This window comes from Aureococcus anophagefferens (assembly GCF_000186865.1).
Source record: "Aureococcus anophagefferens unplaced genomic scaffold AURANscaffold_10, whole genome shotgun sequence".
NCBI lineage: Eukaryota > Pelagophyceae > Pelagomonadales > Pelagomonadaceae > Aureococcus > Aureococcus anophagefferens.
In genome coordinates, this window is record NW_008705570.1 from 357,118 (window position 1) to 422,876 (window position 65,759).

Here is a 65,759-nt window from a genome sequence, read left to right on the forward strand (position 1 = left end):
CCGCGGGGCCGAAGCGCCGCTCCGCCTCGGCGGCGATGCGCGGGCGGCCCGCGAAGAGCGCCGCGGCGAAGGGGATCTCGCGGCACGCCATCGCGGCCATGCCCGGCGGCAGCAGCAACCCGGCGGCGCCGCGGTCGCGGAGCACGCGGCGCGCCGTCGCGGCCACGCCGTCGCCCCGCGCGTGCGCGGCCGTTATGACGTGCTCGATCTGCGACGTGCAGAGCAGCGCGGCGGCGACGCCCGACGCCGCGGCGCAGAGCAGCTCCGACTCGGCGAAGCGCCGCAGGCCCGTCGTGACGCCGTCCTCGATGACCGTCGTCGGCGCCATGGAGACCCAGAGCGCGCCGCCGCCGCTGTAGAGCCGCCGCAGCGGTGGGAAGGCCGGAAGGCCCGCGCCCATGCGCTTCGCGACGATCCAGAGCGGGTAGTTGATCACAGTGTCGGCTCCGGCAGCGATTGCGACGTGCGCCGAGCGCCATGAGTTGTCCATGCGGGTGTTATGGTTGCACGTGTTTCGCGCGATTAGGCTGCGCACAGCTCGCGCGAAGGGCTGCGCACAGCTCGCGCGATTCTCGCTTCTGGCATCATGCCAAATTCTGCCGTGGATAAAAAAAGTTCAGCGTGGACAGGTTGAAGGTCAACCTAGATCCGTTTCCCCGAAGCTGCTCGTCGGGACGCGCACGCCCCCGACCAGGGGCACGTCGAAGCGGCGGCGCCAGGCCTCGTCGTCGAAGTCGGGGAACAGGTCCCGGAGGCGCGGGCCCGCGCCCGCCGCGCACAGGTCCACGAGCTTCGCGAAGCCGCCGGCCTCGAGGACCGAGACCCAGGGCACGCCGTTCGCCGCGAGCGTCGCCGCGACGCGGCGCGCGTCGTCGTCGCCCGTGGCGCGCGGGCTCGCCGGCGGCGGCGGCGGCGGCGGCGGCGGCGGCGGCGTGTCAGCGTCGCCCGAGACGTCGGGCCGCCGCCGGTCCGGGAACAGGTGCCGCAGCGCGCCCCGCCCCCGCCGCACGAGGTCCCGGGGCAGCAGCGACGCGACGAGGTCGCGGCGGCGCACGAGGCCGCCCGCGCCGGACCCGAGCACGACGACGTGGCGGCCCCGGAGCGTCGGGTCGCCCCGGACGCGCTGGAGCGCCCACGCCGCGGCGTTTTGGGCCCGCCCCGCGGCGTCGGCGTTGCCCGCGAGGGGCGACAGCGGGCCCACGAGGGCGTCGGGCCGCAGGGCGCTCCGCAGCCGGCCCGCGGCGACGCGGTCCGCGTCGCGCGGCGGCGCGACGTCCAAAACGACGACGCCGGGGCTCCCGAGCCGCGCGGCCAGATCCGCCGCGGACAGCACGAGGCACCCCCGCGGCGCCGGCGCCGGCGCGTCGCCGCCCGCCAACGCGCAGCGCAGGGCCGCCAGGCAGCCCGGCGGCGTCGCGCGCGCGGCCGCCGCCGCCGCGGCGAGCGCCGCGGCGCGCGCGGCGCCGTCGTCGGCGCGGAGCCCCGCGGCGGCCTCGGCCCGCGCGCCCGCGAGGAGCTCGGTGCGCCGCGCCGCCAGGAGCCCGACGCCCACACAAAAAACATGGGCCGCGTCGTCCGCGGCGATGACGGCGTCGAAGATGCGGCAGCAGGACGCGAGGTCGCCCGCGGCTTTCGCTCCCAGCGTCAGCAGCCAGGGCGTCGCCGCCAATTGCGCGGGCCAGCCCCGCGCCGCGAGGGCCGCGGCGACGGCCGGGTCGTGGTACAGCGCGAGCGCGCCGAAGCCGTCGACGGTCTGGGCCGTGGCCTCCGTGCCCGCGGGCGCCAGGTAGACGGCCGCGCCGTAGCGACCGACGAACGCGCCGAACGCGTCCGCGGCCGCGCGCTCGTCGCCCGCGGCGACGCCGAGCGCGGCGAAGGGCGCCGCGACCTCGTTCAGACCTTGACGGTAGGGCCGCCCGTGGCGGGCGCAGAAGCCGCGCAGGAGCGCGCGCAGCGCCGCCTGCGCCTCGGCGGCGCTGAGCTCCGCCTCGTCCTGCCGCGTGCGCCGCACGTCGGCGTCGAGCACCGACGCCTCGCCGACGGCGCCGTCGGCGTGCCCTGTCGGGGCATCGCGGACGAGGAGCCGCGCCCAGGCCGCGAGGCGCAGGGCCGCGTCGACGCCGTGGGCGGCGTCGTCCTGGGGCGACCGCGAGAGCTCGCTCAGCAGCGACCGCACGGCGGCGACGTCGTCGCCCGCCAGCGCGGCGCGGAGGTGCGCTCCGAGCGTCGTCATCGCGGCACCAGCAGCGCTAGCGTTGCGGCGCGCTGAGAACCGTCGTTCGCATCTTGGAAACGAGCATCGTCTATTACGAGCTCTTGCCACTTCGACATTCAAGGACAAGGGGAAACTCCGTTGCTTGAAGCGAGGAGACGAGATGCTCTGGCCATTTCTAGCGTGCATCGCAGCCGCCAATGGGCAGCCCGACGCACACCTCATACCGCGCATCCACTACACGCGGCCGTGCGTCAACCCCCATTCGGGCTCGCGCGACATTAGCGGCGCGGTGACCATCGGCGACACGCATCACGTCTGGCAGCTCTGCGACGAGGGCTGGCACCACGCGTCGTCGACGGATTTCGTCCACTGGACCACCGGAGGGGTCGACCTCGACGAGTGGCCGTCGGGCTTCGTTTTCGCGGACGACGAAGGCGCCTGCGCCGGCTTCCGGGGCGAGGAAGACGGCCTCGTGCTGCGCTGCGCGACCGCCACGACCGGCGCCTTCTGGAACTTCTCGGCGGCGGAGCCCATGATGAATGTCTCTTTCTACCGTTTTTTGCCGTTGGACCCGTTCCGCCCCTTCCGGGACCGCGACGGCCGCTACTACGTCGGCGTCGCGCTCGACGCCTGCAACGACACGACGCGCGCAACCCCCTGCGGCGCCGGCGGCGAGCTCCGGCTCTGGTCGAGCGACCGGCCGCGCGGCGGCTCGTGGTCCAGGCTCCCCGCGCCCATGCTCGCGACGAACCGCACGGTCTTCGGCGACGGGCGCGAGGCGCACGAGCTCGTGACCGTCGAGTACGCGGGCTTCGGCGAGCGACGCGTGCTGCTCAACAACGCGTATTTCGCGCGCGGCTCCACGGAATACTTCCTCGGCGCGCAGGCGTCGGGCTCGCCGTTTGTGGTCGAGTCCCAGTCCATGCTCGACTGGGGCGAGATCTCGCCGCGCGACGACGGCGCGGGCGCCGGCCTCGGCGCGCTGAACCGCACGCGCGTCGACGACCCGGACGGCGGACGCTACGGCATGGCGCGGTGCCTCGGCGCCGCGGACATGGTGCTCGGGACCGGCCGCCGCGTCTGCGTGGCGGACATCAGCTACGGCCTGCCGAACGCGTCGGGCCTCACGACGCAGGCGCTGCCGCGCGAGCTCTCCGTCGACGGGACCCGGCTCCTCCAGCGCTTCGCGCGCGAGCTCCGCGCGCTCCGCCGCGGCGCGGTCGCCGCTCACGGCCCCGGTCGCTACCCCGGCGGCCGCCGCGCGAAGTCGTCGCGAGCTTCGCCGGGAGCGGCGCGATCGTCGTGCTCGGCGGCGCGGAGGTCGTTCTCGACGTCGAACGGATCGCGTGCGTCGACGCCGCGTCCCAGGGCGTCGCGGACGTCCGCTGCGGCCCCGTCGACGCCGCCGCGACATACCTTGTCCATGTGATCTGTGATCATTCTCTCATCTCCGTCATCGTCGCCGACACCGCGGCCATCGCGGCCGTCGCGCGGCCGGACGAAACGGCGCCAACCGACGTCCGGCTTTCCGGCGCCCTCGTCTCCGCGGACATCTACGCGCTCGCCGCGGCGTCTTCGCTTTACTCGAGGACGAAGGTCGCGCCGACGGGCGTGTGGTCCGCGAGCTGGGGCGTGTCGGCGTCGGAGAGGACGAACGAGTCGACGAGCGCGGGCGCCGCGCCGTCCTCGAGGAGGTCCGGCGTCGCGAGGACGTAGTCGAGGCGGAGGCCCCTGTTCGCCGGGCGGTTCGCGACGACGCGCTGCGAGTAGTAGGTGAAGACGCCCGTCGCCGCCGGGTGCTGGCGCCGGAACGAGTCGACGAGGCCCGCGTCGTCGAGGAGCTTCGTGAACGACACGCGCTCCTCGACGGTGAGGCCCGCCTGCTTCTTGATCGCGGAGAGGCCCGCGTACTGGTCCTCGATGGCGACGTCGCCCGAGTTGAGCTCCTCGAAGTTCGGCCGCGCGTGCATGTTGTGCATGTCCGCGGCCGCGTGGCAGCAGTTGAGGTCGCCTATAACCGCGACGGGGCCGGCCGCCTTGAGGGACGCGACGTACGCCGCGAGGCTCCGGTCCCAGCCGCCGGCCTCCGTGCGGTAGGCGAGGCGCTTGAGGTCCTGGCCGCTGTTGGGCACGTAGGTCGCGACGAGCGACAACGTGCCGGGCAGCGCGAGCGTCAAGAGGCGCCCCTCGTGGTTGACGATGTCGTCGTCCGCCGCGGCGTCGACGCCGGGCATGCCGCGCGTCACCTCCGCGTCCGCGGGCACGGCGCCGCCGTCCCTGAAGAGCATGGCGACGCCGCTGTAGCCCTTCTTCCCCGGCGGGCCCGAGCAGGTGAACTCGGCCCGCGAGTAGGCCGGGAGGAGCGCGGCGAGCTTCTCTTTCGCCTCGTCGACGTCCTCGTCCTTGAGCTTGTGCTCGTTGAGGCAGAGCACGTCCGGCGCCTCCGACGCGACCAGCGCGGCCAGCGCGTCGCGCTTCTCGGGGCCCTTGGCCTCGTCGAGCACCGCCCGCAGGCCCGCGACGTTCACGCTGACGACTTTCAGAGTCTTCGCGCCGTCCGGCGGCGCCGCGCGCTCGAGCGGCGACCGCGGGATCGGGCCGGCGGGCGCCTTCTTCTTCGCCGGCGCCTTCTTCGCCTTTTTTTTGGCGGGCGCCGCGTCCTCGGCCGGCGACGCGGCGTCCTTGGCCTCCTCGGCCGCCGCAGGCGCGGCGGCCTTCTTCTTTTTGGGCGCCATGGCTGCGGCGGCGAAGGCGCGCGCGGCGCCCGGTGGTCTCTGCGGGACGAAGGCCGCCGCTCGGCAAGCCAGCAGCGCCGGGAGGAGCAGGCGTTGAATGGTCTTGTTGGCGCGCGCGCTCGGGCGCGCGAGAGCTCGGTGTCGAATCGGCGGCGCGGCGAAGGGTCCGGCAAGATGCACATCAACAGTAGGGACGGTTCGCGTGTGATGTCGTGGCCCATGGGCAGCCAGTGAGCCACGACTCATGGACTACATCAACTGCAACGTCGCGACGAACGTCGTCGACGACGACACCAAGCCGAAGGCGCCGCGCGACGTCGAGACCAAGGAGGCGCTCGTGCTGGACGCGCCGACGAAGGGCGAGCCGACCTGGAAACGGAACCTCGCGAAGATCTGCGCCTTCGACGTCGCTCGGCTCGACGAGGTCGTCGGCGGCGGCGGCGCCCACGGCTGCGCCTACAACCGCCTCGTCAACGAAGACTTCCACTTCCTCGGCGACAAGTTCAAGGCGCTGGCCCCCGACGACGCCAACTACGTCGGCGACGTCGAAGACGTCGACGGCGTCGTCTGGGTGATGATGGACGTGTCCATCACGCGCGTCCACCTCAAGGAGCAGTCCTTCGAGGCCGAGGTCGGGCTCTGCTTCGGCACGAAGCGGCGCGCGGCGCGCGACCCGGACCGGCCCAAGGGCTGGACGGAGCACGACCCGACCGAGACGGAGGCCATGCTCCGGGCCGACATGGGCCTCGTGCTCGACTGGTCGTCCCACGCGCGGCTGACGAGCCTCGAGCCCGTGTCGCTGCGACGGATCGCGCGGCGGCGCCGCGGCGCGGGGCAGCCGCTCTGGGAGGACGTGCAGGTCGCGTGCCGGTTCTACGCGACGATCGGCGTCCTGTGGCCGTGACGATTTTCAAGAGATTTGGGGTGGGGAAACAATGAAAAATCACCGTCATGCTTGGTAGGCGACGATCGCGAGCCAGGAGTTCGACCTGCACTTTTTCCCCTTCGATTTCCAGGAGTTTCGCGTGCCCGTGGAAATCCGCTTCACCGGTGGTGATAAGCGGCACGTCGTCCGCGCGGGCGCGGGCATCAAGAGCCGGTCGCTGCTGGGCGAGTGGGACTTCTTCGACCCGGCGCTGGCGATCCACGCGCGGCGCAAGAACTGCCGCGTGCTCTTCGGGGTATGCGTCGGCATGCGTCGGTCGCGCCACTACCTCGTCAACTACTACTTGCAAATTTTCGTCGGCGACCGGCGTCTCCTTCGCTTTGGATGGGTGCGATGGGGTGCTCGCGTAGGTACTGACCTGCCTCTTCGTCACGTACGTCGCCATCGACCGCTCGAACGTCGGCGAGCGCCTCGGGTTCACGGTGACGCTCGTGCTGGCGGCGGCGGCGCTGCAGCTGACGCTGCGCGAGGGGCTGCCCACGTGCCCCTACTCGACGAAGCTCGACATCTACCTCTACGCGTCCTTTTTCACGCTCTGCGCGAGTTCGCTGACGATCGCGCTCGTGACCGTCGCCCCGAAGGGCCATCGGCGGATCCTCGACCTGTCCCTCGCCGCGGCGCTCCTCCTCGCCTGGCTCGCCTTCACGGCCTACCACCTCGCGCACGCGCGGCGCCTCGTGCGGACCGCGCGGGCGCAGCTCGGCGACCCCCTCGCGCCGACGCCCTGCGCGGATTCGACGCGCAGCGGCACGCGGTCCTTCTTCCAGGCGAACCTGGCGGACCATCTGCCCGACCACCGCCTCAACCGCATCAACGCGCTCTCCTCGAAGGCCCCTCCGGGAGACGCGCCAGATTGGTAAAAAAAACACAATTAGCGGAAGGTGAAGCTCCGCGGCTCGTCGTCGTCGGCGAGCTCGACGCCGACGGCGCCGACGTCGAGGTCCTCGAAGCCCGTTTCGAGATCGTCGTCGTCGTCGTCGTCGCCGAAGACGACGTCCTCCTCCTCGTCGGCCTCGCGGTACTCGTAGAGGAAGGCGACGACGACGAAGCGCGTGCCCCGCGTGATCGCGTGCCCCGCGTGGGGCAGGAACCCCGGGAACGCCACGAGGCCGCCCGCGTCGCGGTTCACGGCCTGCCGCAGGTCGTGGAAGTAGGTGCCACCGCCGTCGTAGTCCGCGGAGGAGTTCAAAGGTAGCGTGATGGAGATCTGCGACTGGTCGCTGTGCAGCGGCAGCGACCGCTGCGCCGCCGCGGAGTACTTGACCAGAAACGCGTCGATGACGCGGAGCCGCGCGGGGTCCAGCCCGTAGAGCGCGCCGAGCGCGGGGAAGATCGACGACCGCAGGGCGTCGTTGAACCATTTGAGCAACGCCGGCACCTCGCGCACGGGCACGTCCGTGGTGGGCACGGCGAAGTGGCGCGCCGTCGTCCAGCCGCCGCCGTGGGACGCGTGGGCCTCGGCGATGGCGATGGCGTCGGCGCAGGACGCCGCGGGAACGACCGGTTCGTCGAACGCGTAGACGTACGCCGGCGGCTCGTCGTCGTCGTCGTCGCTCTTCGGCCGCTCGAGCGCCTCGAAGGGCACGCGCCGCTTCGCCCAGCCCGCGACGTCACAGGCCCCCGCGTGGTAGGCGTCGGCGTCGCCGACGTGCTTCCTGATGCGCGCGTCGTCGGGGGCCAGGTCCAAAGCCGCGCGCATGAGCCGCCGCTCGGCGGACCAGCGGTCCATCCAGCCCGTGACGCGCGCGCGGCCGTAGAGCGCGTCGGCGTCGCGCGGCGCTAGAACGAGGAGGGCGCAGAAGGCGGCGAGCGCGTCCTCGTGGCGGCCGTCGGCCTGCGCGCACGCCGCGATGTCCCGGAGAGCGTCCGCCGACGCGTCGCCGTGGAGGTCGTAGAGGCACCGCGCGCAGCCGCAGTCGCCGAGGCCCCGCTTGAACAGCGCCTCGCCGCGCTCCTCGACGTCCACGGCCGTCTCGCAGCGCGCGACGGTCCGCTTCGCGAAGGTCTTCCGGTCGCCGTCCACCGGCGCGAGCGCGACGCGGAGCGGCCCCGCGCCGGGCGCGGCGGCCGCGGCGTGCGTCGGCGCGCAGGCGTGGTCCAGGGCCATGGCCGCCGGGATGATGGCCAGGCCCTCGAAGCCTTCGAAGTAGATCTCCGCGTCGACGGCGACGTCGCAAAAGTCCAGGGCTTTGTCGCTTTCGCCGTCCGAGTCGTCGCCGTCGGGCGCCGCGCCGTCGATGAGCGCCTGCTGCGCGTAGGCCTCCCGCTGCTCGTCCGTGTCCTCGCGCAGCCAGTCGAGCAGGAACTGCTGCTCCGCCGCGTCGACGGCGCCCTTGCAGTAGGCGACGAGCGGAGACGGCCGCTCGACGGCGACCGCGGCCTCGACGACGTAGCCGACGAGCCGCGCAAAGACCGCGGCGTCGCCGCTCTCGGCCAGCGCCGGCGCGCCGGCGACGAGGAGCTTCCAGAGGGCCGCGGGCCGCACGCCCTCGAAGCGCGGGCCGCGCGGCGCGGCGCGTTTGGCGACCGCGGTCTTCAGCCAGGCGGCCGCGGCGCCCTTCGGCCTTTCGGCCGCGAGGGCCAGGACCTTGGCGGCGAGGACGAACTCGTCGAAGAGGCCCGACTCCATGGCCTGGACGCGGAACTGGACCATGGGGTCGTCCTCCTTCAGCGGCCCGCAGCACAGCGACCCGTGGCCCGCGGCGCGCGCGGCGGCCTCGCACGCGTTGCCGCAGTAGGTCTCGCCGCAGCCCTTCCGGCAGTAAACGACGCACTTCGGGGACACGCCGCGCACGTCGTGCTCTTTCAGCGCCTGCGCCAGCGCGTCGCGGCTCAGCGGACAGCGCTTCGCCACGCAGTGGAGCAGTGGGTGCTCGGACCCGCCGCAGGCCGCGCCGCAGTGCTGGCAGACGACGACGCAGCGCCGGTTCCGCAGGCGCTGCACGAAGGCCAGCGGCTCGAGGCGCGACTCGTCGACCATCGGTCGCGACATTGCTGCCGCCACAGCGCTAGCCATTCGCTTGTGGAGGAGCCGCTGTTTGCCGCGGCGGCGCGGCCGTCGGCGCCGTCGCGCGCGCGAACGCTGTCGACGCCGCCGTCGCCCGCGCCGCCCGCCCGGCCAAACGAAAAAAACAGCCGCATCCTTACGAGATCGTGCACGCCTTGCTCACCTTCTTCGCGAGGTGGTCGTAGACGACGACGGCGCGGTCGATGCCCGTGGGCAGGTTCCGCAGGAGCTCGAGGCGGTCCTCGTCGTAGCGCTTGAGCTCGGACTTGAGCTTCTTGTGCCGCTCCTGGGCGCCCCGGCTCAGCGCCTCGAGCTGGTCGATGGAGCCCAGCACGAACTGGCACTCCATCTCGTTCTCGCGGTGCAGCTTGCAGACCCACATGATCAGCCGCGTGTCGCCGCGGATCTTCTTCGGGATCATGTCCAGCCGCGGGTTCGACCGCAGGTTGATGGTCACGAGCGTCTTCGAGATGTCCGCGAGCGTCGGCGGGATCATCGCGAGCGAGTTGTTCTGCGCCTGCGGGAGAAAAAACGTCCCGCGAAACCGCCACGACATAAAAGCGCCGGGCGGCGCACGAGCAGCGTGTGGAGCTTGCGCATGTTGCCGACGGAGCGCGGCAGCGCGACGAGCTTGTTCTCGGAGCAGATGAGCTCCTCGAGCTGGTTGCACTTGCCGAGCTCCTCCGGCAGCGTCTCGATGTTGTTCCCGGAGCACTTGAGCTTCTTCAGGTGGCGCAGCACGCCGATGCGCGACGGCAGCGCCGTGAGCCGGTTGCAGGAGCAGTCGAACTCCTTCAGGAGCTTGAGGTCGCCGAGCTCGGGCCTGCGGCGGGGGGTAAAGGGTCGGAGGCGACGACAGCGCGTCTTCGACGCGGCGCCGCGGGTACGCGATGTGCTTCAGGCGGTTGTAGGCGAGGGACAGCGTGATGACCTCGAGCCCCATGGTCCAGACGATCTCGTCGACGTCGAGCCAGGCGCGGTGCGACAGCTCGAGTTTGCCCTCGGCGTCAGGCGTCGGCAGGAGCTCGTCGAACTCCTCCATGGCGCGCCGCTAGGGCTCGACTCCCGCGTCCTACCGCCGCATTGCGGAGGCCGCGCGCCTCTCGGGCCGGGCTGCGTTGGGGTGCGGCGGGACGCTGCCCACCTCGGCGCTTTTATACCGCTGGCGGCAACTTGACAAAGGTGCAGCAATATTGCCCCAAGTCGAATCGAGCGGCTCATCGCGGGCATGGGCATCGGGCACGGGCTCCGCGTCGTAACTTTGAACTAGCACAACCAGCGCGGCGCGCGACCTGAAAAGGCCACCGCCAGGAAGGCGCAACTTCGACTACAGCTGGCGCGTCGTCGTCATCATGAATGAACGCCCGCAGCTAGAGCGGGTCTTCGCCGCGGCGCGCGAAGGTGACCTTGAGGTGGTGAAACAATTTCTGAAGCGGGGCGGAGATCCGAATGCGCTACGAGATGATGATGAGGAGGGTGCTAGAAGTCTCAGTCTGCTCCACGTCGCTATGGATAAAGCAGCACATGGAGCGGACTATGACGAAGAGACGCGGGATGACAGGTCCGACATGATTCGTCTGCTAGTAGAGAATGGTGCAGACGTGGAATATAATAGTGCCGCTGGAATCGCTCCCCTCGTTTACTGCGAGTACCCTGGTGAGGCCTCCGTGTTGCTCGATCTTGGCGCTAACGTCAACGCTCGCCATAAAAACACCGGTTGGTCGGTCTTGCATTTTTACGCAATGCGAGTTCATGCCTTCGCTCTGACGCGCCTCCTCCTTCGCCGCGGGGCTGATCCTTACGCACGCAACCAGGATGGTGATCTCGCCGAGCCGGCGTATGAAACAAAGAGCGGCAGGACTGCTGCGGGCCTCCTCGCCGACGTGAGACGTGCGGGCGGCTGGGCCAAATACACACGCGCGCCGCGAATTGAGCTCGTGCGGCTTCGTTCGCTCTGCGCGCGCGGCCGCGCGACGCCACCGCCGAACGCGGTCCTCGAGCGCCTCTTCAACGCGAACGTGCAACGGGAGTGCCTCTATCACGGCGTTTGCAATCACAGCACCCACGAGTGCGCCGTCGTCAAGTCCCTCGTGGCCGCCGCCAAGGAGAATTGCCTCGCGGGCTGGCAGGATGACGAGCGCGGCCAACGCAGCCGGCGGATGGTGAGCCGCGCGCTGCCCAACGAAGTGTTCTGGCATATCCTCCGGTTCTGGCGATCCAGCCGCGAAGTCGACGACTAAAGAAGTCGCCCTTAAGCACCATGAACTCACGGGCAGACGTAGTCGTCGGGCCCCGGGTGGTGCGCGGTCCAGCCGAGGAAGGGGAGCTGGTCCCGCGCGGGCGCGTCGGGCATGGTCTGCATGGCCCGCGTAGCGCGACGCGGTGGCGCGCGACGCGGCGGATGACGCGGGGCAGGGGCCAGTCCACCGAGGGCCGCCGGGCCTTGGGCCACTTGGCCGTCTCGAGGAAGACCTCGCCGCACGTGACGGGCCCCTCCTTCCCCGGCGACCGCGGCGCGCCCGCCTTCTTCTTCGGCGTCGACCGGTCATAATCAAAAGCCGTCAGCGCCTGCGTCGGCGCCGTCGACGGCTTGTGGAGCGCGGGCTGCGACTTGCTGTGGACCATGGACCGCCGCGTGGCCGCGGGCGTCGCCGCGCGCGACCCGGGCGTCGACCGGTAGCCCCGGCCGCCCGGGTCCGTCGTCGAAAAATCCAGGCCCGGCGTCACGGGCTCGGCGATGGCCGCGAGCACCTCGTTGACGTCGCCGTGGAAAGGGGCCGCGTCCGCGTCGGGCCACCACAGGCGCAGCGCCGCGGCGTCGCGCGCGCGCGCGCGCGTCTTGTTCCACCAGGGCACGTTCTCCGGCGCGGGGATGCGCGTGAGGCGCGGCGGGCGCAGCGGCACGAGCTTCTTCTCCTTGCGCTTCTGCTTCCTTTTTTTGGCGACGACGTCGAACGCCGCCTGCGCGACGAGACCCGCGTCCTCGGGCTCGCGGTCGAGCTCGTCGTTGACGGCCGCGCCGACGATGTTCCACGTCGCCGCCGACACGGTGTGGGCCGCCGGCTGCTGCTCCGCGGGCTCGTCGATGGCCTCCCTGTTCAGGAGCTCGGCCTTGGCGGCCGCAGCCGCGCGCTCGCGCGCGGCCTCCTTCTCCGCGGAGCTGAGCTCGATGGTGCCCTCGGGGAAGGCGAGCGTGTCCCGGTTCTCCCAGCGGAAGCTGACGCCGAGGTCGTCGACCGCCGCGGCCTGCGCGCGCCGCGCGGCCTCCTCGTCCTCGCCGTCGCGGTCGACGTTGATCTTGCCGTCGAGCATGGCCCGGCCGGACTGCTGGAGCTCCTGCTTGAGCAGAATCTCCGCCGCCGAGGGGATGTAGACGTCGGGCGACTGGGGCCGCGACCGCAGGTCGCACGCGTTGACGGCCAGCGCGACGTTCTTCGACGCGAACGCGAACGAGAAGGCCTTGGAAGCGGCGAAGGCCGCGAAGGCCTCTCGTCGGGCGACCTCCTGGGCCTCCTCGTCGCGCCGGCGCACGACCTCGGCGCGCTCCACGTCGAAGGAGGGCTGCGCGGACGCCGTCGCCGCGAACGTGAGCGTGTCGTCGTCGGACGGCTCCCGGAGCGCGCCCGCGTCCCGGAACGCGCCCTCGGCGACGAAGGGCGCGCGCGTCTCCTCGAAAGTCCGCTGCGTCCGCACGCTCGCCGAGTCCTCGTCGCTCGCGGCCATGCCCGGCCGGGCCTCCTCGGCCATGGCGACGTCGTCCTCCTCGTCGGACTCGCGGAAGTCGAACGCGCTGAAGTCGATCGCGTCGGCCTGGAAGGACGCCTGCGTGTCGCAGGACGCGCTGTCGCGGTCCGAGCCATCCACCCGTAGAGGCGCCTCGAAGACGGGCGCGTAGAAGTCGCCGTAGTCGTCGTCGTCGCCGTGGACGACGAGGACGTCCGGCGGCGCGGGCGCGGCCGCGGGCGCGGGGCACGGCGGCGGCGCGTCCGCGTGGATGCGCGGCGCCGAGGGCCGCGACGCGCGCGCGGACGTGGGGGCGGACGGCTGCGGCGTGGCGTCGGCCTCGGGGATCCGCACGGGCCGGCTCTTCGGGTACGGGCTCCGCGGCGGCACCGCGGGGATGGGGCCCTCGGCCTCCGGGGCCGCGCCGTAGGCGACGGCGCGCCGCGCCACGGCGGCGGAGGCCATGCAGCGCTTCGCGACGACGGTGGCGAAGGACAGCTCCGACGGGGGCTCGCCGGCCGAGGGCGGGTCGAGCGCCGACGGCTGCGAGAGCGCCGAGGGCTGGGAGAGCTCGACAGCCGAGGGCTGGGAGAGCTCGACCGAGGGCTGGTTTAGCAGGGCCGCCGGGTCCGCGGGGAACGACGCCGGGTCCGCCCAGACCGAGAGGCGCCGGTAGGGCTGCGCCAGCGCGATCGTCGACAGCGTCTCGTCGTCGTCTTCGTCGCTCGACGGCGGCTCCACGAAGGCCTCGACGCGCTCGCCCGCGCGGCGGCCCCTGGCTTTCGGCGCGGGCGGCCGCGGCGGCGGCCGCCGCCTGAACGTCAGCGTCAGCGGCCGCGGCGCGTCGACGAGTCCGTCGCAGACGTCGAAGAAGGCGTCGTCGTCCGCCGCTTTTGCTTCGGCGCCGGCGACCTTCCACAGCTGGAAGGGAAAGTGCTCGCCGCCGAGGCCGCTCGCGTCCGTGGCGCCCTCGACGGCGATCCAGGGCCCGCCGTCGTCGTCGACGAGCGCGAGCCGCAGGCCCAGCGACGCGGTCGCGAACGCCCGCTCGAAGATTTCCGGGTCCTCGTCCGCCTCCTGAACGGGCGTCGGCGGCCGCAGCGGCGTGTTGATGCGCTCGGGCGTCGGCGCGTGGTGGAACATGTGCGCCGACTTGCGGTTGATGCCGAAGAGGCTCTCGGCGATGGACGGCCGGTCGTCGACCTCGTCCTCCTCGATCCTCAGCGGCCGCTGGGGCGTCTGGATGCGCACGGGCTGGGGCGCGCCGTGGAACATGTGCGCGCTCGAGCGGTGCACGCCGAAGAGCGAGTCGGCGATGGACGGCCGGTCGTCCATCTCCTCCTCGGGCGCCCTGGGCTCGGGCCGCTGGGGCGTCGCGATGCGCTCGGGCGTCGGCGCGTGGTGGAACATGTGCGCGCTCTGGCGATTGATGCCGAAGAGCGACTCGGCGATGGACAGCCGGCCGCCGTCGTCGTCGTCGGACGCGTCCGGCTCCGGCTCCGCGGCCGCCGGCTCTGGCTCCGCGGCCGCCGGCTCGTCGACGGCCGGCTCGACGGCCTCCGGCTCGTCGACGACGACGCGCTTGCAGGGCTCCATGTACTGGGGCTCCTCGAGCGACGACGGCTTCCAGACGAGCACGGAGTCGCGGCGGATCTCCGGCTTCTCCGCCGCCTCGTCGTCCGACGGCGGCTCCTCGAAGGCCGCGGGCTCCGCGGGCGGCCGCTCCGGCTCGGCCGCCGGCTGCTCCGCCGCCTCGTCGTCCGACGGCGGCTCCTCGAAGGCCGCGGGCTCCTCGAAGGCGGCGGGCTCCGCGGGCGGCGCCGCGTCCTCGTCGTCGGACGGCGGCTCCTCGAAGGCCGCCGGCACCTCGAAGGCCGCGGGCTCCGCGGGCGGCGCCGCGTCCTCGTCGTCGGACGGCGGCTCGTCGAAGGCCGCGTCCGCGGCCGCGGGCTTGCCCGGCGACGGCGCGTGGTCCCCCGGGTCCTGCGCGTCCGCGGCCACGGGCGCCCCGTCCAAGCTCCCGCTGCGGCTCCGCGAGTTAACCGACTTGCGCCGGTACTTGCGCTGCACGGCGACCCAGAGCGACCGCCGCGACCCGCGCTGGTCGCCCGCCGCGAACGCGGACGTGACGTCCGCCATGATGTCGATCTCCTGCTGCGCGTCGACGATCAGGTCCAGCGCCGCGGCGCGCTCGGCCTTCGTCGGCGCGTCGTTGCCGACGCCGGCGAGGTAGCCGTCGACGGCGTCCCAGCGGCGCTGGAGCCACGCGCGCTTCGTGACGGCGCCGTTCTCCTTGTCCCGGTCGACGGCTCGGAGCCGCCGCGCCGCGTCCTCGACGCCCGCGCCGCGGTCCAGCGAGTGGGCCACGGCGCGGTCGATCTTCTCCAGGAGCTGCTTCGCCTCGGCGGCGTCGTCGGCGGACGTGAGGTGCGACGCGTCCAAGTGGTTCGCCTCGCCGAGCTTTCTTTTTTTGGCTTCGAACGTCGCCGCGTCGATGCGGCCCTCGTCCCGGAGGTTGTGCAGCGCCTGGAGCCGGAAGACGACGCCCTCGGGCACGCCGGCCATGACCCGCGGCATCTCGAGCGCGTGGACGATCTTCCGCTTGCGCGCCATCGTCCGCGCCTCGTCCTCCAGGCCTCGCAGATCGGACTCGGAGAGGCCGAACTTGGCCCGGAGCCGGTCGGCCTTGAGCGCGTGGTCCCGGTCGCTGAGCACGCCGCGCGCCCGCAAAGCGTCGAGCGTCTCGAGCTTGACCAGGATGCCCTTGCGCTCCTCCTCCGCCGAGAGCGCCCGCTCCACGGCCGGCGGCGCGTCGTTCCAGCTCACGGACTTGCGCCGGCCGCCGGCCTGCGCGTCGGCGCCCACGTGCTCGGCCATGGCGCCGCCGACCCCGGGGTCCGGGGCGGCCGCTGCCCCGGCTGGGCGGCCGTCGGCGCCTGACAGACAGCGCAGCCCTGTCTTGCGAGAGAGCAAGGGTAAAGCAGGCGCGAGGGTGGATACCTTGCTGCTGCCGCTAGGGTAACTACGCTAGGCACGAGGCCGGCCCCGACCGCCTCGAGACCGACCTCCCGAAATCAACCTCAAGCTTTTGCGGATCGGCGGCCTTCGAGTTGCCGCCCAAGATCTCGTCGAGTGGCGCCAGCTGTGCCACGCCGGGGCACCAAACGTGCATCGGTGCGCTCGCGCAACGCGGCGCACCCCTGCCTGCATATAGCGCAAAAAAAAAATGGCGCTCGCATGCTCCGAGAGACGGGCGCGCCCGACTAGCCGATCTTGCCTCGTCGCGCTGGCGTTCCTGGCCACGACGAGCGCCCTGCGCGTCGGCGGCCCGAGCAGTCCCAAGCGCGTGCCGCCCCTGGGCGTGTCGACCCTCGACAAGCCCATCGTGGCCGCGGAGACGCCGAAGGCGCGGCCGCCGCCGCCGCTGTCCGACGCCGTCGACATGGTCGGGCTCGACGACGTCTTCGAGGACGACGAGCCCACGACGCTGACCGTCGAGGACGGCAAGGCGACGCAGAACCCCATCGGCTACGCCCTCGACTCCTTCACGGGCGTCGTCTTCAGCCTGCTCCATCTCGTGGACGACTCGGGCATCGTCGACAGCAGCAAGAATCTTCGGGTCTTATGGGCGCGCGCGCTGCTCGACCACGCGGGCGAGCTCGAGGACCCCGTCGCGAGGGAGCTCCTCCCGAAGCTCACGCGCGACGTGACGAAATGGGACGCGCTCCAGCCTTTGGCGAAGTTCGCGGAGTTCGTCACGAGCCGGACGAAGTTCATCGACGGCGCCCTCGACGAGTACCTCGCCGCGGCGAAGGCCCTGCCCGAGACCGCCGACGGCGGCCCCGTCCAGGTCGTCGTCATCGGCGCGGGGTTTGATACCAGGGCCATGCGCTACGCGGAGCGCTCCAAAGCCGAGAACGTCAAGTTCTTCGAGCTCGACCTCCCGCACGTCTGCGAGGGCAAGGGCCGGCTCTGGGACACCTGGGCCGCGGGCAAGGACTTCACCAAGCCCCAGTACGTGCCCTACGACCTCAACGACGCCGGCGACCCGTCGAAAATCTCCGCGATGGACGCGCTGCGGGACCGGGGCTTCGACCCGGCCGTGCCGACGCTCTTCTGCTCCGAGGCCGTGCTCTTCTACGTCGACGACGCGCCGAAGCGCAAGCTCTTCGAGACGCTCCTCCTCAGCGCGTCGACGCACCCGGAGTCCGCCGTCGTCCTCACGGACAACCTCAAGCCGCTGCTGATCTCGCCCTTCAGCCACGAGGCGCGCGCGTTCTTTGGGCAATCCGACTTCGAGCTCGTGAAGCACTCCGCGCGCTGGGGCGGCGCCGTCCACTACGCCTTCGCGGCGAAGCAGGGGTCCCGGCTCTTGACCCACTTCCAGCGCGACGCGACGGAGATCAAGAACTCGTTCCTGCCCATCTCCGGCGACGGCGCGGCGCTCCGGCGCGACGCGCCGTCCTTCGACGACGCGTGGTACGCCGTCTGCTACGACTGGCAGCTCGAGCGCCAGGCGGGCGACGACGGCGACGAGCTCGGCTTCACGCCCTACGCGACGCGGCTCTTCGGCGAGCCCCTGGTGCTCTACAAGGACGCGAGCGGCTCGATCAACTGCGTCGCGGACGCGTGCCCGCACCGGTCCGCGCCGCTGTCCATGGGCCGCGTCGGCGACGACGGGAACCTGCGCTGCTTCTACCACGGCTGGGCCTTCGGCGCCGAGGGGGAACGGGTCGACGTGCCCGGCGGCAAGAACTCGGGGCCCTCGAAAACGGGCAAGAAGTGCGCGGGCTCCGCGAAGCACTTCGCCGTCGCCGACGTCGACGGCCTCGTCTACGTCTGGCGGGGCAACGTGCTCGAGGCGGACCTGGATTTGCTTCCTCGGAAGGTGCCGGACGCCACGCCGACGCACGCCGTCGACACGGTCCTCGATTACCGCGTGGGCTTCGAGTACATCGTCGAGAACAACCTCGACTCCGTCCACCTCTTCCACCTCCACGACGGGTCCATCCCGCCCATCGCGGCGCTGGGCATGCGCCGCGACAACGTGAAGAACCTGCTCATGAAGCCCTTCGCCGACGACGTCGGCGTCGGCCACGTCGGCAAGCTCAAGGGCGCGCTCAAGCCCAACAAGCTCGTGCGCTTCGACGCGCCGAACGTCGTGCGCCACGGCGGCGTGTCCGGCTTCCACGAGGAGTTCCACATCGTGCCCGTCGCGCCGCACCGGACGCGGGTATTGCTGCGGCAGCACCTGCCCAAGGGGCCCATCCTCACGACGCTCCTGGGCGTGCCCGGCGTCAACGCGACGCTCGACAAGCTCGTAAACAACTGGAACTACCACATCGGCCTCGAGGACTACAACGTCATGCAGGGCCAGCAGCACATGATCGACGACCTGGGCGCGCCGCGCATCAACGCCGGCGGCAAGGGCGACGACCTCATCGCGCGGTTCTACGACTGGCGGGCCAAGGCCATGGAGAACGACGGCGGGTCGCCCTACTTTGACAAGTGGGCGCCGCGGTCCGACGGCGGCGACGGGCCCCGGGATTCCTACGGCCGGACGACCGTGCCCGACGGCGCCGCGCCGCGGGACTACAGCGACGTCGACGACGGGCCCCAGGGCACGCTCGGCATCAAGGAGACCTTCCACGCCGTCCACCCCGTCGCCGATTTCCCGCCGGCGAACCCGGAGCCGTACCTGCCGCTGTGGGACGCGCAGGCGGGCCTCTTCTCCGCGCTCGGCATCAAGTCCGGCTTCAACCCCGACAAGTGAGCGTCGAGACGGCCCTGTACATCGCCGCGTCCCCGCGTTCCCGGGCCGCGCCGCCGGAGCAGCTCGGTTTCCTCCCGGAAGCCTGAGCGCCCGCGCGCGCCCGGGACCGGGGGCCGGCGCACCCCCGCCACCGCTTCGATTTCGCCCGCGAACTCGCCCCGCACCAAGTAACCACGTGGAACGCACGACGTCGAGGGCAGGGTGTTACAGGGGGGGGGGGACATAACATGGGCCGCGGGAGCCGGAGGCCCCGGGGGCGGCAGTCACATCGAGCAACGAAGGTGCGCGGCCGCCGCGCGAAGATTGGGCGCGGCGGCGGGACAGGGGGCATCAAAAGAAGACAGTCCGGAGTGCGGATGGGCGCGGCGCCGGCGTGGCGCGCGACTTTTCAGGGCGGCGCGTCCAGAAGAAGGACTCGCGCCGGGATGAAGTGTGAAGCTGTTTCAAAGGTGACATGGATCTTGCTGGTGGAGCGGGGGGCACGGGCGCCCCCCCTTGGAGATAGGTGGTGCGACGTTGGAGGCGTCGCGGAGCTTGGTGTGTTGAATTCAGGCGTCGTCGACCCAGGACACGCGGCCCGCGTCCCGGGCGAGCGACAGGGGCAGGAGCGCGGCGACCTTGTCGAGCTTGACGATGGCCTCGCAGACCGTGTAGGCCTCGACGACGCCGCGGCGCACGCGGCCGCGGAACGACACGTCGCAGACGGCGCCCGGGGGCTTCCAGTCGTCGATGGACGCGCCGCGCCAGTCCGGCGGGACCTGGAAGGACGCGCGGGGCCCGTCGCGGTCGATGGCGGCGAGCTCGCCGACGGCGCCCTTCAAGACGTCGTCGTCGAGGCTCGCGTCGTCCGACGCCTCGCTGGGCGCGTCGTCCTTCTTCTCCGCCGCCGCCGGCGCCTCCGCGGCGGCGGCCCGGGCCGCGGCGAAGGCCTTGGCCGCGAGGTCCGCGACGGCCGGCGACGCGCCGGCGGCCCACTCGGGGCACTCGGGCGCGCCGCCGTCCCGGGCCGCGGGCCGCGGCGCGAGCGCCCGGACCGGCGGCGGCGGGTCCGCCGCCGCGGCCTTCTTCTTCGCCGGCGGCTGCGCCGGCGGGGGCGCGAGGGCCGGCCGCTTCGCCAACGGCGCCGCGACGCTCGGCACGGGCGCCGGCGGCGACGGCGGCGGGAGCGCGGCGACGACGGGCGCGGGCGGCGGCGCGCGCCGCGGCGGCGCCGCGGGCGCCGCGGGCGACGGCGGCGGCGACGGCGACGGGGGCGGTGTGAGGTAGGCGCCGACGGGCGGCGTCCAGGCGTGCGGGCCCCAGAGGTGGGGCGGCGCCAGCGCGCCCGGCGGCGGCGGGCTCGGCGCGCGGTAGCGGCTCCGGCGCGAGAGCGGGACGGCGACCTGGATGCGGTAGCGGTCGTCGGGCTTGAGGAAGGCGAAGTTGGCGATGTCGTCGACGCAGGTGATCGTCTTCGTGCCGCGGCACGCGCGCGTGAAGGACCGGAAGATGCACGGGACCTGCGCGCGACGACGCGCGTCGGGCACGGGACGAGAACCGTCGAGGGAAAGACGCGGGCCGCGCGCGTGATACCAGTGCGTGCGGCCGTGGACGGAGTTGAGGCTCGGGGGGATCTTGCCGATGCGCAGGTCGCCCTGGGCGATGAAGGCTGCGCACTTGGCGTCGCGGCATTTCGCGCGGCTGTCGATGGCGTACTCGGCGACGAACTTGTTGCTGCCGAGCTTCCCCGCGAGCAGCCCGCCGATGTGGCCGTGGCCCTGGGCCGCCGCGCGGCTCCGCGCGGCCTTGGCGGCGGGCTGGTCCCGCCCGCCGAAGGGATCGTCGCCGGCCCAGGCGAGGGCGCCGCCGCGGCCCGGGGCAGCCTTGCCGGGGGCGTAGGCGTCGGCCAGCGGGCGGGCCTCGCCGCCGGGCGCCGCGAGGGGCCGCGCAGCGCCCGGGGGCCACAGGGGGGCGCCCCCCGGGGCCACCCCGCGGATCATCGTCCACCGCGGACGACTACGAGGCCACCACCGACCAAGTGGAAGGCCGCGACGGCCCAACAATAATGGATATAGTCGGGGATTCCTAGATATGTTTTTGTGCGTCGTGATGATGGGAATGTTGACGCTTCTCGAACTCGCCGCCGCACCGAACGAACAGTCCTTGCTCGCCGGCGTCATGGCGCGCCTCGGGGGCATCCACGAGGAAGGCCTCTTCGGCGGCGTGCCGGCGTTCGTGGATCGCGCGCTCGCCCCGGGCTACAGCGACCAGACCAAGGCGCTGTCCCTGAAGTCGACGGCCAGGGACATCGCGACCCTGCGCCACTTCTTCCTCTCGCCGAACCTCGTCTGGTTCGCCATGGCCCTGGCCATGCACCTGGGCTGCCCCTACGACGTCGACGATGCGGCCGCGGGCTGGGCGCGGGGCTGGGTCCTGAAGCGGCTCGCGCTGAACTTTTCGGTGGCGTTCGCCTACTACGGCTACTGGCACTTCATGCTCTACCGCACGAAAGACCAGGGCGGCGCGAGCCGCAAGTACGAACCCGACTCCTGGCCGACGGCGGGCAACATGGCCCACAATTTGTGGTACTGGTCGCTGGGCGTGGCCCAGTGGACGTTCTGGGAGTGCGCGATGTGTAGAATTTGGGGAACCGGCGGCGCGGACTTCGCGACGGACGCGGCGGTTTTCGGAGATTACACATTACTCCTGAAGAACGCGGCGGTCCTGCTCCTGGTCCCCGTCTGGCGGGACTTCCATTTCTATGTCGCGCACCGCTTCCTCCACGTCCGCGCGTGCTACAAGTACGTGCACGGCCTGCACCACAGGAACGCGGACCCGGAGCCCTTCTCGGGCATGTGCATGCACCCCGTCGAGCACCTGTACTACTTCTCCAACGCCTTCTTCCCGACGCTGCTCGTCGACGGGCTCAGCCCGCTCGTGTTTCTGTGGGTCTTCGTGCACCTGTCGATCGCGCCCGGCGCCGGGCACTCGGGCTTCGAGGACCACTTCCAGGCGGACCAGTACCACTACCTGCACCATCGCAAGTTCGAATGCAACTACGGAAGCCCCTCGTCGGCCTTTTTGGACCAGTTCTTCGGCACGTTCCGCGAGAAGCTGGGGAAATCGGGCGCGTACTCGGGCGGCGCGGCCGACGAGCAGACGGCGGACGCGTTCGCGAAGCCGAACAAGGACGGCAGCGACCCCGCGGCCAAGGGGCCCAGGGGCAGAACGGTCTGGTCCAAGGAGGGCTACCTCGGCCGCCCCCAGAGCGCGACGCACTTTGTGTATTCCTGCGTGGTCACGCCCGCGCTGGCGGCGCTCGCGGTTTCTGTCGCTGTGGGCCCCGCGCTGTCCGAGCGCGACGCGTCCCTGGCCGCGCTCCTCGTGAGCGTCTTTCCCGTCGTCGCCGCGCTGGTGCTCTGCTGGGTGTCGCGCGACGCGCTCTCCTGGCGCTGGCCCTTCCACAAGGAACGCGGCGCGTTCCTCCTCTTCCAGGCCCTCGCGGGCCTCTGCTGCGTCCTCCCCGTCTTCATGGCCACGCGCCTCGTCGCGCTCGCGTGAGAAACGGCGCGCTTAACGATTTCGAGCTGTCGGAGCGCCGAGCGCGTCTCGTGCGCCGTCACGACGGTCGGACGCCGTCGACCGGCGCGCTCGCCGAAGAACAACCAAGCCAGCGGCAGCACGCTGATGCTATGGAGCTGACGCAGCACTGCTGAACACGCGCATCGCAACTCGTCGCTGAACACGCGCATCGCAGCTCGTCGAGGCACCATCTGCAACGCAGAGCAGCGCCTATCGTCGCAGTCACCATTGGGAACGCCTTGCTCGCCGCGTGTCGCACGACGGGGAACGCCTTGCTCGCGGCCTGTCGCGGCGTGCGCCGGCGCCGGGCCATGAGCGCCCTGCTCAGCGCGGGCCCCGGCGCGCCGGCGACGCCGCCGTCCCATGCCCCCCTGCCGGCGCCGTCGTCCGCGAGCTCGCTGGCGACGCTCGGCAGCCGGTCGGCCTTCGACGTCTTGAGCGACGGCCCGCTCGAGCACGTGCTCACGTTCCTCGATTGCAAGGCCCTCTGCGTGTCCAAGGTCGCCATGCGCGACTTCTTAACCGTCACCGCCCACCCGCGCTTCGTCGCCCGCCTCAAGCGGCTCCGCGGCTTCGACGACGCGCCCATGGCGCCCATGGTCGACGCGCGCGAGCGGTCGTTCCACCTCGACACGGCCGCGCTGGCCACGACGGTCGAGCGCGTCGCCGTCTTCGAGGAGCTCCGGGCCCTCGAGCGGAACCACGTCGCCTTCCACCTCGCGACGCTGACGCCGACGCGTAGATCCGCGCGGCTCGTCGCCAAGTGGGTCGGGCTCCTCAAGCGCCACCCGTCGCTCCGCGTGCGAATCGACGCGCACTGCGGCGTCGGCGCACCGGCCTCCATCGCCCCGGAGCACTCCGTCCGGCGCGCCCTCAAGGTCGCGTCCATGTTCAAGCGCGCGGGCGTCGCTGTCGAGCGGCAGGCTGTGTGCAAATCAACCAGTGAGCTGGGACGTCGGGGCCAAACTTCAGAATTCTCTAGCTCGGTCAAATCGAAGTCGATTCGGCTGATTTTTGGACGAATCGATTGCTCTCAGCGAGTTCTCGAAGCACGGCGGAAGTGCTCGTGTCAAAACATTCGAATACGCGCACTTCGAAGTCGGGTTGAAGATTTGAGTTCCACGCAGACGGCAAGAGGCGCTCGCGTGGTCCTACGACGTCGGCCTCGCGCACTTCTGGCCGCCGAGCCAGGAGTTCGCGCGCGCGGAGATCTACGCGTCCTTCCCGCAGGCGGGGCCGGCCTTCGCGCCGTCGCTGCCGCGCTACTACGACAACATGCGCCCCGCCGCGCGCCTGTCGTCCGACATCCTCCGGGAGATCCTGTCGCAGGACGACGACACCGACGAGCTGCCCGAGTCCGACGACGACGACGACGAGGACGAGGACGACTCCGTCGGCGGCGGGCACGTGTACGCCTCGGACAGCGACGGCGACGACACGGGCGGGTCGTCCGAGGAGGAGGAGGACGACGACGGCGAGGCGCCCGCGTACGAGCCGCTCCTCGAGGAGGCGGCCTAACTACATTTTTACCCGAAGCTGGCGTCCTCGCCGCCGGCGGGCCGCGTCAGCAGGGGCGCGTCGGCGAAGAGGCGCCGCGCGGTGAGGCCGTGGGCGTCGACGCGCGGGTCGCTGAGCGACGCGAGGACGATCATCGCCGTGGCGGAGACGCCCGCGACGTCGCGCGCGAAGACCAGGTGCGCGAGCACGAGGCGCCGCAGGTCCGTGTTCTCCGTCCGCGTCAGCAGTTTCGTGATCGCCAAAGGCGTCGCGAGCGTCGCGTGGCTCAGATCCAACTCCGCGAGGCCCCGGTCCCGGCGCACCAAGGGCCAGAGCGCCGCATCCGGGTCGAAGCCGCGGCAGCCGACGAGGTGGAGGCGCCGCAGCTTCCGGCAGCCGTCGCCCAACACGGTCAGGCCCGCGTCGCTGAGGCGGAGGCCGTGGACGGCGAGCGCGCGGAGCTGCGTCGCCGACGCGCCGAGGTCCGCGAGCACGGGGTCGAAGTCCATCCACGTCATGCACATGGACAGGTCCAGCGCGACGAGCGTCGCTCCCAAACGCCGCGCGAAGATCTTCGCCTCGTCAAAGTCGACGCCCCCCGCGAAGGAGACGTAGGACGCGTCGAAGGACGCGAGCCGCGGGCAGAGGCGCGCGATCGTCGACACGGGGACGCGCGCGGTCGCGCCGCCCGCCTGATGCGTCTGGCGCTGGCCCACCCGCAAATCCCGGAGGCGCGGGAAGAGCGCGCCCACGGCCTCGTCCCGCATCGTGTGGTGGAAGAAGAGGTCCTGGAGCTCCGCCGCGGAGCTCTTGGGCGCGTGGAGATCGCAGGTGAGGTCGAGCGCGACGAGCGTGTCCGCCGCGCAGAGGCCGAGCCAGCCGCACGACACGGAACTCCGGCACCTGAGCACCTGGAGCGGCAGCCGCAGCGGCCGCGGCTCGAGGCGCGTCCAGAACGACGCGCGCGACGCGGAGAAGCCTTCCGACGCGCTGTCGGCGAACCACGCGGCCTCGGGCTGCCACCTGGGCAGGAAAAGAGTGCGAAATTTCCAACTTTGGAGGCTCATATCTCGGTCGTTTTCCACTCGCGCGCGCGCGGAACACTCATGTTGAAGCGAACGTGCATCACTCTTTTCCTGCCCTGGCCGCCACTCGTCCTCGCCGACGTCGAGGCGCCGCGCGCGGTCGCAGGCCGCGAGCGCGTCGAAGAGCCGGTCCTCGGCGCCGCGCTTCGCGACCCGCTCGCAGAGCGTCGCGGTGAGGGCGAGCGTCTCTCGCCGTCGAAACGTGCGGGCGACGGCGGCGGCGTAGCCGCGGGCGGCCGGCTTAAGGCGGTGCAGGAGCTCCCAGGGCGACACGTAGCACAGGATCTCGTCGAGCAGCGCGTCGTCGAGGAGCGTCGTCAGCGGGCACGGCCGCGGCTTGGGCTGCGCCGCCTCGTCGAGCAGCGCGCCGTCGAGGAGCGGCTGGGGTTGCTCCATCATGACAGCGCGAGAGCGGGGCTGCTGATGCCGTCACGGAGCGGCGATGATGCTGTCTCGCGGTTGGGAAGTCGTGCGCCGCCGAAGCTGCTCGACGTGCGCGCCGCGGCAGACGATGTCTGGCAAGGAGAACTTCGCGAGCCCGCCGGCGCACGGCGGCGCTGGCCGGACGCCGCTCCAGGACGCGGAAAACATCACCTTCCGCGGGAGCGAGGTCGACCTCTTCTCGCCGAGCCAGGATATCTTCTCGCCGCACATCACCGTGCGCAAGCGGCGCCGCGGCCGCCGGGCGCACCAGGACGCCGAGGCCTGGGCGTCGCCCGTGCCCGCGGACGACGACGATGACGACGAGGCGCCCTTCGTCCCGCCGGGCCTCGTCGTCGAGCGCGACGTCGCCGCGGAACCGCAGGCGGCGGAGCCGGCGCCGGAGTCCGCGCCCGTCTTGTCTCCCTGCGGCGACGCCGGCCCCGAGGTCGTCGCTCTCGCCGACGCCGAGGACGGCGACCCGTCCGCGGGCTACGATCCGCGCTCGCCGGCGAAGCCCGCCCCCAACCTCACGTGCGTCTCGCTCCGGAAAGTCGAGCGGCCGGCGGCGACGACGCGGCCCGTGTCGCCGGAGAAGCTGGACTTCGTCGCGGAGCTCGTCTCGCCCCTGCTCGCGTCGCCGGAGGCGTTTCGGGACGGGGGGCTCGCGTCGCCCGAGCCGGCGGCCGCGCCGGAACCGCCGCTCGAACCGCCGGCGCCGCTCCGGAGCGGCCGCGCGCGGCGGTCGCTGGACGCGCTGACGACCTTCGCGGACCGCACGGCCGACGCGCTGCCGCTCGCCGAGGTCGAGTTCCGCCGCGCGACGACGCGCGACCGGGGCGTCGTCCACCCGAACTCGTCGTTCAGACGCCTCTGGGACCTCGCGGCGATGGTCGCGGCGCTGGTCGTCGTCGCCGGCGGCGCGCCCGCGGCGCGGGCCCGCGCGCCGCGCGTCGCGACTCTGGTCGACGCCGGCGGCTCCGCCTTCTTCCTCGCGGACGTCGCGCTCAACTTCCGCACGGGCTACGTTTCCAAGGGCACGCTCGTGCTGCGGTCCGGGCGCATCGCGGCGCGCTACGCGTCGACGTGGCTCGCGCCGGACCTCGTCACGGCCCTCGGCCACAGCGCCCTGGTTCGCGACGGCGCCGCGGCGCTCTACGGTGCCTGGCGCGGCCGCGGCGGAACGCCCGCGGCGCGCCGCTGTTCGAAGGGGTCGCGCGACTCGCTCTTCGCGCACTGCTGGCCGCCGCCGCCGTCGCCGCTGCAGATTTTGCGGAACGTGCGGGGCGCCCTCGGCGCGCGGCGCGCGCTCCAGCGGCGCGGCCCGTCCTTCCTCGGCGCGACCGTCGACGCGTGGCTCTGGTCCGCGGCGAAGGACCCCGCGTCCGCCGTCGCCACGATATTACGGCTCGTCAAGCTCCTCGTGGCCCTCAAGTGCCTCAAGTGGGCCAAGCTCCTCCACGTCCTGCTCCGCGCCCTCGCCCTCGCCCGCAGCGGGCGCAAGCGCGCGGACGCGAAGCGCGCGGACGCGGCCGTCGTCCGCACGCCCGCGAAGGAGCTCCGCGCGAGCCGCACCGTGACCCGGCGCCGGGGCCGCTTCTCCGTGCTCTAAATGCCCTTTTTACTCGTGCCCTTGACCTTGACCTTGAACTTCTGGGACGCGGGCCTCGCGCCGTTGGGGTCGAACCGGAAGCCCGGCGGGAGGATCTGGATGTCCGAGTTCTCCGGCGTGGAGTGGTCCGAGGTCATGAGCGGGACGCGGGAGCAGTAGGCCCGGCAGGTCCGATACGCCGCCTTGAGGGCCGTGTCGAGCTGCCAGTCCAGCGGGTAGAGTCGCTCGCGGAGGTTCCGCGCGCCTTTCGCGCGCATGGCGATGCCGGACGTGCCCGCGACGGACTCGGGCACCGCGAGCAGCGCGCGGATGGTTTTGTCCTCGATCTCGGGCTTGGCGAAGGTTCGGTCGTCGCCGAAGTAGCCGACCTGCAGGAAGTCCCAGCCCGGGTCGTGCGCGTCGGCCGCGGCGACCGCGTCCGCGAGCTTGGCGCCGAAATCCTCCGCGAAGCTCGCGTCGTCCTCGGCGATCAAAAAGACGCGAGTTTCGTCGCCCGCGGCGCCCGCGGCCTCGAGCTCGCGCGCGAAGGTCAGCGCCAGGCCGACGGCGCCGGGCGTCAGGGACACGCCGTTGACGTATTCGGGCGGCCGCCGCGCGGTCGCGAGGCCCTCGCGCGTGACGAGCTCCGGCGGCACGTCGCGCGCGAGGTCCAGGATCGCGCCGTCGGCCGCGTCGAAGCGCCGGAGGTCGCGCTCCGCGAACCCGGCCGCGAGCGCGCGCCGCCGGAAGCGCGCGTCGCGGTCGGGCCGCCGGTCCAAATTCGCGTAGAAGCACGTCGCCGCGACGGGCGCGGCGGGCGCCGCGGCCACGCGGAGCGCGACGGCCGCGCCGCCGGCGCCCACGACGTCGCCGATGGTCGCCTCCGCGCGCACCGGCGCGCCGCCGTCGCCGTCGCCGGCGAGGTGCAGCCGCAGGGCCGCCGCGGCGACGCCCGGCCGCTTCTTCGCGTAGACCTCGAGGAGCTTGCGCGCCGGCTTCGACCGCCACTTGTCCGGGACCAGGAGCCGCAGCGGCGCGGCGCCGTCCGCGAGCAGGAAGACCTCTTGTGGCGCCGCCATCATATCGGGCTGCCTCCTCGAGGGTTAATCGCGGGAGGTTGCACCTTCAACGAAGAGGGGCTTAGGGAATGCGCGACCTACTCGAGGACGTCGGCGATGGCCGTGGCGAGCTGGTCGACGTTCTTCGTGTTGATGCCGGCCATGGAGATGCGGCCCGACTCGAGCATGTAGACGTGGTGCTTCTCGCGGATCTTGAGGACCTCGGACTTGGTCATGCCCGTGTAGGAGAACATGCCGATCTGCGACGTGATGTGGCTCCAGTCGCGGCCCGTGTCCAGCGAGTCGAGCTTGGCCCGGAGCGCCGTGCGCATGTCGCCGATGCGGCTCGACATGACCTTGAGCGTGTCGAGCCACGCGGCCTTGAGGTCCGGGTCGTCGAGGACCGCGGCGACGACGCGCGCGCCGAAGGCCGGCGGGTTCGAGTACATGGCGCGCGCGACCTTTTTCAGGTGGCCCCGCACGGCGTCGGCCTCGTGGGGCGACGCGACGGTCGCGTGGACGGCGCCCGTGCGCTCGCTGTAGAGCCCGAAGTTCTTCGAGAAGGACACGCACGCCCACGGCGCCAAGCCCTGCTGCAAAAAGTAGCGGAAGGGCCACGCGTCGGCGTCCAGATCGCCCGTCGCGAAGCCGAGGTAGGCCGAGTCGAAGAGCGGGAACAGACCCTTGCGCTTGACCAACGCCGCGAGCTCCTTCCACTGGTCGCGAGATGGGTCGACGCCCGAAGGGTTGTGCGCGCAGAGATGCAGCAACACCACGGACCCCTCCGGCGCCGCCTCGAGGTCCGCCAACAAACTCGACCACTCCAACCGCAGCCCCGCCTTGTCGAGGTAGGTGTAGGGCCGCGAGTCGGCCCAGCCCGCGTCCTTGAAAATGTTCCAGTGGTTGCTCCACGTGACGGCGGGGATGTACGCGGTCCGCGGGCCCGGGTAGTGGCGGTTCAGGAACTCCATGGCGAGGCGTAACGCGCCCGTGCCGCTCAACGCCTGCACGGTGACGACGTCGTGGTTCGCCTCCTCGGGGCCGTAGAGCAGGCCCTGCGCGAGCTTGTTGTAGCGCTCGAAGCCGTCGATGCTCAGGTACTCGTGCGTCGTCGTGCCGTTGGGGCCGAAGAGCCTCTCGCGCGCGGCCTCGACGGGCGGCAGGACCCAGGGGTTGCCGTCGTCGTCGCGGTAGGCGCCCACGCTCAGCCCGATCTTCGTCGGCGTGTCGTCGGCGACGAACTGGGCCTTGATGCCCAGCACCGGGTCCGCCGGCGGCACGGCGACGTCGCCCCAGCGGCTGATGCACTCCTGGGCCGTCGCGAGCGACGCGAAGTATGCGAGTTTCATCATCGTTGTCGTGCTGCACGCTGAGGACGGCGAGCAGAACTGCAATGTTGCGGCATTGAATGCCCCCTCGCAATATCGAGTGCGGCGCAAGCTCCGGGGCTGCCCATCTCGAGCAGCATGCAGGGCGGATACGAGGCCGTGGACTCGCCGCGGGCGGCGTTCCGCTCGCGGTCGCGCGTCGTCGGCGCCGCGACCTTCCTCTTCGCCGCCGGCGCCCTGGCCCACCTCGGGCGCACGGCCCAGCGGCCCGGCGCCGCGGAGCTCCTGGACGAGGTCGCGGCGTCGTCGGGGAAGCCCACGGTGCACGCCTACGCCGACGCCCTGTGATCCGACTGCCGGAGGCACGCGCTCACGCTCCACGAACTCATGTTGAGCAAGAGCGACGTCCTCGACGCCATCGATCTGAAGATCGACTACATCGGCGCCGCCGCCTCCGTCGAGGAGCACGGCATCACGCTCATCCCCGTGAACGAGTACATGCTCTGCGCCGAGGAGCTCCTGGACCTGCCCCAGAGCGAGTGGTGGCCCTTCACGCACTGCGCCTTCGAGATCCAGAAGTGCATGAACTACGTTTCTCGCGAGGAGGCGGGGATGACGTCGTGCGACGAGGCCGACTCGGGCTCCGACGACGCCATGGCCCTCGCGGGCACGGAGCGCGACCTGAGCACGTGCACGTGCACGCTCGAGGGCGTCGTCGAGTACTGCGCCGAGACCCACACGTCGACGACCCTCGCCAAGCTCGCGACGTGCAAGGACTCCGACGAGGCGTCGAAGCTCTTCAAGACGTCCAACGCCGTCGCCGACGCCATCAACTCGGGCCACCCGCTCTGGGTCAAGATCAACGGCGTCGAGTACGCCGGGCCGTCGGACCCGGACGAGACGACGGCGACGATGGACGCGTGGGCGGAGCAGGTGCTCAACGTCACGTGCCAGAGCCTCGGGTCCGCCGTGAGCTCCTGCGCGCCCTACGTCTAGGCGCGCGCCCGCCGCGTCCCCGGCCGCCGGGCCAAGCGGGCGCGGGGCGACGGCGACGCGCGGCGCCGCCGACATGACGGACCGCGCGGGAGCTCCCGGCTTCCCGCGCGGTCCCGACCCGGCGCGCCGCGCGGCACCGCGCCCCCGCCCATCCGGCGGCCCGGGGCGGCGGCGACCCCCCGTCCCCCTACGTATATATGTTTCGACACTGATCGCCGACGCGGCGCGCGCGTCGCTTAGGTGGCCCGAAGATGTGAGCCGTCGTCGGGCCCGGGGCGCGCGCGCGCGCGGGCCGCCGCCGCGGCGGCGACCGCGCGCGCGGCGGTGTTCACATGCGCTTGTAGAACGGCACCGCGGTTCGCGCGACGCCGCCCACGAGCGCGATGAAGCAGCCGAAGGCGGCGAAGATGAGGCCGAAGGCGACGACGAGCTTGAGATCCTTGGCCGCTGCCTCGCAGGTCGTGATGCTCTCCAGCTCCTCCGCGCTCATCTTCCGCGTGGGGCGCCTCTCCCACCGCAGCTCATCGAACTGTCGTTTCGGCGTCTCTCTCGTTGGGCGCGTCCACCGCAGCGGCGGGTCGTACTGGCGCGCTGAGCGATGGAAAAAGGAAGGCTCTCGACGCAAAGCCCTCTCTAGCTTCGTACTGGCCTTGCATAGGTTTCGATGCTTTGCCATAGTCGACTCCGACGCGCGCGAGAAGTGGACTTTGCGAAGCTCGAGCGCGGCTGCGGCGCTCGAAGCGCGCCACCAACAACTTTGCTAGGTCGATGCTGCCCCATCGCGAGACAAGGAACCAATCAAAGCCTGGCAGGCCCAGAGACGGGGCCTGGTTCTGGCGCCCGACGTCCGGCGCCCCGGTGCCGTCGAGAGGCCTGCGCGCGCGCATGGGGGCGTCCTGAGCCGTTTCGGGCGTGCCTCGACATGGGGGGGCACGGCGACCACTTCCTCGTGCCCGTCTTCATCTATGCGGTCTACGGCATCTGCGTCCTGTCCGTGCCGGCCTGCGGCGCGCTCATCGGGGCGCTCTGGGGCCAGGTGCGGAACACGCGGCGGGGCGTCTTCGCGCGCCAGCTCATGCACCTCACGGTCGCCGACCTCCTCGTGACGTCCTGGGTGTTGGGCTTCGAGCTGAGGCTCCGGCCCCGCATCGCGCTCGAGACCGACGCCGCGTGCGCGGTCTTCAAGGCGGGCTTCTACGCGCTCTACGCCGTGACGTTCCTCATCTTGGTGGGCCTCGCGGCGACGCAGGCGGCGCTGCTGCTCCACCGGCCGGCGCTGGAAAGGGCGGCCGCGCGCGCGGTGCCGCTCGTCTGGTGCTGCGCGCCGCTCGTCTCCGCGCCGACGCTCGTCTGGGGCGCCCACCTCGGCGACGACGGCTACTGCCACGGCAACGTCGTGCAGCACGTCGTCTTCTCCGTGCTGTTGAGCCTCGCGTTCCTCGTCGTCGTGGTCGTCTACGCGTGGAGCCTCCGCGTGGCCATCGCGTCGAACGCGCGCGTCCCCGCGCGCGACGCGCCGGGCGCGCGCGCGCCGCCGTCGCCGTCGGGGTCGTCGAGCGTCACCCAGGAGGCCGTCGTGCCGCGGAGCGCCGCGCGGCGGTCCGCGCGGCGCTATGCGACGTTCGTGTCCATCTTCTGGGTCTGCTGGGCGCCCTACGTGGCGCTGAAGCTCATCCTCATCTGGAAGCCCTTGGACGAGGACCAGACGCGCTGGCTCGACTGGTTCACCATGGTCTGCTACTCGTCCCAGGGCCTGCTCAACTCCGCGGCGTACGGCTTCTGGCACCGATCCGACCGCGCGCACCGCAGCGTCGCCTTCGCGCGGCCGCCCAACGTCTGCGACGACTTCGACGGCGCGCCGCCGGGCGAGGCGCCGCGCCGAAACGGCTCCTTCGCCTGCCCGCGCGCGATCTTCGGCCGCGGCAACCTCGCGAACCTCCCGGACGACGACGACGACGACGACGACGCGCCGGGCGGCGGCGCCGCCTACCGCGTCCTGCCGGGCGGCGACGAGAACCAGGCCGACGTCGCGTGACCTTAAACTGTGTGTTTTCCGTTTTTTTGGAACTTCAATCTATTTTGTTGCACCATTCTTGGGGCTGCCTCGACACGATGGAAAGTGCGCGGTCGTAAGATGGTGCGCGAAGAGCTCGTCGTGGACGTCCAGGGCGTGGAGCGGTCGCTCGTCGTCCACTGGGGCGCGTCCGACGCGCTCCTCGTCGTGCTCCACGGCAGCACCGAAGCGCTGGAGCACGACCCGCTCTACCCGGCCACGCGCTTCGAGAAGAACTACGACGCGGACTATTTCCAGCCGCACCGCGATTCGCACGGCTATACACAAATGTACCTCGCAGCTTCTATGAGGAACGGCTGGTTCTGCTGGCAGAACAACGGCGAGGAGTTCGGCACGTGCTCGCGGGACGACGACGGCGACGACGCCGCGTTCGTGGAGCGCGCGGTCCAGCTCGCGAACGCCTCGGAGCTCTATGTCTTCGGCATGTCCGGCGGCGCGAAGATGGCCTGGAAGCTCGCGTGCTCCGCCGACGGCGTCGGCGTCGTCGGTGGCGCGCTCGCGCCGTCGCTTCGGACGAAGGCCCATTGCGCCACGCCCGTCGCCGCCTTCCACGGCTTGGAGGATCCCTACGTCGACGTCGCGGTCGCGGACGACACGGCGACGTGGTGGCGCGGCGCCCACAACTGCTCCGGCGCCGCCGGCTTCGCGACCGGGCTCCACGACTTCCGGGGCTGCGGCGCGCCCGGGCGGCTCGCGTACTACCGCCTCGCCGGCGTCGGCCACACGATCCCGGGAGCGCCTTTCGTCTGGTCGGGCCTCGGCGGGACGTCGTCCTACGACTCCCTCGCGGCCATGTGGGACGTGTGGCGCGGCGGCGACCCGGCCCCGGTCCTCGACGGCGCCAAACACCGCGCGGCGCCCGGGCTGTTCCCGCTGCTGCTGCTCCTAAGATGCTTCCTTTACGGGCACGGGTCGAGCGCCGCGGCCGCGCGGACGAAGGCGAGGAAGGGCGGCGACGGCGACAGCGGCCGGCTCTTGTACTCCGGGTGGAACTGGCAGCCGAAGAAGAAGGGGTGGTCGCCGTCGAGCTCGACGACCTCGGCGCGCCGGCCCGTGTCGTCCTTGCCCGAGAAGCGGAGGCCGCCGTCCTCAAGCTCCGCGACGAGGTCCGGGTTGACCTCGTAGCGGTGCCGGTGGCGCTCGTCGACCTCGCGCGCGCCGCCGTAGACGCGGCTCGCGAGGCTGTCCGCCGCGAGGAAGGTTGTCCGGCTGCCGAGGCGCATGGTCGCGCCCATGGTCGTCGTGCTCCCCTCGGGCATGAAGAGCACGGCCTCGTCGCGCGTTCCCGCGACGGACCCGTCGAACTCGGAGCTCGTCGCGTTCGCGATGTCGAGCACGTTGCGCGCGAACTCGACGACGGCGAGCTGCATGCCGAGGCAGATGCCCAGGAAGGGCGTCCCATGCTCGCGCGCGTACTTGATCACGTCGATCTTGCCCTCGGTGCCGCGGTCGCCGAAGCCGCCGGGCACGAGGACGCCGCCCGCGGCCTTGACGGCGCGCCAGCTCGCGGCGTCGCCGTCCTCCAGCTTCTCGCTGTCGACGAATTCGATGCGCAGTTTCCGATCGCTCGCGACGCAGGCGTGCTTTAACGAGGATTGCACGCTCAGGTACGAGTCGGCCTGCGCGTGGTACTTGCCGACCAAAGCGACGACGACCTCCCGGTCGCTCGACTCCATGCGCGTCGCCATGGCCTTCCAGGACTCGCCAAAGGCCGCGTCTCGTTGCAGCGAGACGCCGCCGTCGCTGCGGCCCTCGAAGACCGCGCCGGACGACCGGTAGCTCGTGAGCCGGAGCTGCTCCGAGATCAAGATGTCTAAATTTCGGTCGAGCATCTCGAGGGGCACGCGGTAGATGTTCGGCACGTCGTAGAGGCTCAGCACGCGCTCCGTCGGCACGTTGCAGAACAGGCCGATCTTGTCGCGCGTCGCGAGGCCGACCTCGTGCGCGGACCGGCAGACGATGAAATCCGGCGTGAGCCCGAGCGACCGCAGCTCCTTCACCGAATGCTGCGTGGGCTTCGTCTTCTGCTCGCCGGGCGGCGGGCCCGTCGTCGGCACCATGGACACGTGCACGAGGCAGAAGCCCGACGGGCCGTGGCGGAGCTGGAGCTGGCGGAGCGCTTCCACGAACGGCATGCTCTCGATGTCGCCGATGGTGCCGCCGAGCTCGACGATACAAATGTCCGGCGGCGCGCCACTGCCGTCGACGGGCGCCCGGGCGACGCTCTCGACGCGGGCCATGATCTCGTCCGTGACGTGGGGGATGATCTGCACCGTCTTCCCCAGGTAGTCGCCGCACCGCTCGCGCTCGATGACCTTCTTGTAGATCTTGCCCGTCGTCAGGTTGCTGTCGCTGCCGAGGAGCACGTCGAGGAACCGCTCGTAGTTGCCCAAATCCAAATCCGTCTCGCCGCCGTCGTCGAGCACGAAGCACTCGCCGTGCTCGAGCGGCGACATCGTCCCCGCGTCGACGTTGAGGTAGGGGTCGATCTTCACGGCCGTCACGCGCGCGCCGAGCATCTTCATGCAGACGCCGATGCTCGACGCCGTCACGCCCTTGCCGATGCCGCTGATGACGCCGCCCGTGACGACGATGAACTTCGTCGGCGGCGGCGGGGCCGCCGCGGACGTCGTCGCGGCGCGGCGAGCGGCGCGGCGCGGCGGCTGCGCTCGCATCGGCGGTGCGCGCAGCGCATCGCTGGCGACGACGGCTGCGAGCAGCAGCAACGCGGGGCGCATGCTCGGTCTGCTCCCTCGATTGCCAGTGGCCATAACTCGCCTGTTCAACCAGAAGCGGAAACCTAGGCTTGAAGTTCAAGTTAGACGCGGGCCACCTCGTGCTGGCCGCTGCTGACCGACCGTCGTCGCCTGGGCTCGTCTGCGGACGGACGTCTTCCCAGGGCGCCCCAACGGCTCAGAACAGGAGCTCCATGGCCGCGCCGCGGAGCCCGGCCTTCTTCCGCGCGGCCGTTTCGGCGGCGACTTCGGCGCACGTCGTCGGCGTCGGCCCCTGGACGACGGCGCCGCGGACCGTCACGTTCGTCACGCGCACGACCGAGCCGTTGAGGCCGCCCGCGTCGCCCGCGGGGCAGCGGTCCTGGGCCGGCGCCCAGCCGAACCACTGGCTCGACTCGAGGACCGCGCCGATGCTGCGCATCGTGTCGGCGACGACGGCGTCGGACGCCGCGGACGGGCTCGGCGCGTAGGGCACGTTCGCGACGCCGTTCAGGGAGACGGCCACGGCGCCGTCCCGGGCGAACTCGGCGCGGACGCGGACCGCGCCGTCCGCCGGCAAGCTCGCGAGGACCTGGCAGCCCCAGCGGTCGCAGTCTTCGTTGCCCGGCCGTCCGTCCGTCGCGAACGTGTGGATCGTCGACGCCATCGCGCAGCCGCCGTTGTTCTCGATGACGTCGAGCTCCATGCACGACGGCGCGTCGCCCTGCTGGATGTCGCAGTACGTCGCCTTGCCCGTGTTGGGTACAGAGGGCGACGTCGTGTACAGATTCGTGTTGACGCCGGCCGCGACGCGCGACACGTCCATGGAGAACTCGACGGAGCCGCCGAGCAGGTTCCAGGCCGTCTTGCTCGACACGCGGCCGTCGCCGGCGATGGTCCAGCCGTTGTCTTGGAAGGTCACGGCGCCGCCCTCGAGGTTCATGTCGCTCGCCCGCGGGCAGTAGAGCTCGCCGGCGGGTTCGTCGTCGTCGTCGTCGTCGTCGTCGTCGTCGTCGTCGTCGTCGTCTTGCGCGGGGCACCAGGTGCCGTGGCAGTCGCCCTCGCACGCCGCGCTCCCGGAGTTGCAATAGGCGGTGGTGTCGCCGCACTCGCCGCAATTGTCCCAGGAACAGCAGCTCACGGCGACCTCGTCCTCGTGCTTCGTGAGCTCGAAGTCTTCGAGCGCGGCCAGCGCCGCGGCGACTGGCGCGATAAGGAGCGCGACGAGCAGCTTCTGCATCATGTTGTTGGCGCAAGGTGTGTGTTTGTTCGGACTGGAATACAATACGATGGCTGCCAAGCGCGCTTCGAGATCGTCCAATAGAAACACGCTTCAATGTAGAGTGCAACAACCCGGTTAACCTAGGCCTGCTCAGCTGAGGAGCCACATCTTGCCGGACGTGTAGGCGAGGACGCCCCAGGTGAAGTACTTGTAGAACTCGGGGCTCGTCCGCGCCTTGATGGGCTTCGCGGCCTGGATGCCGACGAGGCACACGAGGCCGATCTGCGCGCCGTGGACGACGATCTGGCCCGGGATGCCGCCCGCGACGACGCGCGCGGCGACCTTGGCCACGTTCTTGCCCGCCATGATGACGGACCGCGTCGCGACGAACTGGTTCATCGTCAGCCCGCAGTTCAGCAGGTAGATGTTGTAGATCGGGCCCGAGTTGTTCGTGATCACCGTCAACACGCCGCAGAGGATCGACACGCCGGCCGCGACCCAGATCTGGCCGTAGAAGGCCTCGTTCTCCGCCTTGACCGCCGCCGCCGTCGCCGCGAGGTCGTCGTCCTTCTTCGCCGCCGCGGCCGCCGCCGCGGCCTTGCGCCGCTCCGCGAGTTTCGCGGCCACGGACTGCGCCAGGACCAGCGCGTAGACGACGGACGTCAGCTTGCGCAGGTGCTGCTCTTCAATCAACGGCAGGAGGTAGGTGCCCAGGCCGATGCCGAGGCCCGTGAAGGGCCAGATCTTCTTGCACATGGCCCAGTCGGCGTGCTGCACGTAGACGGAGATGGTGCCCAAATTCGCGCAGCAGTTGACGACGGGCACGACGGCCGTGAAGGCCTTGAGGGACCCCACGGGGGCGATCAGCGAGAACATGGCGACGCCGAGCGTCGACGCGCCGACGACGCCGCCGACGCCGCAGCCGATGAGGAAGCCGCTCAGGTACTGGTAGCCGAGCTGCTCCGACAGCACCGCGGGCATGGCCGCGTCGGCGGCGCTCCAGGGCCAGACGCCGGCCGTGAGGGCGTCCATCTCGTTTAGAGATGTGTTGCGGCGCGCGTCGGCCGCTGCGCGCGTGCCGCTTGCGGTGGAACAGAATCGATCGCTGGAGTGGTGTGCAACGAGTGTGCAAGGAGTACTTCAACGCGCGCGGGAGAGGGGAGCCAGGGGATCTTGAAGATCCCCTCAAGGGGAGCGCGGCGCGAGCGCGACGCGCCTAGAGGGTCGCGAAGGCGGGCCCGCCCGCGGCGCCGCACTGCGCGGCGACGCACGCGTCGCAGTCGCCGATGTAGTCCTGGCAGCAGGCCGCGCAGACGTTGCAGCCGGCCTTCTTGCAGACGTGGCCCGTCGGCGGCGCGAAGGTCGAGTTGATCGCGCCGACCTTGATGGCGGAGAAGGTCACGTAGGCGTCGGCCTGGTTCGCCTCGACGTCCGCGGGCTTGCCCGTGTCCGTCGCGCACGAGCCGCGCGCGGCGCCCGGGCCCGTGGCGTTCGCCGGGTAGGTGCTGTCGAGCCAGAGCATGTCGACGTCGTGGTCGTCCCAGAGCGACATGACGAGGACCATGCCCGCGTCCATCTGGTCGCCGACGGCCGCGAGGCCGCCGCGGGCCTCGAACGTGTTCTCGTCGCCGAAGGCCTTCTTCTGCGCGGCGCAGAAGCCGTCGCTCAGACGGTCGAACGTGTCGCCGCCGACACTCACCGTGGGATCCGGGACGACCGCGCCGTCCTGCAGGAAGAAGCGGCGGATCTCCGAGAGGTCCCCCTCGTCCGTGCCGTCCGTCGTCAGGAACTGCGTCACGACGGTGAACTGCTTCGACGTGTCGACGGCGAAGCCGGAGCCCTCGCCGAAGAACTGCGTCGCGCCCAGGCGATAGGGCGCGAAGTCGCAGCCGTCCTTGTCGCAGACGCCCTTGGACCGCGCGTCGCCGTGGCCGTCGCCGCACTCCTCGCCGTCGCAGCGGTACTGGCCCTGGACGGAGCACGCGTGGGGCGTGACCGCGTTCGACACGCGGTTCCCCTCCCAGACGTCCATCTCGATGCAGCAAGTCCCGTACTTTCCCGTCCCCGAGTTCGACGACGTGCCGTCCCAATCGAAGAGTGTTCGCCTCGCCGTCGATGAACTTGATGTCGTGCGGGCACTGCGCGTCGCAGTAGCCCGTGCCGTATTTCGCGCCCGCGGTGTTGGCGCCCTTGCCCGCGTCGCCGTCCTCGGACATGCCGACGAAGTACAAGGCGCCGTTGAGGCCGCAGCCGAGCGTGCTGTCGTCGATGGTCACGGAGAACTCGCGGTTCTTGAGCTTGAAGAGGTGGTACTTGTCCTCGCCGTCGAGCAGGTAGACGCGGGAGCCGACGTTGTCGCCGTAGGAGCCGTGCGTGACGAAGTCGAGCTGGAGCTCGTCGCCGGCCGCGTGGATGCCGTAGGTGCCCTCGTAGTCCGCGCCCTCGAGCGCGCAATGGGACGCGCAGGTCGTCGGGTCCGGGCACCTGCGAACGGGCGCGCGTGAACGTTCGAGAAGGCGTCGTTCGTCGTCGGCGCCGGGCCGCGCAGGCTCGTCGACCAGGCGTTGCCCGTGTAGCAGTTCGTGCCGCCGACGTCGGTCCAGCGCCAGTTCGCGTCGAGGACGATGCTCTTGTCGAGGGTGGTGCAGGTCTTGTCGGCGGTGCACTCGCTGATGCGCAGCGACGGGTGGTGCTCCGGCGTCTGCGTGCCGGGCACCTGGGCGAGGGCGGCCGGGAGCAGGAGCAGCGCGGCGACGGTGTGGTGCGGCATGGCGTTCTCGTGGATGGTGTTGTTGTGCTTGTGGTTGGGCTGCGTCGGGAAGACAGCAATGTATTCGGTCCGTGAACCACACAAACCGACCAATCGCGACGCGGGCGAAATCGCGGGCGGAAGCGTGCCACAAGCCTAGAGGCTTAAATCCGCGCACAAAAACCACCAAGCGTGGTCGGGGCCGCCTCCCCGTGTCGGTGAGAGGCGGCCCGTCATGGGAGCTCGGCGGCGTGCTGCGAGGAAGACGAGGCGCGCCTAGGCGCGTCAGGCGCCGCAGGCCGCGTCCTCGGCGCCCGCGGGGATCGCGGGCGCGGCCGTCGTGAGCGCGTCGGCGACGGCCGGGCCGATGGCTTCGGCGCGCGCCAGGAGCTGGGCGTCGGTCTGGTCCGAGATGGGGTGGGCCACGAAGACCGCGGGCGCGGCCGGCAGCCCGAGCTGCGCGGCTTGCGCGCGCGCGTTGGACGGGAACGCGTCCGACAGCACGGCGACGGACGCCAGACCCCGGGCCTCGAGCGCGACGACGTCGTGGATCTCGCACGTCGCGCAGGAGCCTCAGTCCGCGAGGCCGACGACGACGTGCGCGCACGCGGCCGCGACGTCGTCGAGGAGGCCGGCCGGGCAGTTCCGCGAGAACGTCGGCTTCGCGTAGCGGCGGATTTCGACGCCCTCGAAGGCCGTTCGCAGGAACGCCTCGATGCCGTCCAAAAAGACCTTCCCGCCGCCCTTGGAGATGTCGAGGAGGCCGACGGCGCCTTCGAGTCTGCCGGAACGAGGCGCCAACGCGAGCGGCGGCGGTGTCGCGCCGCGCGGGTCGAGGACCGCGCCGTCCGGCAGGTTTCCCGTCCCGGGCTCGAGCGCGGCCACGGGCCGCGACACGGGCACGGACATGCGGTGGGCCGCCATGCCCGGCTTGCCGGCGCCGAAGCCGGCGCAAATCATGCTAAATTTTCCCGCGTCGCCGCCGCAGACGGCGACGTGGATCGATTCCGGGCTCTCGAACTTGGGCACGGGCGCAGACCCAAAGGCGCCAGCGAGGCTCACGAGCGTCGGGGTGACGGCGCCTGCCAACGCTGCGACCGTAGGACTCGCGCCCTTGGCCTTTGCGAGGGTCGCCGCTGCGCGGCCGGAGTGAGGTACGATCGCGGCGTTCGAGTAGTCGAAGAGCGCCTTTTTGAAGGCTTGTCTCGTTGCGTACTCCGTTTGCAAGGTCTTGTAGTGCTCCGGGGACACGAGGACGAGCGCCGAGGAGCAAAAGGGGAAGCGCGCGCCCCAGCACGCGTGCGCGAGCGTCAGCGCGATATTCTTCGCCACCTCCTTGGGATCCGTCGTGTCGAAGTCGACGACCTGCGCCATGCCCGTCACGGGGAACAGGGTGCACGTCGGCGCGCCGCGGCCGCCGTAGGGGCCCCAGCCGCCCGCGACGACGTCGTCCCGCTCGCCGACGCACGCGGAATATTTGGCGGGCGTGCCGATCGTCGTGCTCTCCGTGCCTCCGACGGACGCGCCGCCGACGTGGTGGAGCACGAGCTTGAGCGCGCGGCCGACGCAGGCGTTGGCGCGCGTCCCGCTGCCGAGGCAGGCGCGGCCGCAGTTGACGCCCGCGGCGCGCGCGGCGCCGCCGGACGCGAGTATGAGCGGCGCGCAGCCCATCGTCGTCGCGCCCGTGCCGTGCGCGTTGAACGCGTCGTCGAGCAGGGCGCGGACCGCGGCGACGACGAGCGGGAACTGTCGCGGCTCGCAGCCGGCGAGCACGGCGCAGGCCGCGACGCGCCACAGATGGCAGGCGCTGTTCGACGGCGGGCAGGCGCCGAGGGACGCCTCGGGGTCGGCGTCGCCGAGCATGGCCCGCACGGATGCGCGCTTCGGCTCGACGACGGGCAGGCCGTCGGCGGCGAGGCCGCAGGCGAAGCCGCCGTCGGAGAAGCCCTCCATTGCGCGAGCTGTGCGGCGCGCGCGAGTGCGGCCGCGCCCCAGAGATTCCACAAGGTCAATAAGAACAAATTTCCCTCATATTGCAGTTATTACCATCGAGTTCGAGCGCTGCTGGTCGTGTCCGGCGGGCAGCCCCGGCCGCGCGCGCATCCTAAGAAGGAGCTTGTGCCGGTTCGTGAACAAACAGGGAGCAGCCATGCGCGACGGGCGGCACAAGCACGAGGGCATGGAGCCGGATGCGGCGCGCGAGTACCTCGACCCCTGGGCCCACTACTTCGAGGAGCACCACCCGCAGAAGATCCACCACACGGGCCTCACGGAGGCGAAGGTCGAGGAGATCATGCACTACATCATCGGCAGCCTGCGCGGCGCCGGCGCGGAGGCGACGCGCGCGCGACGCGCGGCTCGCCGGCGCTTCGACCGGTCGACCGCGCGCGTCGCGTCGACGCCCCGGCTCGTCGACCGCCGCGACCATCGCGCGCAGGTTCGTGTTGTGCTTCATCGTCGTCTTCCAGGGCGTCTGGCACGCGCACCAGAACAACTGGTGGCGCAGCGACGACGACGACGACGACAAGGAGAAAGGACGGCGGCGGCTGGCGCGGCCGGGGGTCCGCGGACGCGGACCGCGCCGCGACCGCCGACGCGACGGACCCGACGTGGAGGCCCAAATCCGCGCGGTCGAGGGCCGACGCCGCGCGGCGGCCGTCGCCGTCGCCGTAGAGGGCCGCCGCCTCCGCGCGGAGCGCGGCCGCGCGGCCCCGGGCCTCGTCGCGCCGCTCGCGCGCGGCGCGCGCGCGCGCGTCGCGCTTCTCCGCGTTGCGCCGCGCGACCTCGCGCCGCGGGTCGGGCCGCTCCTCGGCGGCGGGCACCGCCTCGACGGCGCCCTGCTCGACGAGCTGGGGCGCCGCGGACGCGGACCGCGCCAGCCGCCGCTCCGCGGCCGCGACGGCGCGGTCCTCGCGGGCCCGGCGCCGGAGGTCCGCGGTCTGCGCGATGGACTCCTCGCGCGCCTCGCGCGCGCGGTCCCGCTGGAGCGCCCGGTCCTCGGCGTCGCGCTCGAGGCGCAGCCGCTCCGCCGCCGCGGCCTCCTGCGCCGCGCGGAGCGTCGACGCCTCGCGGCCGCGCGCGACGGCGACGCGCCGCGCCGTCTGGTCGAGCCGCGGCGCGGGCGCCGCGTCGCGCGGCGACCGCACGGACGCCTGGTCCCGCAGGAAGCCCCGGCGGCCGCCGTCCTCGACGAGGAACCCGAGGCTCGACGCGCCGACCGTCGGCGCCTCCGCGGCCGGCGCCGGGTTGGGCCGCCGCCGCGGCGGGAAGAGCCGCGGCGGCCGCGCCGCGGCGGGCTCCGGACCGGCGGAGTGGAGCGACAGCAGGGACGCGCCGCCGTCGAGGCCGCCTAAACCCGTGCCGTTGAGGCCGTTGACGGAGAGCAGGTCGCCGAGGGGTTGCGGAGGACCGGCGGCCGCTGGGTGGTCGCGAGCGACGCCTGCGACAGCGAATAGCCGAAGGCGCTCCGGCGCGTCGCGTCGTCGGCGACGGTCGACGCGTCGTCGTCGGTCCGCCGCGCCGGCTTCGGCCGCCGGTGGAGGCCGGGGAAGGTCGGCGCGGCGCACGCGGGGCACGCGAAGCTCCGCCGGTCGTCGATTGCCGAGACGGCGCAGGACCGGTGCACGTGGTGGCCGCAGGGGTACTGGGCTAAATCGCCGCCGTCGGCCTCGCCGAGGCAGGGCGCGGCGCACTCCGGGCAGATGGCCTGGAGCGTCGTCTCGTAGTCCGGCAGCGGCAGCCGCCCGGGCTTCGGGAGGCCGCCGCCGAGGTACGCGCCGAGCGACGCGAACTCCTCCGGCAGGGCCGACTCGGGCGCCTCGTCGAGCTCGAGGAGGCGCGCGTAGTCGTCGGGCCCGAGGTCGCGGTACTGCAGCGCCATGAGCGCCTCCGGCGGGAGGCCCGCGGCGCCCAGGCCCGCGACGGGCCGCCACGCCGGCGGCCGGCCGTTCCGCCGCCGCCGCCGCCGCCGCGCGCGCGGCGCGGGCTGCCACGCGTCGCCGACGAGGGGCTTCCGGACGAAGTCGTGGTGCGCGTGCTGGCCGTGGCCGAAGCACGTCGCGCACAGGTCCCAGCCCGCGCACGTGACGCAGCGGTAGCGGTCGCCGACGATCGGCCGCGCCGCGCAGTGGCCGCACTTGACGCCGAAGTGGGAGTCGCTCCCGGCCCTGCCCGGCTTCGGCGCGACGGCCTCGCGCGCCAGGCGCTGCTTCATGGCGTCGATGAGGTCCGCGCCGCCCCAGACCTCGCGGCAGAGCGGGCACTTGATGTCGCGCGGCGCCTGGTGCTCGCCTGGGCGGGAAACGAGTGTTTCAAGTTCGCTTCAACGTGAGTGTTCTACGCGCGCGCGTTCCGGAAAAACCATCCACGCGTCGAGACCGTTCCGAGAGATGATCGCTCGTCCAAAAATCAGCCAAAACGAGTGGAAAACGACCGAGGTGGGACCCTTTGAAGTTGGACATTTCGCGCCCCGGTGCTCGCCGTACTCGATCATGCAGCGCACGTGGACCCAGTTGCCGCAGGTCTTGACGCAGTAGGTCAGGGGCGCCCCGTCCTCGGAGACGTCCAGGGGGTCGAGGCAGACGGGGCACATCTCCTCCTCCGTCGGTAAGGCGGGCGCGTTCGCCGTCTTCGGGCCCGGCGCCAAGGCGTCGATGATCGCGAGCTCGCCCTCGGTGACGTCGCTTTCCGTGACGAAGCTCCGCGGCCCGGCGCCGCCGCCCTGGCGCCGCCGCAGGTACTCGTGCTTGCGCGCGATGGTCTGCGCGCGGCGCTCGAAGCGCGCGCGGAAGTCGAGCACCGAGTCGAGCTCCGAGTCCGTCAAGGCGGGCTGCCAGGCCAGCGGGTTCCCCGCGGGCACGCGCAGCACCTTGAGGAGCACGAAGTGCACGTGGTGGCAGAGCTCGCCGGCCTTCTCGTCGACGCCGCCGCAGCTGCAGCCGTGCTTCGCGCCGATTTTGACGCGGTGCTTCGCGGGCCGGTGCCGCGCGCGCGAGAGCGGCGACTCCTCGAGGCGCGGCGACGCGGGCACGTCGCCGCGGGGCGACGCGGGCGCCGGCGCCGGCGCGTCCTCCGCCGCCGCCTCGTCCGCCGGCGCCGCCTCCTTGACGACGAAGGACGTCGGACCGGAGGTCGCCACGAGGAACATGCGCCGCCGCCGCGCGCCCTCGCTGCCGAGCACCTCGTCGACGACCTGCTGCGTCCGCTCCGACTTCTTCGACACGTAGGGCAGCGACCGGAGGTCGATGGCGCGCGGGGCCATGGTCGTTTAAAGGGCTAGCTGAGCACCATGCCGCCGCTGAAACCAAATTAAGAGGTTGAAAGTGAAGTCGAAAGCTGCAATGTTGACGCATTCATTGCCACAGCGTGCGTCGCATTTCGATCGAGTTTCCGACGCGATAGCTGCCAAGCCGTGCGCCGCCGGCGCCGGAAAACATCGCGCGCGCGTGCGAGAGACGGTGCGCGAGCGGTGCCGCTCGGCCCGACGCCGCGCGCGCGGTCGGCGGCGACGGCGCCGGCGCGAAAAACGCGGCGACCGCCGTCGCTCGCGCGCCGCGCCGCCGGCGCGCGGGCGCCCGCGGCGCCCGCCCGCCGTCGGCGCGCGCCGAGCACATCCCCGCGCGCCGCGCCGCTCGACGACGAACGCCGCCGCGACCCCCGAGAGCGCGCCGCGCGCGCGCGTCGCCGAGCGCCGCGAACCCCGCAGGCCGTCGACGCCATGTCCGAGGTCTTCGCCGTCTGGGAGGACGCGCTCTACGACAAGCGCAAGCCCGAGATCATCCAGGAGGTGGACACGAAGTACTGCTGCCTCGTGGAGTGGGTCGAGCAGCCGCTGCCGGACACGGAGGCGGAGATCCGGAAGACGATCCGCCGCGCGGGCCCGACGCTGCCCCAGGAGATCATCGACGGCATCCCCAAGGAGGACCCCAAGGAGACGGGCAAGCTCGACATTTTGGCCTTCGTCGACGAGAGCGGCCTCGTCGGCGAGATGATGGACGTGCTCGCGCGCAAGAAGCACGTCGGCAGCAAGAAATTGGTGCCCGTCTGGGGCAACGACGACCTGCTGGACGCGGCGAAGATCGAGGAGCTCCTCGCCGACGAGTGGGACATGCTCATCTTCGGCGCGGGCGTCGACCTGCCGGAGAGCAACGACCCCGACGACATCGTCGCGTGGTCCGACCGTTTGATCAAGATCTTCCTCATCATCTGCCAGCTCATCCAGCGCAAGCCGGCCTACGCGAAGAAGATCTTCGTCCTGACCTGCGACACGCACGGCAACGAGCCCAAGACCTGGGCCGAGGCGGGCCCGGGCCTCACGGCCGCGAGCCACCTCTTCGGCATGTGCAACACGTGCCGCATCGAGTGCGCGGCGACGCCCATCCACTACGTCGACGCCGAGTTCACGGTCACGGACGAGATCGTCGAGGAGCTGGCCAACGAGGTCACGCGCCAGGCGGGCTTCGGCGAGAACTCCGTGCGCATCAACTGGCGCGGCCGCTTCGTCGCGCGCATGGTCCTCGCGGAGCCGCGCTACACGTCCAACTACAAGTTCCAGACGCCCAAGTCGGGCACCATCGGCATCGGCGGCGGCAACGGCGCCCTGGGCCTCGTCATGTGCAAGTATTTGCTCGAGCGCCTCGGCGACGACCGCGCGACGGTGACGCTCGACATCAAGATGCTCAGCCGGTCCTGCAAGATCTCGGGCGCGGGCAACGAGAAGCTGTGGAACGACATCAAGAAGCTCATCGCGGGCACGTCCATCACCGTCGTCCAGGAGTCGTGCGACGTGTCGAAGCGCGAGGCGATCGAGAAGTTCGTCGAGGACAACGCCGCGAGCCTCTCCGGCTTCATCCACTCGGCGGGCATCCTGCGGGACGCGCTCCTCATGAACCAGGACGCGGAGAAGTACGACGACGTCTTCAAGCCCAAGGCCTGGGCGGGCCTCTACCTGAACCACGCGCTCGAGAAGTTCCCGTGCCCGAAGCTCGAGTTCATGTGGATGTTCTCCTCCGTGGCGACCTACGGCAACCCGGGCCAGTCGCCCTACAGCGCGGCGAACTCGCTCCTGGACTCGCTGGCCCGCTACCGCAAGTCGCAGGGCCTGCCGTGCACCGTGATGCAGTGGGCGGGCTGGGGCGAGGTCGGCATGGCCTCGAACATGGAGGGGTTGGCGAAGAAGCGCATGGACGAGTCGCCCATGCCCTTCTTCACCAACGCCCAGGGGCTGTCGGGCATGGACACGGGCATCTCCACGGGCGTGCCCAACTTCTGCGTCATGCGATACAACACCAAGGCCTTCTTCGAGCAGAACAACAAGGAGGCCAAATCCGCCGCGGAGCGCTACGGCCGCAAATTCTGGGGCTGCCAGGCGCCCTCGAAGGAGCTCACGGAGCTGGACCTCTACGACAACGTCAAGGCCAACTTCTACGAGCCCTACGAGATGACCTACAAGCACTTCGTCTCCGGCGAGGAGTACACGCAGATGAAGGTCGACTGAGCCCGCCGCCGCCGGCGCGCGCCTCCCACCTCCCCTCCCGCGGGGTAACGCAGCGGTCGCGTCGACCTATATACAGGGCGCGGCGCGCTAGAAGTCGTCCCGGGCGACGTGCTCCGCGCACTCCGCGGCGACGGCGTCGGCGCCGCGCTCCTCGAAGCTGTCCCAGCCGGCGTCGTCGAGGTAGTCGCGCACGGCGACGGCGACGCGCGTGAGCGTCGTCGCCACGGCGCGCGCCGCGAGCGAGCCGTCGCACTTGTCCGGGTGGACGTCGCGGATGAGCTCGAGCGCGACGCGCCGCCGCTGGCCCGGGGGCGTCTCGGCGAGGTCGCGGCACATGAGGGCCGCGGCCTCGGACGCCGTGCCCGCGGCGCCGTAGCCGTCGAGCTTCTCCCGCTTCTCCGCCTCCGTCTCGCCGCGCCAACGCGCGAGCCAGCCCTTGTCCTTCTTCGCCGGCGGGTGTTGCCCCTCGATCAGCAGCGGCGCCTCGCCGCCGCCCTTGAGCGCCGTCTCGAGCGTCTCCCGCGTCTTCTTGACGCCGTCGAGGAACTTCTCCCTCGCGCCGTTCCGGCGGAACGCGTCCCCGAGCTTCTCCGCGGACGACGCCGCCGCCTGGCCGCTCGCGCGCGCGGCCTCGCCCACGTCGTCGGACCGCGTCGTGAGGCCCACGGCCGCCGCGCAGCCGCAGGCCGCCAGGGTGACGCCGCCGACGATGGGCAGGAACAGGCCCGTGACGGCGCCGATGCCGCCGGCGCCCAGGGCGACCTTGAGCTTGTTCCGCTGGTCCGCCGCCTCCTTCGTCTTCAACGCCTGCTTCTGGCGCGGCGTCAGCGTCGGCTGGGACATGGGACGATCGCGGGGCCGTTTCCCGGCGCGTAGCACGCGGGGGCGCCCGATCTTCGTGCGACGTGATTCTTCGTGCGAAGCTATTCGAACGGCACCCTGTGGCAAGCCTGCAAGGTCGACCTTTGGCGCGCGCCGCGATGGAGCACTCATAAGTCGCTCGCCCGCTCTAAACCCATGGACGCCCTCGCCGCGGAGATCGCGAAAAAGAAGGCCCAGCTCGGCGGCGCCGGCGGCGCGAAGCGGCGCTGGGTCAAGACGGCGGACCTCGACCAGCAGCGGCGCCAGGCCGTCGAGGACGCCGCGGCGGGCAAGCGCGCGCGGAGCGACGCGCCGCCCCCGGCCGCGGCGCCCCGCGCGCGGGCGGGCAGCGTCGGCGAGGCGGACACGGCCGCGGCGAAGGTCGCCGGCCGCCTCGCGGTCCTCAAGGACCTGTCGCGCGACGACATCTTCGCGCGGCTCCGCGCCTTGGGCGAGCCCGTGACGACCTTCGGCGAGGCCGACGGCGACCGCACGCGGCGCCTGGCGGCCCTCGAGGCGAGCGCGACGGGCGCCGACGAGGACGACTACCGCCTCGGCGGCGCCTACGCGATCCGCAACACGTTCCTGAAGACGAACGCGGCGGGCACGCCGCGGGCGCGGCCCGAGGACGACGACGCGAGCGACGACTCCGGCGACGAGGACGAGTCGCCGGAGAAGGCGCCCGCGGCGGCGCGCGGCGCGGAGGCGAAGCCGCCGAGCGACTTCAAGAAGATCCGGCGCTGGATCCGGCGGCACCTGAAGTCGTGGGAAGCGACGCTCGTCGCGCGCGCGGACGCGGCGAAGCGCGCGCCCCAGGGCCGCGTGGAGACCAAGACCTACAAGCAGTGCAAGGACTACATCCGGCCGCTGGTGAAGCTCTGCAAGAAGCGCGAGCTCAACGCGGGCCTCAAGGCGGCGCTCGTCGAGATGATCGACTTCTGCGAGGCGGGCGAGTTCGTCAAGGCCAACGACGCCTACATCCTCGTCGCCATCGGCAACAGCGCCTGGCCCATCGGCGTCACGTCCGTCGGCATCCACACGCGCACGGCCCGCGAGAACGTCGAGCAGAAGAACGTCGCCCACGTCATGAACAACGAGATGCAGCGCAAGTACCTCACGTCCATGAAGCGCCTCATGAAGTTCGCCCAGGACCAGCGGCCCGACGTCGCGCCCTCGAAGAAGGTGACGTAAGAGTCTAGAGGGATGGGCTACCTCAGCCTACCTGACGCGGCGGGCGGCGGGGGGCGTTGTCTCGAGTCGTCGTCGTCGCCGTTGTGTCGCCCCTCGTTTTAAGAATAAGTCAGATAACAGTGCAATCAGAAGGACTATCATACGCCCAGGTGGTCGCGCAGGCGCTTCAGCAGCACGGGCTTCGTTCCCGAAACCTTCAGTTTCTGCGCCTTGCACGCCGCCTTGAGCTGCTTCACCGTCCACCCGTCGCAGGTCCCGTTGGCGAAGCCTGTGCGCAGCGCTGCCGCCGTGTATTCACGTAAGACTCGAGACATGACCTGTTTCGTGCGCACGATGAACGCGCGCACGACGGGCCGGTACTTCACGCCGATTCTTCGTTTGATCGCCGACGCGAAGAGCGAGAAGGCCATGTATTCGGCTTTCGTCGGCGCATCTGAGAAGGAAATCGGTGGCGCGGGTTCGATCACGTAGTCCGCGGGCCGCGGCTCGTCGAGCCCCTCCGGCCCGAGGATGTGGTCCTCGATGTCGCCGTTGAGCGAGAACGCGACGCGACTCAGATCGCGGGAGTTATTGAACATGGCGCCGGGTCCGCCGAGGCCGTTCAACGCATCGACCGCATCACGGGCCGCCGCTTCTACCACCTCTTGGAACAATTCTTCGACGTCCCACTCCACACGTAATGTTGCGACATTGGCAGCGACCATGAAGGGTTCTGACCCCAAGGACAAAGCTCTGTCGACGCAGCGGTCGACGAGGGTGGAAGTGTAGCTTTCTAGCTCATCACGATCATCCCAGAGGGTGCCCCACGCGATCTCCTTCATCACGACGGCACCACGTGAGCAAGCCCCCCTTGGTCTTGTGGCGAGTCGCTGTTTTCAGACCGGCAAGAGATCCGCCGGGCCCAAGACGCGCCGTCATCCGCGCGCCCCCGCTCGTCGGGGTGCTCCTAGGCTCCTCAGTACCGACGATTCTCGTGTGATGGGCAAGAAGTCGAAACGCCGCGGCGGAGTCGAGAGGGAGAAGACGGCGAAGGATAAGGTAAAGGAAGGCGGCCCGCATGGCCCCGGGACCAGCGGCCGCGGCTATCCGGCTCACCTCCCAAGTCGCATGTGTTTCGCTAAAAATGAAAAAGGTGAAGTTTATGAGTGGTCAGCGCTTCTCCATCACGGGTGCGGGTTTCGCGCGCTGCAGGACGGCGAGGCGGTGGACGCCGACGGTTGGCTCCACCTCAAACCAAAGTATGTCCCACCCGAGGAGGAGCTCACGGCCGAACAGTACCGCCGCATAGGGTGCGCCGTCGGTTCTTCGGCGGAAGCCCTGACGTCGAGCTCCCATCCCGCGTTCCCGGGGTTCTCGGCGATTCGGCTTTGAGCGACCGCCCGGGCTCGAAACGCGAGGCTCGCTCTGGCGCCGGGCTTGTTTCGACGCGACGTCAGACTGGCGCCACTCGTAGTCGCCTCCCGTGTAATCACCCGCGCGCCCTAGACGACGCTGTAGGCGCTCGGCCCCGCGGTGCTGAGCTCGACGCCCATCGCGGCGATCGCGGACCCCGCGGCGGCCTGCGCCTTGTACTTGAGGCCGGCGATGGCGAGGAGGACGACGATGAGCAACGCGAGGAGCACGATGACGACGACGACGAGGACGTGGACCTCGTGGAGCATGGCGAAGATGGCGTCCTCGTCCGCGTCGTGGTGCCGGTCCCACTCGTCGTCCTCCTCGTCCTCCCACTCGTCCTCCCAGTCGTCGCGCGACAGGCAGCTCTCTCTCCATTCGCCCTGGGGGCAGCAGAACGTGGTGTCGCGGCAGCAGCAGCGCGCCCACTGCTCGTCGTGCTCCATCGCCGCGTAGCCGCACGTGCCCGACGCCTGTGTGCAAATCAAATCTTCAATACGAATTCAATGTGCTTCGAGAACTCGACGTGAACGATCGATTCGTCCAAAAATCAGCCAAAACGGCGTCGATTTGACCGAGCTAGAGAATTTCAAAGTTTGGTCGGGACGTCCCAAACCAGTGGTTGATTTGCACACAGCCCGACGCGTAGCCCCCGAGGCGCGTCTCCTGCCAGTCCGGCGCGTAGGCGAGGCGGTCGCCGGAGAAGAACTGGTTCCCGTTGCGGAAGCCGTTGTACTGGCAGTACAGGCGCCCGAGGTCCTCCGGCGCGTCCTCGTCCTCGTCCTCGTCCTCGCCCTCGTCGCCCTCCTTGCACCGCTCGTAGTCGGCGCGGTTGTCGTCGAGCAGCGCCTTCGTGTCGCCGTAGGCCTCGGACGGCGACCCGCCCGCGCGGCAGAGGCACTTGGCCCAGCCCCGCACGTTGCAGGACGCGTCGACCTACCGCGCGACGGCGTTTCCCCGGCCGCGAGCTCTCGAACGTCGTCGCGGGACGCCGGCGCCGACCCAGTCGTGGAAGAGGCCCGGCGAGAAGACGACGCAGTCCTCGTCCGTGCACCACTCGTTGGGATCGCCGGGGTTCCACTTTTGGTACGTCGGCGCGTGGCCGTCGACCCACTGCCAGTCGCCGGACTCGTCCTCGCCGGCCTCGAACATGCCGATGTAGACCGCCGTCTTCTCGCCCGAAAAAGTCGCGCACGAAGTCGTTCTCGGCCTCGTCGCGGATGGACGCCAGCGTGCCGCCCTTCTCCTCGCAGTAGTCCTCGCACTGCACGTACGTCGCCGTCATGGGACTCACGTGGAAACAGGCGTCGGCCGTCGACGTCGGGCTCACGAAGCCGTCGGGGCACGACGACGCCGCGACGCCGACCACGGCGAAGAGGAAGACAGCTCGACCAACCATCGTTCTCCGTAATAATGCTTCAACTTTGGCGTTGTTTCCCTCAAGGCTGCCCCTGGGCATGGCATCGTCGTCGATGGCGGGCAGCGTGGCCGGCCAGGCGTCGTCGGTCGTCGTCGCCTTCTTCCTGCCGTGCATGCTCGTGCTCGTGCAGCGGCGCGCGGAGACCATGGTCGTCGCGCTGTGCTTCGCCTTCGGGTGGCTCATGGGCATCGGCCTCGCCGGCATCGCCTTCGTCTCGGGCCTCACGTCGGACCGGCTCATCCTCAGCGGCGTCCTCGCGGCGGCGGGCAGCGAGCTCGGTCGCTTCGCGGTGTACCGAGGGTACCGCTACGTCGAGCGCCTGGACCTGGCGGCGGAGGTGCGCCTCGACGACGCGTCGTCGTCGCTCGCCGCGGGCTTCGGCACCGCGGCGCTCCACGCGGTCTTCCTCTTCGCCGCGGCGCCGGCGCCGAGTGTGGCCCACGCCGCCGCCGTGCTCATGTTCGTGGTCCTCGACGTGGCGCTCGCGGGGCTGCTCTTCTGCGAGGCCCGGCCGGAGCCGCCGAACCACCCGGACCGCGGCGGGCCCCTCATCCTCCTCGAGCGCTTCTTCTTCGACTCGCGCCACGCGCCGGCCCTCAAGCTCCTCGCGGCCGTGGGCCTCCACGCCGCGGCGACGGTGGCGTCGAGCCTCGACGCGCGCGCCGCGCTCCCGGGCGTCGCCCTCTGCCCCGTGGCCGCGTCGCTCCTCGCGTTCCGCGGCCGCACGCGCGTCTACCCCCTCGTGTCGGCCCGCGGCGGCTTCGCGTCGCGCGTCCTGCGCAGCGGCGACGGCCACACGTAAGGACGCGGGCACGACGCGCCTCCAGCCGCCCGCGCCCGTCGGTGGAGCGCCGCGGGACGGGCGCGCGCGCGCACCGCAGCCGGCGGGACCATGTGTGAGACCCGCTCCCTCGTTACCCGTCCTCGAGCTCGGCCGCCCACTCCGTCCCCGCGAGCGCCGCCCGGACCTCGTCGAGGTTCTCGATGCTGTCCGCCGCGCGCCCGCCGGACTTGACGTACGCGGTCCGCGGCGGCTTCGGGGGCGGCCCGACGCCGAGGAAGTCGTAGAGCTCGCCCAGCCACCTCGGCGTGTCGGCAACGAGCTCGTCGTAGGTCACGCGGAACGCGCGCGGCGGCGGCGCGGCGGCGGCCGCCCAGGCCTCGACGGCGTCCCACTCGCGCTTCTGCGACGCGAGCGTGCCCGCGAGCGTCTCCGCGTCGAGCCGCACCCGCAGCTTCGCCACGGCGGCCGCGCAGCGCGTCGACGTGCAGTGCACGTTGCGCGACGCCTCTGCCCCTAGAAGCGTGGCGTTGGGCGTGAGGCGGTTCTTCGCGCCGGAGACGACGCGCGCGACGCCGACGCGCCGCAGCAGCACGAGCTTGACGCCGCGCCGCGCCACCCACGCGGCGAACTCCGCGCGGTGCGCCGCCGTCGCGTAGCCCTTGGCGAGCCAGAGCCCCTGCTTCCACCCGAACGCGGCGCACCTGCCGTTGTCGCGCGCGGCGATCGCGACGCGTGCGTTCGCGCTCGCCTCGAAGGCCGCGGTCACGTTGCGCCCGGGCCGCGCCGCCTCGCGCGCGCGGACCTTGGACACGAGGACCGTCGGATCGTGGCCGGCGGGCACGTCGACGCGACCGGCGGGCATGCAGATCGCAGGGTGCGCGTTGAGGAGCGACATGAGCCAGTCCGACCCGCTCCGCGCCGCCTGGAGCACCAAGAAAAGCTGGCGGTACCGCATGAGTTATGCCTTGACGCGTCTCTAAACGTAGGGGGCCCGGGGAGGAACCATGAGTTATGCCAGGCGCATCCGAGAGCTGCCCGCTATCCAGGCGCCAAGGTGGTGATCGTTGAAACCAAGGTGAAGGTGAAGATATGATGATGTTGAAGCCAGTTCTCGCGCCTCGCGTCGCCATGCGCGAGCAGACAACAGATTTCGCTCTACTATGTGCACGGGGAAATGGGGAACAAACAATCGGGGCGTCAGGCGTCGTCGAGGAAGGCCGCGTCGTCGACTCCGCCGCCGGTTTCGAAGAAGGCGACGGAGCCGAGGTAGTCGAGGCGCTCGGCGGAGAGCTTCCCCTTGGCCGCCGCGGCCTTGGTCGCCGCGACCCAGACGGCGAGGTCCTCCGGCGGCGCCGCGCCGGCCGCCGCCGCGGCCCTCCAGTCGCGGTATTTCCGGAAGCCCTTCATGAACGCGGAGCCGCAGGCCCGGCTCGAGATCCACTCGAAGCCCGCCTCGTCGAGGTCGCGGCGCCGGTCCGCGGGGAGGACGTCGCGGCCCCGGCGGCGCACGGCCGCGACCCAGCCGCCGAGCACGGGATTCTCGCGCCATTTTTTGGGCACCTGCGCGTCGCCGTGCGCGGCCACGTAGGCGACGAGCGCCTCGACGTTCTCCTGCCACCGGGCCTCGAGCTCCTCCGGCGTGAGCTGGCTCGGGTTCGTCCAGGCGAACTTGAGCAGGTCGAGCTTGTCCGCGCGGTCCGCCGCCAGTTTGCCGCTCTTCTTCAGGCGGCGCTGCGCCTCGCACCAGCGGCCGAGCTCGTCGCCGAGGGGCGCGTCGGCCGTGCCCCAGGTGCTCCGGTAGCTCGACAGCTCGCCGTACATGACGTCCCAGTCCTGCATCGAGCTCTTCCGCCGCGTCTTCGGCTTGGTCTCGGCGTCCTTCATGGCGCTCCTCGGCGCGAAGCCGAGGACCTTGAGCGGCGCGACCGTGGGCTTCGCGACGAAGGCGGATGCGACAGCGACGACGGCGAGTGTTCGCATGGCGCCGCGTGGACGCGACATGGCCGCTGGCGCCAGCGCTGGCTGTGGAAGCCCAGGCGAAGGCCACGAAGCAGATGGTGCGCGGCATGTTGACGGCAAGTTGCACTGACCGGACGCGTCCTTTTCAGCCTCCTGGCGCAGCCCGCGGCCGTGCCCGCGGGTGCCTTGATGCGCCGAGACGCACGTTCCAACGAAGCAGCATTGAGCGGCATGAAGAACGACAGCGACAACAACGGCAACCGCGGCGCGCCTTCGGACTACGAATCGACCGACCTAAGACTAAAACGCGAGCCTCGACGCGAGCATGGCGCCGACGTCGCCGTCGGGCGGCGGCGGGGGCGGCTCCGGCGCGGCGTCGCGGTCCGCGGCCTCGCGGAGGAGCGTCGCGAAGTCCGCCGGCGGCGGCGCGGCGGCCTCGCGGTCCGCGGCCTCGCGGAGGAGCGCGGAGAAGCCGGGCTGGTCCTCCTGGAGGCGCCGCGCGAGCCGCGACGTCGCCGCGCGCGCGGCCCCGAGCGACGACGCGCCGGCGCTGCGCGCGGCCCCGAGGACGCGGCCCGGCCCCACGAGGGACGACGGCGCCGGCCCGTCCGCCTCGACCGGCGGCGGCGGCGCGGCCGACGCGATCTCCGCGGCCGCGGCGCGCGTCGCGTCCTCGAAGACGTTGACGAGCGTCGCGCGGCCGACGCGCCGCGCGACGGTCCTCGGCGCGAGCGCGACGCGGACCGAGCAGTCGACGGACGCGAGCGCGAGCTTGCCCGCGGCGCCCGCGGACGTCGGCACGACGACGTCGACCGCGAGCGTCGCGTCGAGCGTCCCGCGGCCGCGGTCGATCGCGTAGCGCGGCGCGGCGCCGTTGGACACGGACGCCATGGCCGCGGACGACCCGACGGCCTCCGCCAGCGCCGCGACGCAGTCACCGAAGACGGACTGGTTCGCGACGCGCACGAGGTAGGCGACGTCGCCGGTTGCACATTTAAGCTGTTCGCCCGCGGCGTCGCCCTCGAGCGTCGAAGCTCCGTCGACGACGCAGAACGCGTTGCGGCCGAGCTCGCGCTCGCAGGTGTAGGCAAATAGATGCTCGTTCTCGTCGTAGTACGCGAAGAAGGCGGCGGCGTCCTGCGCCGCGAGCCGCGCGTTGACCGCTTCCGTCACCGTCGCGTCGGCCAACTGCAGGCGCAGCGCGACGATGGCCTCGTGCGCGGCCTCCTCGGCCGGCGTCGGCGCGCGCGTCGGCTTGCCGCTCATCGTGGGGTTGCTGCTAAAAGCGTCCGGTTTGCGCGCTACCGGCTTCGCCGGCTTCGTCGCCGGCGGCTTCGTCGCCGCGGCCATGGCCATGAGCTCGTCGAGGCCGTCGGACCGGTCGCTGGACTCGGCGCGCTTCAATGTCGCATTGGGCAGGGCGCGCGACCACATCGTGCCGCTGCGAGCGCCGGACAGGTCGGAGTTGCCGTCGAAGCTGCCCGACCCGACTCATTGCGATTGGACGATGTTCGGGAGGAAGACAGCAATGTGGAAGACAGCCGCGCTCTTGCAGCAGTTCGCCTCGGCCGCGCCGTCGACGGCGAAGTGCGTCGACGCGGCCTGCACGAAGCCCGGCCACGACCCGAGCGCCATGCAGCGCGTGGGCAAGTACCATGTCGTCTTGACGACGGGCTCCGGCGGCGGCGAGGCCATGGGCCTCAAGTACATGAACGACAGCGCGGGCTGGCGCCAGGGCGAGGATTCCTACTTCGTGCCGCCCTGGCTCGAAACCATGGAGCCGTGGAAGGGCTGCGCGGCGACGGCGTGCCCGTTCTGGGCTCCGGATTTGGTGTCCAACGGCAACGGCGTCGCGCCCGGCGGCGAAGACTTCGTGCTCTACTACTCGGTGCCCTCGACGACGCACCCGGCCTGCATCGGACGCGCGGTGGGGCGATTCGTCGCGAGCCCCGTGCCGCGCGTCGACTGGCGGGACGCGCTCGGCGGTCCCGTGCTCTGCGGAAACGAAGACGCGTCCTCGGGTCCGCACGTCATCGATCCTTCCGTCTCCGTCATCGACGGCACGCCCTGGCTCTCCTTCGGATCCTGGAGCTCCGACGGATCCGCGGGCGGAGGCGTCTGGGTCGTCCCGCTCGACCCGGCGACCGGCGCGCTCGCGGACGACGTGCTGCGGGACTGCGGCGGCCGCTTCCCGCGCTGCTGGGGCACGTCGGACCGCTTCGTCAACGTCGCGAACAACCGCCAGCCGGGCGGCCAGTACGCGGACACGAACGCCATCGAGGCGAGCTACCTCTACGACCGCCCCGGCTCGAACTTCACGTACCTCTTCGTCGACTACTACTGGTGCTGCAGAGGATTGGATTCGACCTACGAGCTGCGCGTGGGGCGGTCGACCGCGGGCGCCGCGGGCCCTTTCTTCGACGACGCCGGCGCGGACATGGCCGACGGCGGCGGGCGTCTGGTTTTGGGCTCGGGCGACGGCCTCGTCGGCCCGGGCCACGCGGGCATCCTGGAAGACGGCGACGTGCGGGTCTTCACCTTCGACTACCAGGGCGTCGCCGCGGACCCGACCCACGAGTACAAGACGCAGGCGCGACACCTCGCCTGGAGCGACGACGGCTGGCCCGTCGTCTCCGACGTCAACTTCGTCGTTGGCAAGTCGGACGGCGCAGCCTAGGTTCAACTTCGTCGTTGCAGCCTAGGTTTACCCCCCAATAAAAAACGTGGAGGAGCCCATCCCCGTCGATGGACCGTGGTGTTCGGAAGACCTGAGCATGGCGCTCGCGCACTACGACCCCAATGCCATCGTCAAGCGGCGCGACCCGCACGAGCCGCCGCCGCGCGTCTGGAGCGAGGAGGAGCGCGCCAACTTCCGCAAGAGCGGCTTCTACAAGAAGCTCCAGGAGCACGCCCTCGTCGTCCACGACTACCAAAAACAGCGCGACGACGCGCGGACGCGGAGCGACCCGGAATTCGCGCCGCGCGACGACGACTTCGACGCCGACCCCGTCAAGCCCTTCGACGCGTCCGTCAACTACTACAAGATTTTGGGCGTCGACGACCTCGCGACGGCCGCGGACATCCGCCGGGCCTGGAGGAAGCTCGTGCTCGTCTACCACCCGGACAAGATCAAGCAGTCGGGCACGGACATGAGCGAGAAGAAGGCGCGCGAGACCTTCGAGCGCATCTCCCTCTCCTTCGCGGTCCTCACGGACCGGCCGACGCGGCGGCAGTACGACCGCGCGCGCGACGGCGACCGAGCGAACGGCGAGGTCTTCGACTGGGCCAAGAAGAGGAGGAAGAAGAAGAAGGACTGGGTGCCGCCGCCCGTCTTCGGCAGCGCCGCGGAGCCGAGCAAGAAGCCGAAGAAGGTCCCCGGCGAGCCCAAAGACACGACCGTCGTCGTCGACTTCAACGCGCTGGACGCCGGCTGCGTGCGCAAGTTCGCCGTCAAGCGGCGCTACCTCAGCAAGGAGAAGAAGATGACCTCGTCGACGAAGGAGTACGCCATCCCCGTGCGGCCCGGCGAGATGTCGGCGAAGACCTGGGTCTTCGAGGGCGAGGGCGACAGCGACGCGACGACGCTCGCGGGGCCCGTGCGCTTCTTCCTCGCGATCAAGCCCCACGCGACGCTCATCCGGAAGGGCTGCCACTGCACGTCCGACGCCGTCGTCGACGTCGTCGCGGGCCGCCGCTTCTTCGCGCTCGTGGAGACGCTCTCGGGCCGCGCGGTCGCGCTCTGCGGCACCGCGCCGGACTTCGGTGGCCGGACGGGCCTCGTCGAGGTCCGCGTCCCCAGCGAGGGCCTGCCCGTGCTCGGCATGAAGCGCGGCGAGCGGGGCTGGCTCGCGATCAAGCTCAAGGTCACGCCCGGCCCGGTCCACGATCGCGTGCGGCGGAACCGGGCGGCCATGGAGAAGGCGTGGGAGACGCAGGCGGAGCGCGTGCACCGCCAGATCGACCTGAAGCAGGGCGACCTGCTGCGGGACGACTTCGGCGTGGGCATGGCGAAGATCAGCGTGTCGACGGCGCACGCGCCCCGGTCCGAGGCCGTCGACATCGCGGCGGCCTCGCTCGCGTTCTTCGGCGAGCACCTCGCCCAGCCCGGCGGGCCCAGGTCGGACCGCTGGCGGCGCTTCGCCTACTACTTCTTCTGGCTCGCGCCGTCGTTCTTCTTCGGCCGCTGTTGGCTGCGGGTGACGCCGCGGGTGGCGGCCGACGCCTACGCCTGGGGCGGCTGGGCGCCGGCGCGCGCGCGCCGCCGCGACGAGGAGGACTGGGAGCGGGCCCTGCGGCTCCGCGCGGAACGCCTCGAGCGAGAGGAGGAGGCGCGGGAGCGGTCGACGCGCTACTACAAGCCCGTCATCTCCGTCTCCGACGACGAGGACGAAGGCGACGACGGCGACGCGATCTCGCAGCGCATCAAGCGGCGCCACCGCGAGGCCAAGGCCGAGCGGCGGCGCGCGGCGGCCGAGGCCGCGGCGCGCGAGGCCGAGGCCGACGGCGACGGCGGCGGCGGCGACGCGACGCGCGCGTCCGACGACGACGACGACCGGCCGAGCGCGCGGGAGCCGCTGGACCTGCCGAGCCGCGACGCCATCATCAACAACCTGTCGGGCTGCATCGTCCGCGAGCGCAAGGAGCTCGACAGCCCCAAGGTCTGTGACCTGGCCTACGGCACGCGCGTGACGGACACGGGCCAGCGGGCCCACGCCGGCGGCCGCCAGCGCGCCTTCATCCGCGCGCCCGACGGCGCGGGCTGGATCTCGTCCCGCCTCTTCCGCGCGGCCTAGGTTGGCCGTCGTAGCTTACGCCGCGCGCTCACGCGCACTCCTTGAGCGAGGCGGGCTCGCCCGTGTGGGGCAGGGGCCTGAAGATCTGCGCCGTGACCTCCTTGCCGCCGACCTTGAGCTTGACGCGGAAGTTCGTGCCCGCGACGACCTGCGACGTGTACGACAGCGCCTCGAGCGCGTCCGTCTCGGCCGCGCCCGCCGCCGCGAGGATCTCGGCCTTGAGCTGCGCGCGGGGGATTGCGGTGGTGAGCAGCGCGCGTACGAGCCATGGACGCGGGCGGCGCGCGGCTTCCACGAGCGCCTTGACGTCGTCGTCGATGGGCTTGTCGTCACCGAACCCGCCCATGAGACCCATGATTGTTTGTTTCGACCTGCGGGCGCGCGCGCGCGTTTGCGGCTCCGCTTTCTATGCGTGTGGAGCAAATTGCGAAGCGTGTCCCGCGTCGCGCGGCTGCGGTTGCGCGCCGCGCGCGGCGCGGGCACGCACCTTTGCACACACAAGCACGGGGCGGCAGCGGGGAGCTTTCTTGCCACAGGCACGGCGCGATTGGTCGGACGCTCGCTCAACAGCTCCGACAGAGGCTGCCCCACAGCCAGCGAGAGAGCGAGTATGGCCATGAAGCTGGCGCTCCTCGCCGTCGTGGCCGCGGCGAAGGACGTGCCGATGGTCGACATCGGCAAGGACGCCAAGGGCGCGGCCGTCGCGCTGCCGCTCGTCGGCGCGGGCACCTGGGAGTACAACAACTCCGTCGCCTACGAGAGCCTCTGCAGCGCGTTCAAGGCGGGCTACACCATGCTCGACACGGCGAACATCTACGGCAACGAGGCGGGCGTCGGCAGGGCCATCAAGGACTGCTGGACGCGCCCGCGGTCCGAGCTCTTCGTCATGACCAAGGTGCCCGGCGGCCTCAACTTCACGGCGACGCTCGCGGCGCACGAGGACAACATGAAGCTGCTGCAGCTCGACTACGTGGACCACCTCATGACGCACTTTCCGTCGAACTTCGACGGCAGCCACGCGTCCAAGGCCGACCGCCAGACGACGTGGAAGGCGCTCGAGAAGATCTACGCGTCGGGCGCGGCGCGGAGCATCGGCGTGAGCCACTACTGCGCGAAGCACATCGAGGACGTCATGGAGATCGCCAAGGTCACGCCGTCGATCAACCAGGTCGAGTACCACGTCGGCTCCGGCGACGTCGACGACGTCATCCCGACCTGCGAGAAGTACGGCATCCACTTCATGTCCTTCAGCCCGCTCTGCGGGCCCTGCAACAACACCGCGGGCGACAACCTCATCACGGGCAACCTCGTCTCCAAGGTCGCGGCGCACTACGACGGCGTCAGCGGCGCGCAGGTGTCCCTGCGCTACATCGTCCAGCAGGCGCTGGAGCACCCGACGTACTTCGCGGGCGTCATCCCGAAGAGCAACGACCCGGCGCACCTCGCGTCGAACCTCGACGTCTTCGGCTTCGAGCTGTCCAAGGCCGACATGGCGCTCCTCGCGGCCGCGACGCTCCCGGCGCCGACGCCGGGGGACTGCGACGTGCCCTAGGCTCCCATTTTTTAACACACCAGCGTCCGGCAGTCGCAGGGCCGCCGGTCGTCCCCGAGCCGGAGGTGCGCGCTCACGGGGCACGTCGTCCGCCCGCCGTCGAGCGCGACGAGCTCCGAGTAGAGGCGGTTCCGCAGGTCGCGGTGCGCGTCGCGGTGGTGCGTGAAGGCGACCGTGTCGAAGGTGCCCGCCAGGAGCGGGACGGCGTAGGCGAAGAGGCGCCGCTTCGATTCGTAGTTCTTCGCGTCGTACCACGTCGCGTTCGCGAACGCCGCCAGGTCGCAGACGTCGGCGAATTCCACGACGCGCCGCGCGTCGTAGAAGAGGCCCGTCGTGTTCGGCGTCGCCCGGTAGAACCACAACCCCGCCATGGCGCTGTGGTGGGGCTCGGGCTGGTGCGCGACCTCGACGAAGCCGTACTCCGGGAACGCCGGCGGCCGCCGCTCGCCGCCGCAGTTGAACTCCGCGCGCGCCGCCGGGCCGGACGCGAGCGCGACGGACGACGGCGCCCAGAGCCAGTCCGGGCAGCGGCAGGCGCAGTCGTCGCGCGCGAAGCAGAGGTCGCAGACGGGGAGCGCGTCCGCGTGCGTCAGCGCCGCGGGGTTCGCTCGCTTGCCCCGCTTGAGGCACGCGGCGCGGCCGAGCGCGCAGAACCGCGACGCCGGGCAGTCGCCGTCCGGCGCCCAGGTCCCGCGCCGGTAGTAGCCCGCGGCGGACGCGAGCGGCAGCCGCGGCAGCGAGAAGTCCTGGCGCAGCGGCGCGCGCCGGTACCGCGAATAGAACTCCGCGGGCGGATTCGCGGCGGGCCCGTCGGCCGCGCGCATCGCGTAGGTCCAGACGGGCGGCGGCGGCGCGGCGGCGAGGTCGCCGAGCCACGCGGCGAAGCCCCGCGCGCGGCGGACGCGGACCCGGGTCGCGTTCGCGTCCTCCTCGACGACGACGACGCCGACGCCGACGAGCGCGGCCGCGAGCGCGGCGAGCGCGTCGTCCGTCGCCTGGAACTGGACCTCGTTGTGGAGCAGGTTTTCGTAGCCAGGCGCGTCGCACGTGTCCGCGCGCGGCGCCGCGCGCACGCGCAGCATCGCCGCCTCGAGGCCCGTCGTGTTCCCGGCCCGGAGGCAGCCCGCCTTGCCGAAGGCGCGGAGCGGCTCGGGCAGGTGCCTCGCGCCGAGGCAGCGGCCGCAGGTCATGGCGCAGCCGTCGTGCACGCTCGTCGAGCACGCGCGGCGCGCGAGGTCCCGCGAGTGCGCGAAGAGGAGCACGAGGTCGAAGGCGCCGCAGCTCCTGCCGTCGAAGTGGGGCTGCGCGCAGAGGAGCGTGGGCACGCGGTCCGACAAATAGGTCGCGCTGAAGATGCGCGCCTTGCTCCGCGCGGCCTCCCGGCCGGGCAGGCGCTGCCAGCTCGTCAGCGCGAGGAGCTCCGCGACCGTCGCCGGAGCCTTGAGGCGCACGCGGCTGTCGAAGGCGCTCGCGAGCACGCCGTCGCCCTCCAGCGCCTCGCGCACGGAGACGGCGCCGCAGGCGACGGCCAGCAGCGCGGCGAGGTTCATGGCGCGAGGGGCTGCGCCAGCTCCGTCGCCGTCGTCTCGTAGATGGCGTCGAGCCTGCGGATCCGGTCGCTGGCCGCCGGGTCCATCCGTCTCATGATGAGTCTCATTTTCAAGCTGCCCAGCTCCATACGCTCTCTGCCCGCCGATTGATGCTGATGTCTCCCTCATCTTGAGGCCTGGCTGAAGCACCTCACGGCTTGCTCCGCAATGGAGCGCGAAAGCGAGGCGGCTAAGCGCAAGCAATGCGCCGCGCGAGCAGCGGCGAGCAGCGGCAAGCGCTGAGACAATAAGCGAGCAATGCGCCGCGCGATAGGCGCTGCGGCGTTCGCGGTGCTCCTCTGCGCCGCCACCGCTGAGAATCGGCGCGCCGGCGCGTACGCGCTGGAGAAGTGCAAATCGGGACCCATGCCGGCGAAGCTCGTCCTCGCCTGCAACAACGCGACGGACGCGTGGAACGCCGAGGACGGCTGCGACCGCGACGACGACGACGACGACGACGACGACGACGACGAGCCGTGCGGCGGCGGCGGCAAGGTGTCGCTGCGCGTCGTCAACGCGCGCGTCTACCGCGCCGAGGCGAACCTCGCGCTCCTGTTACGGGACGCGGTCAACGCGGACATCCTCTTCCGCCTCGCCGACGCCATGGCGCGCGACGAGACCAGCGACCTCCGGGAGCGCGCGCGGCTCCTGCGGCGCGCGGGCGCCGCGGGCACCGCCTCCCCGAAGAGGAGGCGAAAAAAGAGAAAGAGACCCGCACGTTAGAGGCCGAGCACATCCCGGGCCGCGGGCGTAACATATCCCGCCGGCGGGATATGTTAAAGGCCGCTTCAACTTGGACTTCAACCTCAAACCTTGCACTTCAACAGGGACCTCAACACAGCCGCTTGCCCTTCAAAAGGGACCTCAACACCGCCGCTCACGCCTCGCCAGGGACCTCTGACGCGCCGCCCACGCCTTAGGGGGCGCGACCCGCCCCATGCCACGTGCCAGAAGCCCTCCAGAAGCCCTCCAGGAGCCCTCCAGAACCCTTCCGCGGACCCGAAATACCCCAAACCCCTTACGATTTTGCGATTTTGATTCCCCCCACTGCCTTGCCTTGGTAAACTGCCCTTCAAGTTTCTTTAAGGGCAAACTGCAACGCCGCCCCAAACCACGTGCCAGAAGCCCTCCAGAAGCTTCCCAGAAGCCTTCTAGAACCCTTCCGCGGAGCCAAAAAATACCCCAAACCCTTTACGATTTTGCAATTTTAATTTCCCCCACTGCCTCGTCCTAGTAAACTGCCCTTCAAGTTACATTAAGGGCAAACTTCAACGCCGCCCCTTCAGCTTCCTCAAAATAGCAAAATGAAGTCTTCAGGGCAAACTGCAACGCCGCCGCTTACCTTGCCAACTTGCATTTCAAGCTCCTTCAAAATGCCCTTCAAGCTTCCAGAAAGGCCAAATTTAAAATGTCATTAATTGCCCGCTCAAAAGACTCCTCGTAGCTTGTTTGTGCGCTTGCGGTTTGTGCCTATTTAAGCACGCGTTGAAATGCTTGCAGCTATGGCGCCCTACGCGTCTGAATCTGACAACGATGACGATGATTCCGACAACAATAATTCTGTCAACGATGATAACGATGGCGGCGATATTGATGTAGCATAAATAAAAAATTTAAATATATCTATACTAATTAAATGGGGCGGGTCGCGCCCCCTAAGGCGTGGGCGGCGCGTCAGAGGTCCCTGGCGAGGCGTGAGCGGCGGTGTTGAGGTCCCTTTTGAAGGGCAAGCGGCTGTGTTGAGGTCCCTGTTGAAGTGCAAGGTTTGAGGTTGAAGTCCAAGTTGAAGCGGCCTTTAACATATCCCGCCGGCGGGATATGTTAGGCGGGATGTGTGGGGGTCCGCGTCGCACATCGCCCCGGCCGTCCGACTGAGTCAGCAAACCGCCTCGAAGTCTAGAGGCGCCTCATTTCGCGCGCTCCCTAGTAGTCGAAGGAGAAGTGGCCCTTGGGGAGGCTCGTCGTGACGTCGGACGGCGCGAGCATCGTGGCGACGTTGCCGCGCGCGCGGGGGAGGATCTTCTCGAACGCGAAGCGCGCCGTCGCGATCTTGGCCTTGTAGAAGTCCGGGTCCTGGCCGCCGCCGCCCTGAGCCAGCTGGGCGTCGGCGGCGAGCTCCATCTTGAGCCAGTGCTCCGCGAGCGTGACGTGGCCCGCGAACATGAGGTAGTCGACGGACGCGGAGCCGACGATGTCGCGGTCCTTCATGGCCTTTTTGCCGATGGACAGCGTGAGCCAGTACCACTCGGCGACGTGCTTCAGCAGCTGGAAGGCGTGGCTCCGGATGTTCCCGCCGTCGCTCGACGTGCCGCCCGCGACCAGCGCGTCGAACGCGAATTTCGCGACGCCCTTGCAGTGGTGGTTGATGGGCGCGAGCTTTTGCAGGAGGACCTTCCGGCCCAGCAGGTCCAGCGCCTGGATCTGCGTCGTGCCCTCCCAGACGGGCGCGATGCGCGCGTCGCGCACGACCTGCTCCTGCTTGTTGGACTTGATGTAGCCGTGGCCGCCGAAGATCTGGATGCCGAGGTTCGCGGCCTCGACGCCCATCTCCGTGAGGTAGCCCTTGAGGATGGGCGTCAGGAACCCGAGGCGGTCGTCGAGCGCCTCGTACTTGGCCGTGTCGCCCGCCTCCGTCGCGAGCTGCATCTCGTCGACGATGAGCGCGCACTCGAAGACCATCGACCGGCCGCCCTCGGCGACGGCCTTCTGGGTCAGGAGCATGCGGCGCACGTCCGGGTGGGCGATGATGGGGTCCGCGGCCTTGTCCGGTTCGCGGTCCACGTTCTTGCGATCCAGCGCGCGCATGGCGAGGCGGTCCTTGGCGTAGGGCAGCCCGTTCTGGAACGCGAGCTCCGCCGCCGCGACGCCCTGCATCGCCGTGCCGAGGCGCGACGTGTTGATGAACGTGAACATGTGGTTCAGGCCCTTGTTCTCCGACCCGATGAGCCAGCCCGCGGACTCGTCGAAGTTGATCTCGCAGGTCGACGACCCGTGGCAGCCCATCTTGTCCTCGATGCGGCCGATGTTCGTTTTGTTGAAGTCGCCGACGGCGCCGTCGTCGCCGACGAGGTGCTTCGGCACGAGGAAGAGGGAGATGCCCTTGGTGCCCTCGGGCGCGCCGGGCAGGCGCGCGAGCACGCAGTGGAGCACGTTGTCCGTCATGTCGTGGTCGCCGCAGGAGATGAAGATCTTCGTGCCCGTGATCTTGTAGGAGCCGTCGCCGTTCGGCACGGCCTTCGTCGCGACCTGCGCCAGGTCCGACCCGCAGGCGGGCTCCGTGAGGCACATGGTGCCCGTCCACTCGCCGGACACCAGGGGCGGGAGGTACTTGTCCTTCAATTCCTCCGTGCAGTGGCTGTAGATCGTGTTGATCGCGCCCTTCGACAGGCCCGGGTACATGGTCCAGGTCCAGTTCGCCGTCGCCATCATGTCCGCCTGGAAGATGGAGTAGGAGTAGGGCAGCTCCTGGCCGCCGTACTTCTCCGGGAAGCTCAGGCCCTGCCAGCCGCCCTCGACGAACTGGTCGTAGGCGGCCTTGTAGCCCTTTGGCGTCGTCACGGTCCGCTCGTCGACCCAGGTGCAGCCCTCGGCGTCGCCGGCCTCGTTGAGCGGCGCGAGCTCGTTCTCGCAGAACTTGGCCACCTCCGTGAGCACCATGTCGAGCGTCTCGGCGTTGACGTGCTCCCGGTCGCCGAAGTGCTTGGCGTAGTGGGCCTCGAAGTCGTGGACCTCGTTGATGCAAAAGTCGAGCTCCTTGAGCGGCGCCACGTAGGACCGCGTCGCCGCGACCGTCGTGCGCCGCGCGCGCTTCGCGAGGCGGCCGGCTGCGCGCATGAGCATCGTGTGCTGAGGAAGGCAAGCCGGCGACAGAATGTCCACAGCAGAATTGGCGACTCCATCGGCCTCTTGAAGCGATGATGCACCTCTTAGAAGCAAGTTTAGAAGCGCCGGTGCGCCTTCTTGTGGGCGTGCTTCTTCTTGGCATGGTGCTTCTTCTCGTGGCGGCCCGGCCCGCCGAACATGGCGCTC

The 65,759-nt window shown here is 71.0% G+C and overlaps 14 protein-coding genes across 14 annotated transcripts in view; 7 read left to right on the forward strand and 7 right to left on the reverse strand.

Moving 5' to 3' along the window:
• Positions 1-3,763: 3,763 nt before the first annotated feature.
• On the reverse strand, positions 3,764-9,945 carry AURANDRAFT_71687 (hypothetical protein; the record flags this gene model as incomplete). The annotated part of the gene is made up of 5 exons (XM_009039199.1): positions 3,764-4,935; positions 6,822-8,834; positions 9,067-9,420; positions 9,480-9,726; positions 9,791-9,945. 5 exons carry the CDS (start codon positions 9,943-9,945, stop codon positions 3,796-3,798), a joined length of 3,909 nt encoding a protein of 1,302 aa, XP_009037447.1.
• Positions 9,946-11,169: 1,224 nt separating this feature from the next.
• On the reverse strand, positions 11,170-15,503 carry AURANDRAFT_64389 (hypothetical protein; the record flags this gene model as incomplete). The annotated part of the gene is made up of 2 exons (XM_009039198.1): positions 11,170-11,259; positions 11,283-15,503. The coding sequence occupies 2 exons, from the start codon at positions 15,501-15,503 to the stop codon at positions 11,170-11,172; spliced, it is 4,311 nt and encodes a 1,436-aa protein (XP_009037446.1).
• A 565-nt stretch (positions 15,504-16,068) lies between these two features.
• On the forward strand, positions 16,069-18,399 carry AURANDRAFT_64390 (hypothetical protein; the record flags this gene model as incomplete). Its single annotated transcript, XM_009038974.1, has 1 exon — positions 16,069-18,399. One exon carries the CDS (start codon positions 16,069-16,071, stop codon positions 18,397-18,399), a length of 2,331 nt encoding a protein of 776 aa, XP_009037222.1.
• Positions 18,400-20,487: 2,088 nt separating this feature from the next.
• On the forward strand, positions 20,488-26,574 carry AURANDRAFT_64391 (hypothetical protein; the record flags this gene model as incomplete). Its single annotated transcript, XM_009038975.1, has 4 exons — positions 20,488-21,935; positions 22,289-22,888; positions 23,088-23,447; positions 25,026-26,574. The coding sequence occupies 4 exons, from the start codon at positions 20,488-20,490 to the stop codon at positions 26,572-26,574; spliced, it is 3,957 nt and encodes a 1,318-aa protein (XP_009037223.1).
• Positions 26,575-27,709: 1,135 nt separating this feature from the next.
• On the reverse strand, positions 27,710-28,960 carry AURANDRAFT_27031 (hypothetical protein; the record flags this gene model as incomplete). The annotated part of the gene is made up of 1 exon (XM_009039197.1): positions 27,710-28,960. One exon carries the CDS (start codon positions 28,958-28,960, stop codon positions 27,710-27,712), a length of 1,251 nt encoding a protein of 416 aa, XP_009037445.1.
• Positions 28,961-29,077: 117 nt separating this feature from the next.
• On the forward strand, positions 29,078-29,932 carry FSR (selenoprotein; the record flags this gene model as incomplete). The annotated part of the gene is made up of 1 exon (XM_009038976.1): positions 29,078-29,932. A coding segment is annotated over one exon (855 nt), but the record flags the coding sequence as incomplete, so codon positions are not given.
• Positions 29,933-32,908: 2,976 nt separating this feature from the next.
• AURANDRAFT_26767 (hypothetical protein) lies at positions 32,909-34,684 on the reverse strand (the record flags this gene model as incomplete). Its single annotated transcript, XM_009039196.1, has 1 exon — positions 32,909-34,684. One exon carries the CDS (start codon positions 34,682-34,684, stop codon positions 32,909-32,911), a length of 1,776 nt encoding a protein of 591 aa, XP_009037444.1.
• A 4,298-nt stretch (positions 34,685-38,982) lies between these two features.
• On the reverse strand, positions 38,983-39,654 carry UGSC (selenoprotein; the record flags this gene model as incomplete). Its single annotated transcript, XM_009039195.1, has 1 exon — positions 38,983-39,654. A coding segment is annotated over one exon (672 nt), but the record flags the coding sequence as incomplete, so codon positions are not given.
• Positions 39,655-44,069: 4,415 nt separating this feature from the next.
• Positions 44,070-46,180, forward strand: AURANDRAFT_71688 (expressed protein; the record flags this gene model as incomplete). The annotated part of the gene is made up of 2 exons (XM_009038977.1): positions 44,070-44,104; positions 44,399-46,180. A coding segment is annotated over one exon (1,770 nt), but the record flags the coding sequence as incomplete, so codon positions are not given.
• A 979-nt stretch (positions 46,181-47,159) lies between these two features.
• On the forward strand, positions 47,160-48,253 carry AURANDRAFT_37574 (hypothetical protein; the record flags this gene model as incomplete). Its single annotated transcript, XM_009038978.1, has 1 exon — positions 47,160-48,253. The coding sequence occupies one exon, from the start codon at positions 47,207-47,209 to the stop codon at positions 48,239-48,241; it is 1,035 nt and encodes a 344-aa protein (XP_009037226.1).
• Positions 48,254-49,722: 1,469 nt separating this feature from the next.
• On the reverse strand, positions 49,723-54,687 carry AURANDRAFT_64396 (hypothetical protein; the record flags this gene model as incomplete). Its single annotated transcript, XM_009039194.1, has 7 exons — positions 49,723-50,106; positions 50,267-50,569; positions 50,624-50,776; positions 50,829-51,036; positions 51,972-52,759; positions 53,068-53,859; positions 54,133-54,687. 7 exons carry the CDS (start codon positions 54,685-54,687, stop codon positions 49,723-49,725), a joined length of 3,183 nt encoding a protein of 1,060 aa, XP_009037442.1.
• A 4,602-nt stretch (positions 54,688-59,289) lies between these two features.
• AURANDRAFT_13628 (hypothetical protein) lies at positions 59,290-60,096 on the forward strand (the record flags this gene model as incomplete). The annotated part of the gene is made up of 1 exon (XM_009038979.1): positions 59,290-60,096. A coding segment is annotated over one exon (807 nt), but the record flags the coding sequence as incomplete, so codon positions are not given.
• Positions 60,097-61,988: 1,892 nt separating this feature from the next.
• AURANDRAFT_64398 (hypothetical protein) lies at positions 61,989-62,453 on the forward strand (the record flags this gene model as incomplete). The annotated part of the gene is made up of 1 exon (XM_009038980.1): positions 61,989-62,453. The coding sequence occupies one exon, from the start codon at positions 61,989-61,991 to the stop codon at positions 62,451-62,453; it is 465 nt and encodes a 154-aa protein (XP_009037228.1).
• Positions 62,454-63,653: 1,200 nt separating this feature from the next.
• Positions 63,654-65,759, reverse strand: part of AURANDRAFT_71689 (hypothetical protein) — a gene marked incomplete at both ends in the record, with an annotated part of 5,560 nt that continues 3,454 nt past the window's right edge. The window contains one exon of the mRNA XM_009039193.1: positions 63,654-65,576. Coding sequence (XP_009037441.1) covers positions 63,654-65,576 — 1,923 coding nt within the window. The remainder of the gene's footprint in view (positions 65,577-65,759) is intronic.